We start from the raw sequence: 72,089 nt of genomic DNA, 5'->3' as shown, positions 1-72,089 counted from the left end.
ACCCTCGGGGAACGTAACAAGGGGTTAAGTGAACCTTTATACCCCACAGGTGTTTCATGACTTTTGTATATGTAAAAAAAAAATATTTTTTTTACCTAAAATGCTTGTTTTCTCAAAAATTTTACATTTTTAAAAAGGGTAATAGCAGAAAATACCCCCCCTAAATTTGTAACACAATTTCTCCCGAGTACGGCGATACCCCATATGTGGCCCTAAACTGTTGCCTTGAAATACGACAGGGCTCCAAAGTGAGAGTGCCATGCGCATTTGAGGCCTAAATTAGGGACTTGCATAGGGGTGGACATAGGGGTATTCTACGCCAGTGATTCCCAAACAGGGTGCCTCCAGCTGTTGTAAAACTCCCAGCATGCTTAGACAGTCAGTGGCTATCTGGCAATACTGGGAGTAGTTGTTTTGCAACAGCTGGAGGCTCCGTTCTGGAAACAGTGGCGTACCAGACGTTTTTCATTTTTATTGGGGAAGGGAGGGGGGCTGTGTAGGGGTATGTGTATATGTAGTGTTTTTTACATTTTATTTAATTTTATGTTAGTGTAGTGTAGTGTTTTTAGGGTACAGTCACATGGGCGGGGGTTCACAGTAGTTTCTCGCTGGCAGCTTGAGCTGCGGCAGAAAATTTGCCGCAGCTCAAACTTGCAGCCGGATACTTACTGTAAATCTTCGCCCATGTGAGTGTACCCTGTACGTTCACATTGGGGGGGGGGGGACATCCAGCTGTTGCAAAACTACAACACCCAGCATGTACGGTCTATCAGTGCATGCTGGGAGTTGTAGTTTTGCTACCGCTGGAGGCTCCGTTTTGGAAACAGTGACGTACCAGACGTTTTTCATTTTTATTGGGGAGGGGGGCTGTGTAGGGGTATGTGCATATGTAGTGTTTTTTACTTTTTATTTTATTTTGTGTTAGTGTAGTGTAGTGTTTTTAGGGTACAGTCGCACGGGCGGGGGTTCACAGTAGTTTCTCGCTGGCAGTTTGAGCTGCGGCAGAAAATTTGCCGCAGCTCAAACTTGCAGCCGGATACTTACTGTAATCCTCCGCCCATGTGAGTGTACCCTGTACGTTCACATTGGGGGGGGGGGAGAAACATCCAGCTATTGCAAACAGCTGGAGGCACACAGGTTGTGAAACACAGAGTTTGGTAACAAACTGAGTGTTTTGCAACCAGTGTGCCTTCAGCTGTTGCAAAAGCTACAACCCCCAGCTGTAATATTCCATTTAAAGCTGTTTACTGTGGATTTGATTACTTCAGTTTTCTTTTGAAACTGTTTTTTTTTCCAGTTAGAGCATCTATTGCAACGATAAAACCCTTTTAAATGAAGCTATGATTTACCAGATTTACTCTGTATGGTGGGGGCTACTTGTAAAGTAAGACTGGGGGCTTTAGTATAAATAATAGAGGGAGTGGATGCTATTATTGAGCTTAAAATTTTGTCTTGGTGCAACAGATGCCAATTCTTTTTAATAATCCTCTCTACTTTTTTATATTCATGATTAAAAGGGAGAATAAGACCTCCTTCTGTAAGCCACCACTCACTAACAAAGGGATTGCTTTTAACTTGTTCCTATTGTACCTTTATGTGTCATTATATGTTTGTAAATACATGTATACATAATGTGTTTTCCTCACCTACCTGTACCCTGTTCGGACGCTATTTTGGTTGTCATGACCACGGCGATCCGATTTTAAAAGCTGACCCCCAGACGTGTCTAACCAGGTCTGAAGAAGCGCATGCGCGCGACACGGCCCGTTACCTGAGTCTCCAGCACACGTCTGCTCCCCCGCACGCCATGTACCTGTGGACTAAGAAGTAAAGATACCTGCTTTACCGGTTAGTGCTCCGCTCTTTTCTTTCTTACCAATTGTGTTATGAACTGTTCTGCCAGCGTTGAGCACTGTAATACCGGAGAGGCTTTACTGGACACGGCTGCACCGCCTACACTGTTCAATTGCTGCTACTGGAGAGTCTATGCAGGAAGGTGCAGGGTTAACTTCCTTGTTGCTGAATACTCTTGAACTGTTTTCCTGAACCCTATGCACACTGCACAGTAACCGTCCTTCCAAATAAATTTCAACTTGGAAGCAGAAACAGCAGCAGATGCGGTCAATGCAGCCTTCTCTGCGGGGAGAGCAAATGCTGGAGACTTTTTCACGTCTTGTGAGTCAGTGGATGAAATCCAGGTGCTCAGCACAAAAGCATTGGAAACCAAGATCCACATACTGGCCGATAAAGAAGTTTGATTATACTGGACGATTAACTCATTACGAGCTTTTATCGAGCAGAATCATACACCAAAATCGTATAAAAGCTCCTCACAATTTCTAGAAGATAAAATCTTCTAGATAAATGGAATGAACTCCACCTTATTCATTCCATGAATTTGCAGAAATTAGTACTGGAGAAAAAACAGTCTGAATACGAGCTGATCACCACCACTCTATGCAAAGCCAAAAATTAACTCCGTGCCAGGATTTCTGAACAAACATTCAACACATTTATGCAAGGTCTTAAGTGTAAATTAACCGCAGTCCAATACACAATCAAAGATGTCAAGAGAGATAAATTTCTCCGGGACAAGCAAGATTTTGAGAGTTCTCAGATTTTTACCTGGAGCAAACAGCGCCAGCAACAACGGCAGAAAAATGACAAAAACCGCACCAACGAAAAAAGAATGTGAACTATGGCAAACAAAAAATGAGCTTCCGATTACTTTACAACGGACAGCGAGTCAAGTCAGTCAGATGACAATAGGGACAGTCATCAACATATGGAAACATCAGTAGAGAATACCCACCCTTTAGGAGGAGGATGCGCCGCGGGTGGCGCAGAGCTCACAAAAAACCCTGCAACACAAGAAGAGAAGAAACGCATGGAAACCTTTGAACGAGAAACCTTAGTGGTGAACCTTTCTGGGGAAGTCATACCAGATGAATGCATTAAAGCCCTTAATAGGGGGTCTAAATTATGGACTTACTGAACCATTTGACTATGTACAATTCGAAGAGGACTTGTTTCGGGCTACACGCAAACTCAATTTAAAGAAACACTTTGCAATTCAAAAATCCAATAAAAATGTAAACACTTCCACTACCAAAGAAGGGAACCCTCAGTGTGCTACAGGCCCTCTAGGCTTTATGCCTATAAGGGACATGTCTACTCAAGACACCGTGGTTTTAAACACATTATTACAATTGTCTGAGAATGATCATATAAATCCAACTATACCACCCTAACCACCCCCCAGTGAACACTTCAAGGGGGGCAATCCGTCTACATTCAACCCCCCTATACAACCAGGAGGGGTAATTGATCTTTTCCAGAAGGCGGTATGCAGGGAAGTGAAAGCACTGGTTTACCCTCGGCCCACTCCTAACATGCCCCCTAATGAAAAGAACACATTAGGGAAACTAGCAAAGAGAAAGGATTTGACAGTTTCCAAATCCGACAAGGGAGGGTCTATAGTCGTATGGAACACATGCGACTATGAAGCAGAAGCACGAAAACTATTAGGTCAGACCACCACTTATGAGAAGTTGACGAACAACCCTGTCCCCAAAATTATGGAAAAACTTAGATCTCATTTCCATACCTATGTCATCAAAAACATATTAGACATCAGAACAGCTGAGAAACTATTATCCAAGTCTCCACAGAACCCCAAATGGTACTTAGTACCTAAGATACATAAAAACGTAACCCCTCCCCCAGGGCGCCCCGTGTTGGGGGCGATAGGAGCACCTACGGAGTACCTGTCCAGTTACTTGGACTGGTTACTCTCCCCTCTCCTAGAACATATCCCTACCTTTTTTAGGGACTCATGCAGTCTCTTAAGAGCTTTGGAAGTCTTTGTTTGGAATGAAGGGTACTCCTTATGCTCTGTAGATGTCGAAAGCCTGTATACCTGCATGCCCCATGGTGCGGGTATACAGGCTGTTACGGAATTTTTCAGAAGCCCTGAGAAATCTGAGACATTCATCGAATTTGTGGCTGACTCCCTTGAACTAGTATTGACCAATAATGTGTTTCAGTATGCCAATCAGTGGTATAGACAGACGACGGGCACAGCCATGGGGACACCTATCTCATGTGCCTATGCAAACATCTTCCTGTGTATTTTTGAAAAAAAAAAACACATCTTTACGAATGAGAACCCCTACGTTAAACACATCAAGCTACTATTAAGATTTGTAGATGACATTTTCGTCGTATGGGGAGGCACACAAACTAAGTTCCTTCAATTTGTGGAATATCTGAATGGATGCAACAGTGTTAATATGCTGTTCGATGTCACAGTTTGGAGGAACCCAGTTGGAATTTTTAGATGTAAAAATCCAGATACAGAATAATAACATAATCACAACAGGATACAGGAAACCCACCTCCAAAAATGCCCTATTACATTACCAATCCTCACACCCTAAACAGCTTAGGGACAGTATACCATATGGTCAAATGGTATGCCTTAAAGGGGTACTCTGGTGCTTACGCATCTTATCCCCTATCCAAAGGTCCAAAGGATAGGGGATAAGATGCCTGATCGCGGGAGTCCCGCAGCTGGGGACACCCGGGATCATGCACGCGGCACCCGGTTTGTAATCAGTCCCCAGAGCATGTTCGCTCCGGGACTGATTAAGGTCGACCGCACGGCCGGCGGCATGTGACGTCACGCCTCCGCCCCCGTTTGACGTCATGCTCTGCCCCTCAATGCAAGCTTACGGGAGGGTGCGTGATAGCTATCACGCCCCCTCCCGTAGGCTTGCATTGAGGGGCGGAGCGAGACGTCACACGGGGGCGGAGGCATGACGTCACACGCCGCCGGCCGTGCGGTCGACCGTAATCAGTCCTTTGGATAGGGGATAAGATGTGTAAGCACCGGAGTACCCCTTTAAAGGTATTAACAACCACCCTGAAATATTAGACCAACAACTTAATGAATTAGGTACCCGGTTTGAACATAGAGGTTATCCAAAAAATGTTATTAACAATGCCTTCAAACGCATAGATAAAACACCAAGAACTTCATTGTTTACCCCAAAAAAAGTATACTGAACTGAATAGATGCTGTTTTGCGTTTAAAACACCCCAATGAACGATAAAATTAGAAGGGCCATCAATAATAACTGGTACATGATCCAAAGGGATGAGGACTTAAAAAGTATAACTGATTCTAAGCCATTAATCACATGTACGAAAAATTCTATCTCTGATTTCTTGAAAAAACACCCAAAAAACACAGACAAAAAACAGAAATCCTCTTGGCTCACTGAGAATAGACCAGTAGGTAATTACCGCTGTGGGTCATGCTCCTTGTGCACATATAACTCACAAGCTAAAGAAGTAACATTAGGGGAATCCTTAATCAAGGTCAAACAATTTATAACATGCAGATCCACTCATGTGGTCTACTGTCTTAAATGTACTTGCGGACATTTTTATGTCGGCAAGACCATAAGACCACTCTTTCACAGGATAAGAGAACACCTACGGTCATTAAAAACAAAACAAGGTTCAATGCGATTCATAAATCACATGCATGAAACACACAATGGCAACCCTAAAGCCCTTCAGTTTGCCGCATTAGAACGTGTGGAGCATGCATCTGATATGAACAAGACATTGCTAATAAAAGAAGCACGCTGGATATTACGTACAGAGGCTACAGGTATCCTCGGTCTCAATGACCATAATGAAATGAACGTGTTTTTATAAACACTCCTTCTGTAAGCCACCACTCACTAACAAAGGGATTGCTTTTAACTTGTTCCTATTGTACCTTTATGTGTCATTACAGTGGTCCCTCATAATACGATGGTAATTCGTTCCAAACGACCCATCGTTTGTCGAATCCATCATGTGTTGAGGGATCCTTGCAATGTAAAGTATAGGAAGTTTGTACTCACCTGTCCCCGCCGCTCCGGATCGCGTCCTCACCGCTCCCGATGCTGTCCCAGGGGCTCCCGATGCTTTCCCGGGTCACTTCGCGATCCTCTGGCTTCTTCCGCATCTTCTGCAGGGTCCGGGCCTCGCTTTCTGGTGACGTTATTACGCTGCTGCGCCGGCACGGCGTGCGTAACGACGTAATAACGACGCCGGAAAGCGAGGCCCGGACCCTGGAGAAGATACAGAAGACACCGGAGGATCGCAAAGTGGACCCGGAGCAGCGGGGATAGGCAAGTGAACATGTCCGGGATGCTTAAACTGCTATCAGACAGCAGATTAAGCATTTTGCGCTGTCGGATAGCAGTTAATGCAATGGCCCCGACACATAAAAGCATCGTATGTCGATGCTGACATCGACATGCGATGGCCTCTGAGAGGCCATCGTATGTCGATTTGATCATATGTCGGGGCCATCGCATGTCGGGGGGTAAATGTATATGTATTTGTTTGTGAATACATGTATACCTAATGTTTTTTCCTCACCTACCTGTACCCTGTTCGGACGCTATTTTGGTTGTCAAATCCACGGCGATCGGATTTTAAAAACACACCCCCGGACGTGTCTAACCAGGTCTGAAGAAGCGCATGCGCGCGACATGGCCCGTTACCTGAGTCTCCAGCACACGTCTGCTCCTCCGCACGCCATGTACCTATGGACTAAGAAATAAAGATACCTGCTTTACCGGTTAGTGCTCCGCTCTTTTCTTTCTTACCAATTGTGTTATGAACTGTTCTGCCAGCGTTGAGCACTGTAATACCGGAGAGGCTTTATTGGACACGGTTGCACCGCCTACACTGTTCAATTGCTGCTACTGGAGAGTCTATGCATGAACGTCTATGCAGGTCTTTGTTGCTAAGACGTATTTTGTCTTCTTCTGTAGATATTTAAGATGTATTATTAAAATATGAACTTCTCTCCTGATTCTCTATCTATCTTTGGCTTTGTTTAAAATAATTTTAGGGTATCCTTTCTCTAAGAATTTATGGGTAAGAGACTGAGCTTCTATTTGGTACTGATTATCATTTGAACAGTTACATTTAAGTCTTCTGTATTGACCGGACGAGATATTTAGCAGCCATCTAGGAAGGTGGCAACATGAAAAAAGAATATAACAATTTTTTGCAGTTGGTTTGTGGAAAGTGCCGAGTTCTATTTTACCTCCTATATTAGTGATTTTTAGGTCTAAAAATTCTATGGATTTAAAATCTGTGGATGCAGTAAAAGTTAAGTTCCAATTGTTGAAATTAAGAAAATAAAAAAGATTTTCAGTTCTTCTGGAAATTTTTGCCAGACTAAAATAATATCGTCGATATATCGTCGCCATAGGACCAGCTGGGCCGTGCCCAGCTGTGGAGTGATGTTAAGTGCCTCCCATGCGGACATGAATAAATTTGCGTAGCTGGCCGCAAATCTGGTCCCCATGGCGGTTCCTGTTTTTTGTAGATAAAATGCACCATTAAAAAAGAAATAACTGTGTGTTAAAATAAATAGAATGCTGTCTAAAATAAATTGCATTTGTATGGGTGGTATGTTTCCTTGTATTAATTTTTTTTAACTGCATCAATGCCTAGTTCATGCTGTATAACTCTATACAGTGAACTTAGGGTAGTTAATAAATAATGTTCCTTTCATTCTAGGCCTTCAAGTATGGAGATGATCTGGGTGGTTGTCACGATGCCGGCTGGCAGGTAGTGGATCCTCTGTGCCAGAGAGGGATTGGCGTGGACCGTGCTAGAGGATCGGTTCTAAGTCACTACTGGTTTTCACCAGAGCCCGCCGCAAAGCGGGATGGTCTTGCTGCGGCGGTAGTGACCAGGTCGTATCCCCTAGCAATGGCTCAACCTCTCTGGCTGCTGAAGATAGGCGCGGTACAAGGGAGTAGACAGAAGCAAGGTCGGACGTAGCAGAAGGTCGGGGCAGGCAGCAAGGATCGTAGTCAGGGGCAACGGCAGGAGGTCTGGAACACAGGCTAGGAACACACAAGGAAACGCTTTCACTGGCACTAAGGCAACAAGATCCGGCGAGGGAGTGAAGGGGAAGTGAGGTGATATAGGGAAGTGCACAGGTGTAAACACTAATTGGAACCACTGCGCCAATCAGCGGCGCAGTGGCCCTTTAAATCGCAGAGACCCGGCGCGCGCGCGCCCTAGGGAGCGGGGCCGCGCGCGCCGGGACAGAACTGACGGAGAGCGAGTCAGGTACGGGAGCCGGGGTGCGCATCGCGAGCGGGCGCTACCCGCATCGCGAATCGCATCCCGGCCAGAGGCGGTATCGCAGCGCCCCGGGCCCGGAGCGCTGCAGTGAGAGGAGTGTAGCGAGCGCTCCGGGGAGGAGCGGGGACCCGGAGCGCTCGGCGTAACAGTACCCCCCCCCTTGGGTCTCCCCCTCTTCTTGGAGCCTGAGAACCTGAGGACCAGACTTTTGTCCAGGATATTGTCCTCAGGTTCCCAGGACCTCTCTTCAGGACCACAACCCTCCCAATCCACTAAAAAGAAGGTTTTCCCTCTGACCTTTTTAGATGCCAAAATTTCCTTGACGGAGAAGATGTCCGAGGAGCCGGAGACAGGAGTGGGGGGAACAGATTTGGGAGAGAAACGGTTAATGATAAGTGGTTTAAGAAGAGAAACATGAAAGGCATTAGGAATACGAAGAGAAGGAGGAAGAAGAAGTTTGTAAGAGACAGGATTAATCTGGCGCAAAATCTTGAAAGGACCAAGATAGCGTGGTCCCAACTTATAGCTAGGGACACGGAAGCGGACATATTTGGCGGAGAGCCATACCTTGTCTCCAGGGGAAAAAATGGGAGGAGCTCTTCTTTTCTTATCCGCGAATCTCTTCATGCGTGAAGAAGCCTGTAAGAGAGAATTTTGGGTCTCTCTCCATATGATGGAGAGATCACGAGAAATTTCATCCACAGCGGGCAGACCAGAGGGCAAGGGGGTAGGGAGGGGGGGAAGAGGGTGACGGCCGTACACCACGAAAAACGGGGATTTGGAGGAAGATTCAGAGATTCTGAAATTATACGAGAATTCGGCCCAAGGTAGAAGATCTGCCCAGTCATCCTGGCGGGAGGAAACAAAATGTCGTAAATAGTCACCCAAGATCTGGTTAATTCTTTCTACTTGTCCATTGGATTGAGGATGGTATGCAGAAGAAAAATTTAATTTAATCTTGAGTTGTTTACAGAGAGCCCTCCAGAATTTAGACACAAATTGGACGCCTCTATCCGAGACGATCTGCGTAGGCAACCCGTGAAGACGAAAAATGTGTACAAAAAATTGTTTAGCCAACTGAGGCGCTGAAGGAAGACCAGGAAGAGGGATGAAATGTGCCATTTTGGAGAATCGATCAACGACCACCCAAATAACAGTGTTGCCATGGGATGGGGGTAAGTCAGTAATAAAATCCATACCAATCAGAGACCAAGGTTGTTCGGGAACAGGCAGAGGAAGAAGAAAACCAGCGGGCTTCTGGCGAGGAGTCTTATCCCGGGCACAGATAGTGCAGGCTCGCACAAAGTCCACCACATCAGTCTCTAGAGTCGGCCACCAATAGAAGCGAGAGATGAGTTGCACAGATTTCTTGATGCCCGCATGACCTGCGAGATGGGAGGAGTGACCCCATTTGAGGATTCCGAGGCGTTGGCGTGGAGAAACAAAGGTCTTTCCTGGTGGAGTTTGCCTGATGGAGGCTGGAGAAGTGGAAATCAGACAGTCAGGAGGAATGATGTGTTGAGGAGAGAGTTCAATTTCAGAAGCATCTGAGGAACGAGAGAGAGCATCGGCCCTAATGTTCTTATCAGCAGGCCGAAAGTGAATTTCAAAATTAAATCGGGCAAAGAACAGAGACCACCTGGCCTGACGAGGATTCAGCCGTTGGGCAGACTCGAGGTATGAGAGGTTCTTGTGATCGGTGTAAATAATAACTGGAAATCTTGATCCCTCCAGCAGATGCCTCCATTCCTCAAGTGCTAATTTAATGGCCAGAAGCTCTCGATCCCCGATGGAGTAGTTCCTCTCCGCCGGAGAGAAGGTCCTAGAAAAAAACCCACAAGTAACAGCATGCCCGGAAGAGTTTTTTTGTAGAAGGACAGCTCCAGCTCCCACTGAGGAGGCATCAACCTCCAATAGGAAGGGTTTAGATGGGTCAGGTCTGGAGAGCACGGGAGCCGAAGAGAAGGCAGACTTGAGTCGTTTAAAGGCGTCTTCCGCTTGAGGAGGCCAAGACTTGGGATCGGCATTTTTTTTGGTTAAAGCCACAATAGGAGCCACAATGGTAGAAAAATGTGGAATAAATTGCCTGTAATAATTGGCGAACCCCAAAAAACGTTGGATGGCACGGAGTCCGGAGGGGCGTGGCCAATCTAAGACGGCAGAGAGTTTATCTGGATCCATTTGTAGTCCCTGGCCAGAGACCAAGTATCCTAGAAAAGGAAGAGATTGGCATTCAAACAGACATTTCTCAATTTTAGCATAGAGTTGATTGTCACGAAGTCTCTGAAGAACCATACGGACATGCTGGCGGTGTTCTTCAAGATTGGCCGAAAAAATTAGGATATCATCAAGATATACAACAACACAGGAGTATAACAGATCACGAAAAATTTCATTAACAAAGTCTTGGAAGACAGCAGGGGCGTTGCACAGGCCAAAGGGCATGACCAGATACTCAAAGTGTCCATCTCTGGTGTTAAATGCTGTTTTCCACTCATCCCCCTCTCTGATGCGGATGAGGTTATAGGCGCCTCTTAAGTCCAATTTAGTAAAGATGTGGGCACCTTGGAGGCGATCAAAGAGTTCAGAGATGAGGGGTAAGGGGTAGCGGTTCTTAACCGTGATTTTATTAAGTCCGCGGTAGTCAATGCAAGGACGTAGAGAGCCATCTTTTTTGGACACAAAGAAAAATCCGGCTCCGGCAGGAGAGGAGGATTTACGGATAAAGCCCTTTTTTAGATTCTCCTGGACGTATTCAGACATGGCAAGAGTCTCTGGGGCAGAGAGAGGATAAATTCTGCCCCGGGGTGGAGTAGTGCCCGGGAGGAGGTCGATAGGACAATCATAAGGCCTGTGAGGAGGTAGAGTCTCCGCTTGTTTTTTGCAGAAAACATCCGCGAAGTCCATATAGGCCTTAGGGAGACCGGTTACTGGAGGAAGCACAGAGTTACGGCAAGGGTTACTGGGAACCGGTTTTAGACAGTCCTTGGAACAAGAGGGCCCCCAACTCTTGATCTCCCCAGTGGACCAATCCAGGGTTGGGGAATGAAGTTGAAGCCAGGGAAGTCCAAGGAGAATTTCCGAGGTGCAATTGGGGAGGACCAAAAGTTCAATCCTCTCGTGATGAGATCCGATGCTCATTAGAAGGGGCTCCGTGCGGAAACGTATGGAACAGTCCAATCTTTCATTGTTTATACAATTGATGTAAAGGGGTCTGGTGAGACTGGTCACTGGGATGTTGAACCTGTTGACGAGAGAGGCCAAAATAAAATTTCCTGCAGATCCAGAGTCTAAGAAGGCCACAGAAGAGAAGGAGAAGGCAGAGGCAGACATCCGCACAGGCACAGTGAGACGTGGAGAAGCAGAGTGGACATCAAGGATTGTCTCACCTTTGTGCGGAGTCAGGGTACGTCTTTCCAGGCGGGGAGGGCGGATAGGACAATCCCTCAGGAAGTGTTCGGTACTAGCACAGTACAGGCAGAGGTTCTCCATGCGGCGTCGTGTCCTCTCTTGAGATGTCAGGCGAGACCGGTCGACCTGCATAGCCTCCACGGCGGGAGGCACAGGAACAGATTGCAGGGAACCAGAGGAGAGAGGAGCCGAGGAGAAGAAACGCCTCGTGCGAACAGAGTCCATATCTTGGCGGAGCTCCTGACGCCTTTCGGAAAAACGCATGTCAATGCGAGTGGCTAGGTGAATAAGTTCATGAAGATTAGCAGGCATTTCTCGTGCGGCCAGAACATCTTTAATGTTGCTGGATAGGCCTTTTTTAAAGGTCGCGCAGAGGGCCTCATTGTTCCAGGATAATTCAGAAGCAAGAGTACGGAATTGTACGGCATACTCGCCAACGGAAGAATTACCCTGGACCAGGTTCAACAGGGCAGTCTCAGCAGAAGAGGCTCGGGCAGGTTCCTCAAAGACACTTCGAATTTCCGAGAAGAAGGAGTGTACAGAGGCAGTGACGGGGTCATTGCGGTCCCAGAGCGGTGTGGCCCAAGCCAGGGCTTTTCCAGACAGCAGGCTGACTACGAAAGCCACCTTAGACCTTTCAGTGGGGAACTGGTCCGACATCATCTCCAAGTGTAATGAACATTGGGAAAGGAAGCCACGGCAAAGCTTAGAGTCCCCATCAAATTTATCCGGCAAGGATAGTCGTAGTCCAGAAGCGGCCACTCGCTGCGGAGGAGGTACAGGAGCTGGCGGAGGAGATGGTTGCTGGAGCTGTGGTAGTAACTGTTGTAGCATAACAGTCAGTTGAGACAGCTGTTGGCCTTGTTGCGCAATCTGTTGTGACTGCTGGGCGACCACCGTGGTGAGGTCAGCGACAACTGGCAGAGGAACTTCAGCGGGATCCATGGCCGGATCTACTGTCACGATGCCGGCTGGCAGGTAGTGGATCCTCTGTGCCAGAGAGGGATTGGCGTGGACCGTGCTAGAGGATCGGTTCTAAGTCACTACTGGTTTTCACCAGAGCCCGCCGCAAAGCGGGATGGTCTTGCTGCGGCGGTAGTGACCAGGTCGTATCCCCTAGCAACGGCTCAACCTCTCTGGCTGCTGAAGATAGGCGCGGTACAAGGGAGTAGACAGAAGCAAGGTCGGACGTAGCAGAAGGTCGGGGCAGGCAGCAAGGATCGTAGTCAGGGGCAACGGCAGGAGGTCTGGAACACAGGCTAGGAACACACAAGGAAACGCTTTCACTGGCACTAAGGCAACAAGATCCGGCGAGGGAGTGAAGGGGAAGTGAGGTGATATAGGGAAGTGCACAGGTGTAAACACTAATTGGAACCACTGCGCCAATCAGCGGCGCAGTGGCCCTTTAAATCGCAGAGACCCGGCGCGCGCGCGCCCTAGGGAGCGGGGCCGCGCGCGCCGGGACAGAACTGACGGAGAGCGAGTCAGGTACGGGAGCCGGGGTGCGCATCGCGAGCGGGCGCTACCCGCATCGCGAATCGCATCCCGGCCAGAGGCGGTATCGCAGCGCCCCGGGCCCGGAGCGCTGCAGTGAGAGGAGTGTAGCGAGCGCTCCGGGGAGGAGCGGGGACCCGGAGCGCTCGGCGTAACAGTGGTATCTTTTAAATAATATGGGGTCAGCTGTACATACTGTTGTAATATTCTATCTATATATTGGGATAGATAAGACGTAATAGAGTCTATCCCAGAGACTAGAGATGAACTTCTCGGCTCGGCAGTTGATGACTTTGCCTGCGTAAATTAGTTCAGCCTTCAGGTGCTCCGGTGGGCTGGAAAAGGTGGATACATTCCTAGGAAAGAGTCTCCTAGGACTGTATCCACCTTTTCCAGCCCACCGGAGCACCGGAAAGCTGAACTAATTTATGCAGGAAAAGGCATCAACTGCCGAGCCGAGAAGTTTGTGACGAATCGAATTTACTGTAAGTTCGCTCATCTCTACCAGAAACTATTGGACGACCTGGTGGATTAGTGGGGTTTTTGTGGACTTTTTGGATCCAGTAAAAAACTGGTATCCTCTTCTGAGTGCCTACTATAAATGTATACTCTTTTTCAGTTAAAATTCCCAATTTTGTAGCTGTATTGCATAGTATCTCTAACTCTTTACTAAATTGATGAGTTGAGTCGGATTTTAATAATTGTTATGTACCAGGGCTGCACGATATGGGGAAAATGTGCGATTGCGATTTTGGGCCTAAATATTGCGAATGCGATGCGATATAATATAAACAATTGTGAAATCCCCCCATTTCATGTCCAATTGCCTCCATTTCACATCTATCCACCCATTTTATGCCCACCGCATATTTCACATCTCCCCCTTGTCACATTCTCCTCCCCCTTGTCACATTCTCCTCCCCCGTCACATTCTCCTCCCGTCACAGCCCCCTTGTCACATTCCCCCCTTGTCCCATTCTCCTCCTCTTGTCACACCCCCCATCACATTCTCCTCCCGTCATATTCTCCTCCCCTTGTCACATTCCTCCCCCCGTCACATTCTCCTCCCCTCGTCACATTCTCCTCCCCGTCACATTCTCCTCCCCTGTCACATCCCCCCTTTGTCACACACACCCTTGTCACATTCCACCCCCTTGTCATACCCCCGTCACATTCTCCTCCCCTCGTCACCCCCCCGTCACATTCTCCTCCCCTCGTCACACCCCCGTCACATTCTCCTCCCTGTCACATTCTCCTCCCGTCACATCCCCCCTTTGTCACACCCCCCCTTGTCACATTCCCCCCTTGTCACATTCTCCTCCCCTTGTCACACCCCCCTCACAATCTCCTCTCCTTGTCACACCCCCGTCACATTCTCCTCCCCTGTCACATTCTCCCCCCTTGTCACATTCTCCTCCTCTTGTCACATTCTCCTCCCCCTTGTCACTTTCTCCTCCCCCATGTCACATTCTCCTCCCCCTTGTCACATTCTCCCCAATGTCACACTCCCCCCACCATGTCACATTCCCCCCCACTGTCACATTCCCCCTTTTCACACTCCCCCCCCCCACTGTCACATTTCCTCCCTCTTGTCACATTCCCCTCCCCTTGTCACATTCCCCTCTTGTCACTTTCCCCCCCTTCTGTCACATCCCCCCGTCACATCCCCCTCCCCCCCTCCTGTAACTTTCTTGTATTCTTGTACTGCAGCAATACACTGGGTTTCCCGGGCGGATTTAAAATCTTCCGTGGGACCCGGGAAACCTAGTGTATTGCTGCAGTACAAGACCTTTCCCCATCAGCCAATCACTGGCTTGACACATGACACCACTGCGGACAGTTATTGGCTGAAAAGGGAAAGGTCCTACTATACTAAGAGAGGACACTTCGGAGCGCACGGAGACGAATCTGCAGGGACTAGGTGAGCAGAAGGTTTTTATTATTTTTCTCCCTGCGCCCTTAGCTCAGTGTTTTTCTAGCAGGGTGCCTCCAGCTGTTGTGAAACTACTACTCCTAGCATGCCCGGACAGACTTTGCCGGTCCGGGCATGCTAAGAGTTGTAGTTTTGCAACAACTGGAGGCTCCCTGGTTGGGAAACACTGACTTTTAGTATTTAAATTAGTTTTTACCTGCTCTGGCCGGCCCCCGCCACGGGAGCCAGCCCGAGCAGGTAATTGCATGTTTTCCCGGGGGGCGTATCGCCATATTGCAAAACGCAAAAATCGCGATTCGAGTGCTTTTGCAAAATATCGTGCAGCCCTAGTATGTACTAGTATCTGTCAATTGAGACAGACATTCCTTATTATATGCTTCTGTATGCAGTATCACAATCCCCCCCCCCCCCCCTCATCAGTAGGGCAAATTGTGACACTCATTTTGTTGAGGTTGCTTTATAGCCTCTCTTTCTTTGTATGTCAAATTTGATTTTATGTTAGAAGTAGATGTAAAGTAGTGTGTAGGAGCGAGGTCCGTTCTAACACTGTATCATCACCTCCCGATGGTCTCAGTCTACATAGCGGTGCGGTGTTACAAACTATCTACAGTTATCAAATAATTTACTGCATTTGATATAGGCTCCAAACGTGCAATACATTGGATCCAATAATACTTATTGGACACAGGAATATTACAGGACTATGGTTGGCTGTATTCGCTATTTATATCCAATACCTTTTCATTTATTTATTTTTATTACCACCTCAATATTTATTTTATGCAATGGTGTGCATTAATTATGTGTAACCCAGTATAGTCCATAGCAAGGGCCCTTGTATTAATAAATATTGATTATATTACATACAACTAGTCTAGGGAGAGGGGGAGAGAGAGAAGAAGAAGAGAGAAGAGAGAGAGAGAGATGTCTCTTACTACATTTCACAGCTATTTTTCTGGTCTTCATGTTTTGTCCGTATACTTTTCCGCATTTGTTTTTCTGCCCATGTTGGGGTTGTGCTCCTCTCCAACCGGTTTGTTTACATTTTGCTATGGTAGCTGTACAACTGACTTTTATACCCTTCTAGGACTGTATACGGGACTTTACCTGCTCACTCACGCCACTACCGTTTCATGTACATGTTTTGCCTTAAATTATGCCTTATTGTTTATGATTATTTTTCTGGAAGACAACTGCAATACACAATGATTTATCATAAAAAACTACAGATCATGGAGCACAAAAAAGGTTGGGTTTTTTGTGGCATTTTTCTAATTACAAGCTATGTGATTCTTTCATTACATGATACAAGCATTTATATGAAAAAACATGACAACAAAATGGGGGGGGGGGGACTGCACACATTTTTTTTGTGCTATTTTTCAAGAGCGTGCTTCCTCCGGTCATATGGTTCTGTTCGCATAAAAAAAAAGGAATGGAACTTGCATCAGGAATGTCCACAGCAATTTGCAGTGGACATAAGTGCAGTCCTATTGACAAACAGGACGTTCCTGACAGATTCCAGAATCCAAATCCTTGATGGGACTTCTGACATGTGAACTGAACACAGCAACACCCAATGAAATCCACAGTGCGGCCGTGCAAGTCAAAATCCACCTGAAATTTCCAGTGTGGGGGGTGGTCAGTGAGGGGGCATGGTGTGACATAGTAACATGGTTCATAAGGTTGAAAAAAGACCAGAGTCCATCAAGTTCAACCTATAACCCTAATGAGTCCCTACGGAGTTGATCCGGAGGAAGGCAAAAAACCCTCATACTAGAGGTAAAAATTTCTTCCCGACTCCAAATATGGCAGTCAGAATAAGTCTCTGGATCAACGTTCTGTCCCTATAAATCTACTGGGATCGATCGATATCGATTTTTTAGGGCCGATACCGATACTCTGTGGAGGTTAGGGACGATAGCCGATAACTTATTCGGATATTCCGGTATACGTTATCGGCTATTTATCCCCTCCCCCCACCACACCCCGGCGACACCGCTGCAGATCATTGATTTAAAGAGGGCGCTTTAAATCAATGAACTGCAGCGGCTTTTGCGGTACCAGAGACCGCTGCCGCCACCCGCTTCTCTCCCCCTGCCTGTCCTGGGGTCCTCCTGAGTCCTATCACCGCCACCTCGACCGCCCCCCACCACCGCACCGCACCCCTCAGAGACCGCCGCTTCCCCATTGCCTCCCCCATTCCCGGTTTTATAATTACCTGTTTCCAGGGCCCGCGATACTTCTGTCTCCGGCGGCGTCCTCCTGAGCTGTCACTGTGCGTACTGACGGTGACGTCGTGTTGAGGACGTCACTCATCATTGCGCAGCACACAGCATAACAAAGGACGCCGCAGGAGCCAGAGGTATCGCGGACCCCGGGAACAGGTAATTATAAGACTGGGGATGGGGGAGGCAATGGGGAAGCGGCGGTCTCTGGCTGGGGTGTTGCTGTGGGGGGTGCGGCACGGTCGTGGGGGGTGCGGTGGGGGTGGTGCGGGGGGCGGGGCATTATCGGCAAGGTAATTGCCAATACAGATAATGTCCAAAATCGTGAATATCGGCCGATAATCAGTAGATCCACAAAATCTAGTATCCATAACCATCAATGTTATTATTCTCCAAAAATGCATCCAAACCCCTTTTAAATTCATTTACAGAGTTTACCATGACCACCTCCTCAGGCAGAGAATTCCACAGTCTCACTGCTCTTACAGTAAAGAACCCCATGTGTACTGGTGTAGAAACCTTCTTTCCTCTAGACGTAGAGGATGCTCCCTTGTTATAGATACAGTCCTGGGTATAAATAGATCATGGGAGAGATCTCTGTACTGTCCCCTGATAGATTTATACATAGTTATTAGGTCTCCCCTAAGCCTTCTTTTTTCTAAATTCTGATAATCTTTCTGGGTACTGTAGTCCTCCCATTCCCCGTATTACTCTGGTTGCCCACCTTTGAACCCTCTCCAGCTCCACTATATCTTTCTTGTACAATGGTGCCCAGTACTGTACACAGTATTCTACGTGATTCCATAGGGGGAGATTTATCAAAACCTGTGCAGAGAAAAGTTGCCCATAGCAACCAATGAGATCGCTTCTTTCATTTTTGAAAAGGTCTCTAAAAAATGAAAGAAGCGATCCGATTGGTTGCTATGGGCAACAGGGCAATTTTTCCTCTACACACGTTTTGATAAATCTCCCCCATAGTGATTTGTACAGCGGTAGAATTATTTCCTTGTCGTGGGCATATATGCCCCTATTGATGCACCCCATGATTTTATTTGCCTTGGCAGCAGCTGCCCGACACTGGTCACTACAGCTACATTTACTGATAACTAAGACTCCCAAGTCCTTTTCCATATTAGTCGTCCCAAGTGTTCTCCCATTTAATACATAATCCCAGCCCGGATTTTTCTTCCCCATGTGCATTACCTTACATTTATCAGTGTTGAACCTCATCTGCCACTTCCCAGCCCAAACCTCCAACCTATCCAGATCCATTTGTAACAGTGCACTGTCTTCTATTGTGTTTACCACTTTACAGAGTTTAGTATCATCTGCAAAGCTTGCTACTTTACTATTCAACCCCTCTACAAAAATCATTAATAAATATATTAAATAGAACAGGACCCAAGACTGACCCCTGTGGTACCCCACTAGTAATGGTCACCCAATCAGAATAAGTACCATTAATAACCACCCTCTGTTTCCTATCACTGAGCCAGTTACTTACCCACATTCTCCCAGTCCAATCCTTCTCATTTTATGCACCAACCTTTTATGTGGCACCATATCAAATGCTTTGGAAAAATCCAGATATACGACATCCAGGGATTCCCCCTGGTCCAGTCTGGAGCTCACCTCCTCATAAAGCTGATCAGGTTAGTTTGACAGGACCGATCCCTCATAAAGCCATGCTGATATAGTCATACATTTATTTTTATCAAGATACTCCAAAATAGCATCCCTTAGATTCTGCAGATTCTCCATAGTGTGAACAGTTCCTAAGAAGGTGAGGAGAAAAAATCATCTGCAAAGAGTTAACCTGTTAAGGAGTTAACCAAAAAGAGTTAACCTGTACGTCCTGAGTCCGCTCCCGTTCTATAACGTGGGGCCGCTTCCGTTCTATAACGTGGGGCCACTGCGTGGCCCCGGATCATAGCGGGTCGGGCCCGTGGCTAATAGTGCGTGGTTAGCTCAGGGAGCTGTTCGGGATCGCCGCGGCGAAATCGCGGCATCCCGAACAGCTTACAAGACAGTCGGAGGATCCCTACCTGCCCCAATGATGTCCGATTGCTGAATGACTGAGATCCAGGCATGAGCAGTCAAGCGGCAGAATCATCGATCACTGGTTTCTTATGAGAAACCACTGATCAATGTAATAGATCAGTGTGTGCAGTGTTTATAGGTCCCTATGGGACCTATAACACTGCAGAAAAAAAGTGAATAAAGATCATATAACCCCTTCCCTAATAAAAGTTTGAATCACCCCCCTTTTCCCATTTAAAAAAAAAAAACTGTGTAAATAAAAATAAACATATGTGGTATCGCCGCGTGCGGAAATGTCCGAATTATAAAAATATATCGTTAATTAAACCGCACGGTCAATGGCGTACGCGCAAAAAAATTCTAAAGTCCAAAATAGTGCATTTTTGGTCACTTTTTATATCATGAAAAAATTAATAAAAAGTCTTATCAATGCAAATATGGTACCGCTATAAACTTCAGATCATGGCGCAAAAAATGAGCCCTCATACCGCCCCATACGCAGAAAGATTAAAAAGTCATAGGGGTCAGAAGAGGACAATTTTAAACGTATACATTTTTCTGCATGTAGCTATGATTTTTTCCAGAAGTACGACAAAATCAAACCTATATAAGTAGGGTATTATTTTAATCGTATGGACCTACAGAATAAAGAGAAGGTGTCATTTTTACCGAAAAATGTACTCCGTAGAAACGGAAGCCCCCAAAATGTATAAAATTTTTTCAATTTTGTCTCACAATGAATTTTTTTTTCCGTTTCGCTGTAGATTTTGGGGTAAAATGACTGACGTCATTACAAAGTAGAATCGGTGGCGCAAAAATAAGCCATCATATGGATTTTTAGATGCAAAATTGAAAGAGTTATGATTTTTTTAAAGGTAAGGAGGAAAAAACTAAGATGCAAAAACCCCGGGTCCTTAAGGGGTTAAAGCACAGATGGGACAGGCTATAGCAGTGTTTTCCAGCCAGGGTGCCTATAGCTGTTGCAAAACTACAACTCCCAGCATGCCCGGACAGCCGAAGGCTGTCCGGGCATGCTGGGAGTTGTAGTTTTGCAACAGCTGGAGGCACCCTGGTTGGGAAACACTGGGCTATAGGGATGGCCAAGCAAATATGCAATTCATTTGTGTATATATCTCATAGATATGTCAGTTATATGCAGTGTTTCCCAACCAGGGTCCCTCCAGGCTTAGGGTGGGTTCACACTACGTTTTGTCCCATACGGGAGCGCATACGGCAGGGGGGAGCTAAAAGCTCGCGCTCCCGTATGTCACCGTATGCGCTCCCATATGTCATTCATTTCAATGAGCCGACCGGAGTGAAACGTTCGGTCCGGTCGGCTCATTTTTGCGCCGTATGCGCTTTTACAACCGGACCTAAAACCGTGGTTGACCACAGTTTTAGGTCCGGTTGTAAAGCGCATACGGCGCAAAAATGAGCCGACCGGACCGAACGTTTCACTCCGGTCGGCTCATTGAAATGAATGACATACGGGAGCGCATACGGTGACATACGGGAGCGCGAGCTTTTAGCTCCCCCCTGCCGTATGCGCTCCCGTATGGGACAAAACGTAGTGTGAACCCAGCCTTAGGCTGGGTTCACATCACGTTTTTGCCATACTGTTTTCAATCCGTTTTTCTAAAGAAAACCGTATGGCAAAAAAAACTGATGGAACAGTATGGGGGGAAAAGTAAACTGTATGCGTTTTTAAACAGTATACTGTTTTTAAAAGTGTATACAGTTCCGTCCGTTTTTATAGAAAAAAAAAACATACGTTTTAGAAAATTTTGTCCATTTTTAATAGAGGGGTCTTGGGTGGGGACTTTAGGAGGCAAATGCGCATGTGCAAAGTAAAAAACATATGCGTTTTCCTGTATGGAACCGTATACATGTGCGTTTCCCATTGACGTCCATGTTAAAAAAAAAACGTATGCTGTTGCAGTACGGTTTTTAAACTGGAGACAAAATCGTGGTCAACCATGGTTTTGACTCCGGTTTAAAAACCGTACTGCAACCGCATACGTTTTTTTTTTTTTTTTTAACATGGACGTCAATGGGAAACGCACGTATACGGTTCCATACGGGAAAACGCATGTTTTTTACTTTGCACATGCGCATTTGCATCCTAATGTCCCCACCCAAGACCCCTCCCATTAAAAATGGACATTTTCAAAAACGTATGAGCTTTTTTTCTATAAAAACAGACGGAACTGTATGCACTTTTAAAAACAGTATACTGTTTAAAAACGCATACAGTTTACTTTTTCCCATACTGTTCCATCAGTTTTTTTGCCATACGGTTTTCTTTAGAAAAACGGATTGAAAACAGTATGGCAAAAACGTGGTGTGAACACTGCCTTACCGGGCATGCTGGCAGTTGTAGTTTTGAAACAGCTGAAGGCACACAGGTTGGGAAACACTGGGCTGTAGGGATGTCCAAGCAAATATGCTTGGAATGTGCAATTCAATTGTATGTGTGTGTATATACATATAAATGTATAATCAGTTATATGCAGTGTTTTCCAACCAGTGACCCTCCAGGCTTATCGGGCATGCTGGGAGTTGTAGTTTTGAAACAGCTGGTGGTACCCTACATAGGAAACTCCCGGTGGTTCACCACACACAGAATATAATAAACACTGAATACCGCCTGCCATCATCCCCACACCGCCTGGGCCTCCCTCTCCTCATCTACAAGTGAATGCGCTAAACCCGCGGAATAGGAACTAAGGCGCCAAAACCAACCTCTGCGAGCGCGTTCTCCAGGCTGCAGGAGGTTTGTCCCTGCTGCGACCCGTAGCTGCGCTTTGTGTACGAGGAGCTTGGGAAGAAAGTGAAGTGAAGTGCAGTGCGGAGGGCAGTAGACACCGGGCTCGGCGGAGTTAGGAGCATGGCACACAGTGTGCAGAACGTGACGCTGGCACTGACGCTTCCCATTACATGCCACATCTGCCTGGGCAAGGTAAGGACCAGCACACACCTGCTTCCAGCCGTGTCCGGGGTCTCCGTGTTTGTATACTCATCCATGTTTATTTACTGCTGTGGACGTACGTAACTGAGGGTATCATACTGGGCAGAGAGAGAGAGAGAAAGATGTGTTGTTGCCCGTCCAGCATAACTAATGGAGCTGTTACCCATAGCAACTAATCTGCCCGGCTTTTATCTTTTAGAGGCCTTAAAAAAAACTGGAATCTGGTTGTTATGGGCAACTGTTCCTCTGCACAAGTTTTGAAAAAGCTCTCCTAATGTATGTAACTAGTGTATCCCAGATGTCACTTCCAATCTGGTTGCTATGGGCAACACAACTCTTCTGCTTTTTTTTTTCTTATATAATGTGTGTGTGTGTATATATATATATATATATATATATATATATATATATATATATATATATATAATGACTGTGTGGTGTCCTTTTATTTTTTTGTGTACTGTGCTATTCAGTGCCAAAAATGCATAAAATACTGTTAAAGTCATAATCTGCGGCGAAACAAATAAAACCTTATTTGTGGGATGAAATTTTAACCCCTTAAGGACTCAGCCCATTTTGGCCTTAAGGACTCAGACAATTTAATTTTTACGTTTTCATTTTTTCCTCCTCGCCTTCTAAAAATCATAACTTATATATTTTCATCCACAGACTAGTATGAGGGCTTGTTTTTTGCGCGACCAGTTGTCCTTTGTAATGACATCACTCATTATATCATAAAATGTATGGCGCAACCAAAAAACACAATTTTTGTGGGGAAATTAAAACGAAAAACGCAATTTTGCTAATTTTGGAAGGTTTTGTTTTCACGCCGTACAATTTCTGGCAAAAATGACGTGTGTTCTTTATTCTGAGGGTCAATACGATTAAAATGATACCCATTACTATATACTTTTATATTATTGTTGCGCTTAAAAAAAATCACAAACTTTTTAACCAAATTAGTACGTTTATAATCCCTTTATTTTGATGACCTATAACTTTTTTATTTTTCCGTATAAGCGGCGGTATGGGGGCTCATTTTTTGCGCCATGATCTGTACTTTTTTTTGATACCACATTTGCATAAAAAAAACTTTTAATACATTTTTTATAATTTTTTTTTTAATAAAATGTATTAAAAAAGTAGGAATTTTGGACTTTTTTAAATTTTTTTTCGTTCACGCCGTTCACCGTACGGGATCATTAACATTTTATTTTAATAGTTTGGACATTTACGCACGTGGCGATACCAAATATGTCTATAAAAAAAGTTTTTTACGCTTTTTGGGGGTAAAATAGGAAAAAACGGACGTTTTACTTTTTTATTGGGGGAGGGGATTTTTCACTTTTTTTTTACTTTTACATTTTTTTACATTATTTTTTTACACTTGAATAGTCCCCATAGGGGACTATTCATAGCAATACCATGATTGCTAATACTGATCTGTTCTATGTATAGGACATAGAACAGATCAGTGTTATCGGTCATCTCCTGCTCTGGTCTGCTCGATCACAGACCAGAGCAGGAGACGCCGGGAGCAGGACGGAGGCAGGAGAGGGGACCTCCGTGCGGCGTTATGAATGATCGGATCCCCGCAGCAGCGCTGCGGGCGATCCGATCATTCATTCAAATCGCGCACTGCCGCAGATGCCGGGATCTGTATTGATCCCGGCACCTGAGGGGTTAATGGCGGACGCCCGCGAGATCGCGGGCGTCGGCCATTGCCGGCGGGTCCCTGGCTGCGATCAGCAGCCGGGATCAGCCGCGCATGACACGGGCATCGCTCCGATGCCCGCGGTTATGCACAGGACGTAAATGTACGTCCTGGTGCGTTAAGTACCACCTCACCAGGACGTACATTTACGTCCTGCGTCCTTAAGGGGTTAAGTACCAGGATGCAAGAGCGTACTTGAATGCCCTTTGTCCTGGTGGGGTAAAGGACAGGTACCTGTATGTCCTTAACAGGTAAAAAAAATATATATATATATATATTTCTCTATCGGCTCCATTGGGGGACACAGACCTTGGGTATATGCTGTTGTTGCTAGGAGACTTGACAGTAAGGAAACCAAAAAGTCGTCTCCTCCCAGCAGGATATACCCGCCTACAGAGCCTGAGGTAATCAGTTTAAGCTTAGTGTCTGCAGGAGATGGACACTAGTCTGGGGTTCTCCCCAGACTTGGTCTAACATTTTTTTATTTTTATAGAATAGGGACGTTTAGTTTTTCTTATTTCCCTTTATTTTTCTTTTTTCAGGTGGGGACTCAGGAACATAGCGTTCACTGTTTTCCCATTTGCAATTGAGGGGGCACAAGCATCGTGGATGTACTGTTAACCCCCTATCACCAACGGTCAGCGCCTAGGGTTGTACCTTATGGGTCCGGGTCCCCCACTTTTCCCTGCTCGTCTCGCTTTTCAAGCCCGGCATGACGCAGGTGACAAATAAGCTGGCTGAAGACTTCATGAGGTGAGTTCTTCAGATTGAGGTGAGTATTCTCCCCCCTTTTTTTCTTTCAGGTGCGGGGGCTTGCAACTGCTGGAGACCCCTATTTTGGTCCCACTCCTTTTTATTCTATCTAGTGGGAATCCCTATTGGGCAAGGGTTCCCTAACTTTTATTGGGGGCACTTGGGAATGCAGGGGCCTATGGAGTCAGTGGTGTAGGACTGTGTATGGATTTCTATCACAGTTATCAGCAGCCGCGGCTGCCTTTTTTTTTTTTTTTTTTTTTTTTTTTTTTTTTTACTTTAGTTTCTTCTGTGCTCTGGCCGCGTTCTATGCGACGCAGCCAGGGCGCAGTTTACTTTCACTTTCGCAGCGACTGCTGCGCCGGCATTCTTGCTCGCTCCCGTTCGCCTTCACTCACACATAAGCTTCAGGGACGGGAGCGGGCGCCATTATTTACCGGCCTCCTTCTTCTCAGCAGAGTTCGCGCCCTTGGAAGAGTGCGAATCTCTCTGGCCAATGGGGACTGAGCAGGGATCTGTCAGCCAATCAGAGGCACCTCAGTCTAGTCCGGCCCCTCTTTTTTGATTGGTCTGGCCGTCCCTGCTAGTGTTCTCTCTCTTCTCGTTCCCTTCCTCACAGCAACTGCCTGAGGGGACACGGACGCTGGTGAGGCTGTTTCATTTTGTTTTATTCATGTCCGAGCCCAGAACTGTTCCTCCCTCTAAACAGGTACCCGGGGCCCTGGTCACCTACTACACTTGTAAGGGCTGTAACTCCAAAATGCCTGGGTCTGCTGTACCCACTTGTTCCGCCTGCACCACTGCAACTCCTGACCCCCCCCCCTGGTATTCAGGATGCTCCCCCAGACCCAGTGGGTTCTGCTGCCCCTCCAATATGGGTGTCTTCCCTCTCTCAGTCTATATCTGACTTGGCGCAGGTCTCCCGCTCCGTGGTGACAGCCTTAGAGAGGTCTTCCTTACACTGTTCCCCTAGAGAGCCTCGTTCTCCCTCACCCTATTTTAAACGCTCTCACAAGCGTAATAGGGGTCATTCCTCTGACTCCCCTCCGGAGTCTGGGTAGAGGCGTAGGCGTTCCTCTCATGGGCACCGTCCCTCTGCTACGTCTCCCAGCAAGTGTCTTTCTTCTAGAAGACGCTCCCCGAGTCGCCGTTCTGAATCTCCAGATCGGCGCGCCAGGTCAGTGTCTCCCTCCTCTAAGGCTGCCTCCACCCGTTCCCACTCCCCTGGTAAACTAGTTGATGAGGCTGCTTCTGTCTCTGACTCAGAAGACCACACAGACATGACCGATATAGTGGACTCATTGGTTTCAGCCATAAGAGACACTTTTCGCTTAGAGGACCCAGGAACTTCGGACGCTGTCCGAGAAGTTTCCTTTTATCGTGCCCGTCCGGCACTCAAAACGTTCAGCTCCCATGCTGAATTTGAAGCCTTGCTAGAGTCTGCCTGGAGGCACCCTGACAAGAGGTTTCAAGAAATAAAAAAGGTTCAAGCGCGTTATCCCTTTGCTAAGGACCTTATGACCCGGTGGACCTCACCTCCTACGGTGGACCCACCAGTCTCCCGTCTTTCTAAGACCACTACCTTACCTCTGTCCGATGCTGCATCCTTTAAGGATCCAGCAGACAAAAAGGTGGAAACCTTGGCCAAGTTTGCCTTTGAGGCTACGGGTTCATCTCTTCTCCCTACCTTTGCCTCTTCCTGGGTTTCCAGGGCCCTGGCAATTTGGGTTTCCCGACTCCGCCAGGGCATTTCTTCTGGGGCTTCCTCGGAAGAACTGGCCGATTTAATTCTCCTGCTTTCTAAAGTGGGTGACTTTCTATGTTCTGCTTCCATCCAGTCGGCCCTAGATCCGCGTGGCTTAAAGCCTGGGATGCGGATGCAGCTTCTAAAAGGTCTCTCACTGCGCTTCCTTTTACTGGCTCAGCTTTTTGGTAAGTGCCTAGACGAGATCATCTCGGAAGCCACGGGAGGGAAGAGTTCCTTATTAACTCAAAATAAGGCCGTACTACTACCTCCCACCGTAAATCTACCTTTTTTCGGTCCTTTCGGACCTTCGGGGGCACAAAGGGGACTAGGCAAACCCACCTCTGCTTCCCAACCCACCTCTGCCTGAAGGGACTCCCCCCACCCGCGGATTTTTCTCGGGTGGGAGGTCGTTTGTTACTCTTCCGGGATGTCGGGACCACACAGGTGCAGGATTCCTGGGTCAGAGACGTGGTGTCCAACGGTTACCGGATCGAGTTTGCCTCTCTTCCAAAGGATCGTTCTTTCCTTTCCCGAGCTCCGCAGTCTCCCTCTTTGGCAAAGGCCTTTTGGGGTGCACTTCAGTCCCTCCTCATTCAGGGGGTCATTGTCCCGGTTCCTCCCAGGGAACGCTTTCAAGGTTTTTATTCCAACCTCTTTGTAGTTCCCAAGAAAGGGGGTTCCGTACGCCCAATCTTGAATCTAAAGCTTCTCAACAGGCATCTCCTCCTGCGCCACTTCCGTATGGAGTCTCTCCGTTCGGTTGTGGCGACCATGGATCGGGGAGTTTCTTTCCTCGGTGGACATCAGGGATGCCTACCTCCATGTTCTGATTTTTCCGGGACACCAGCGGTTCCTCCGATTTGCTGTCCCAGAGGGACATTTCCAGTTTGTGGCTCTCCCCTTCGGCCTGGCCACAGCTCCGAGGGTATTCACCAAGGTCCTTGCACCGGTGATCGGCCTGCTTCGGACAAGGGGGGTCTCAGTGATCCCTTACTTGGACGACCTTCTGATCAAGGCTCCATCCAGAGACCAGAATCTAGAGAGCCTCACCCTTCAGGCCCTGTCTCGCTTCGGTTGGTTGGTCAATCGGGACAAGTCCAACCTATCCCCCACTCAGTCCCTGGTTTTTCTAGGACTTCGGTTCGACACCCAGTCCGCCCGGGTTCACCTCCCATCGGACAAGTGATTGACCCTTCTGTCAGGGGTTTGTATACTCAGGAACCCTTCCCCAGTGTCCATCCGATTTTGCATGGAAGTCCTGGGTCGGATGGTGGCGGCCATGGAGGCCGTTCCCTTCGCTCAGTTTAATTTCCGTCCCCTTCAACTTGCGATTCTATCCCGGTGGGACAGGTCTCCTTTGTCCCTCGATTGCAAGATCGTACTTCCTCGGGCATCTCGCCGCTCCCCCTTGCTTCTTCAGGGATGCTCCTTCTTGCCCCTCCATTGGCTGGTAGTCACGACGGATGCCAGCCTTTTGGGTTGGGGGGGTGTCTTCCGAGACCGGATAGTCCAGGGCCTTTGGTCTCCCAGGGAGACGCTCTTCTCGATCAACATCCTGGAACTGAGAGCAATCTACCTTTTGTCTGTTACATTGGGAGAACCTTCTCCAGGGCCGCCCAGTTCGTGTCCAGTCGGACAACTCCACTGCGGCGGCATACATCAATCGCCAGGGCGGCACCCGCAGCTCGGCGGCGATGACCGAAGTTTCCAAGATCCTTCTCTGGGCGGAGCTCAGGGTTCCGGCCATCTCGGCTATCCACATTCCAGGCGTAAACAATTGGGAAGTGGACTTCCTAAGCCGGACCTCTCCCGATTCTGGAGAGTGGTCCCTTCATCCGGAGGTGTTTGCAGAGATCTGCGGCCTCTGGGGAACTCCAGATGTGGACCTCTTTGCATCCCGCCACAACAAGAAGGTTCCCCTCTGTGTCAAAGTCACAGGACCCCCGTGTTCTAGCAGCGGACGCACTGGTAATTCCTTGGTCGGGGTTCGCCCTTCCTTATCTGTTCCCTCCTCTTCCTCTCCTTCCCAGGGTACTGAGGAAGCTCAGAGCGGCGAATATTCCCGCCGTTCCTCGTGGCTCCAGATTAGCCTCGGAGGGCGGGGTACGCCGACGTCGTCCGGCTCCTGGACGACGTTCCGCTGCGCCTTCCACTTCGTCCAGACCTTCTCTCTCAGGGTACCCTGTGCCACCCCAATTTACCGTCGCTGCATTTGACGGCATGGCGGTTGAGACCGCGGTACTAAGAGCCCGTGGCTTCTCAAAACAGGTGATTCGCACCATGCTTAAGGCACGCAAGCCCTCTTCCGCAAGGATTTACCACCGTACCTGGCGGTCTTATTTTCGTTGGTGCGAATCCCAATCTCCTTCTCCAGTCGTGTCCTCCCTTCCTCAACTTCTTTCATTTTTGCACTCAGGGCTGGATCAACAATTAGCTCTCAGCTCCTTATTTTTATTTTTTTCAATATATAGGGATGCATGAGGGCTAATTTTATTTATTTATTTTTGCGCCGTGATCTGTAGTTTTTATTGGGACCATTTTTTTTTATTTAAATTTTTTTTATCGTATTTATTTTTTTTTTTCTAGAATATGAAGTGATCAAAAATATGCATTTCTGACTTTGGAATTTTTTTACGCTTGTGCCTTTGACCGTGCAGTTTAATTAACATCGTATTTTACTAGTTCGGACATTTACGCACATAGCGATACCACACATGTTTTAGTTTTTTTTTTTTTTTTTACATTTTCTTTATTTGACAAATGGGAAAAGGGGGGTGATTTAAACTTTTTATTAGGGAAGGGGTTAATGCATATTTATTACTCCCTTTTTGTTTTCTTTAGGGGACTATAACATGCAATCTTTAGCTTGCATTCACTGATCAATGCTTTTCCATGGGCGGGCATTGATCAGTGTTATCGGTGCTCCATTGCTTCAGCCTGGCATAGCTGAACGCAAGGCTGGAGCACCGATCGGACGGTAGGGGGGAAGGTATGTGACCTCCCGCTGTCCTCTCTCTGATCTGGATGACGCTGCAGTCCCGATCAGCCCACTGAGCTAGCTGGGAATGGGATTTGCCACTTTTAGACGCCGCAATCAACTTTGATTGCGGCGCCTAAAGGGTTAAGGCCGATAGCAACCGGGACCAACCGGGTATGATGCACGTCATACAGCGGGAGCCCGCAATGGACGTACATATACATCCATTTGCAAGAAGGGTCAGCCTAAAGGGTTACCAAACTTCCCAAATGTCATTTTGATTACTTTGAGGGGTGCAGTTTTTATCATAGAGGGTTTTTATAGGGGCTTCTAACCTAAAAGCCCCACAAATCCACTTCAGAACTGAACTGGTCTCTAAAAATATATGATCTTAAAATTTTTCTCTAAAATGTAGAAAATTGCTGCCAAACCTCTAAGCCCCATAATGTCCTAAAAAAGTAAAAGAACATTTAACAAATGATGGCAACATAAAGTAGACGTATTGTAAGGGTACGCTCACATGTATGCAGATTTGATGCGCAGGATTTTCTGCTGCAGATTTCAATGTAAACGAACTGACTGGGCACAGCTTCTAATCTGCAGTTACATATCCTGATCGTCAAATCTGCACAGGATCCTGTATGTGTGAACGTACCCATAATGTGAATTAATAACACATGTGGCATGACTATCTTTCTTACAAGCAGGAAATCTGGAATTCAAAAAATGCAAACTTTTCCAATTTTTCACGGAATTGTTGGAGTTTTCACACACAATTGCAGACTGTATTGACCAAAATGTATCACAAGTACAATATGTCATGAAAAAACTATATCAGATTCACTATGATAAGTTAAAGCATCCTGGAATTACCACAACATTAAGTGGGACAGGTCAGATTTTAAAAAGGGTCCTTGGTCCTTAAAGGGGTAGTCCAGTGGTGAAAAACGTATCCCCTATCCTAAGGATAGGGGATAAGTTTCAGATCGCTGGGGGTCCGACCTCTGGGGCCCCCCGTGATCTTTCGGTACGGGGCCCCGGCTCGCTGGCCTGAGTGTGCCTGTTGACCACCATACGGAGCGGCGGCTGACACCCCCCTCAATGCATCGCTATGGCAGAGCCGGAGATTGCCGAAGGCAGCTCTCCGGCTCTGCCATAGAGTTGTATTGAGGGGGCGTGTCACCCACCGCTTCATGCGGTGGTCAACACACCTCCTTCCTGCGGGCTGTCAGGGCCCCGTACAGGAGATCGCGGGGGGGCCCCAGCGGTCGGACCCCCCGTGACCTGAAATGTATCCCCTATCCTTAAGATAGGGGATAAGTTTTTCACCACTGGACTACTCCTTTTAAGGCCAAAAATGGCCCAGTCCTGAAAGCGTTAAAACAAACAAACAAAGATAACTGACTTACCTCCTGCCGCTCCCCCGGTGCCTCCTCTATTGCGGCCCCATCCTCCACTGTGATCATTTTCCTTGTTGCTGGGGGTACACGCGTCAGACTGCCTCTCAGCTAATCCCTGGTTGTAGCAGTGCCCTGCCTTGGTCAGTCAAAGGCTGAGGTGCCCTTGCTCCGGTCTTCCTCCTGGTGCAAGGGCACAATATGTAATGCTGCCAATCAGCCAATCACTGGCCGAAGTGGGACATAGTTGCAACAAGTGTTTAGCTGAGTGGGTAGTCTGACACGTCAGAAGCAACAAGGAAGAGGATCTCAGCAAAGGAGCAGTGATACCAGAAGCACTAGGTAGCTGCAGGGGGTCCTTTAAAAAAAAAAAATATATATATAATTTCCCCAGAAGCCTGGGCAGGGTTTCTTAAATAAATTAATAAACCTAGAAGATAACCGCTTTAAATGTGAAGATGTTAAAGGGGTTATCCAGGGTCTTTGAACTTTCAAAGGAAAACTGTCAGCAGGTTCACCCACACTAAACCCAATATACTGGGCGATAGTGTGGTTGAATTGAAGTCCATAAAGGGTTCACTTACTTTTTTTGTGTGCCCTGGCCATTGAGTTCTCCCCCGCTAAAGTTCTGTTTGTCCTCTCTGTAGTAGTGCTTTGAAGGCGGGTCCCCCACCGTCTGTCTCGCTTTAGCTCCCAGTGGAAGGGCCTAAGCCCGCCCTCGTTGTTTGTATATTAAATTTCTTCAACCCCACGTCCTGGACGAACAGCTCTAATGTCATCAGGACGTGAGAGCTGTGTAGAAACCTCAGGCGCATGCACTCTGCAGGCTGCGCTCAGGGGGCATGTGACTCCACGTCACTAGGACGTGGGGTTGAAGAAAATGAATATGCAAACAATGGGGGCAGGCAATTTCTCTACAGCTTTCCTGCTCTGTTATTGGATAATGTTTGGTATAATCCCCTTTTACTGAAGTCCCTTTGTGCCTTTCTGCTAAAAGATATGCAATACATACTCCAAACCAGGCTATACAACGCATACATTCTTGTTTTTTCACATGTACTCAGTGTTAAAGTTTTGCCTTAACCTGTAATTACTATGTCCCTGTTTCTAATAAGATTTCCTTTTCTGCTTATGGTCACAGGTACGACATCCTGTCATTTGTGCCAACTATCATGTCTTCTGTGCGGTTTGCATTGAGCTATGGTTGAAAAACAACAACCAGTGCCCGGCCTGCAGGGTGCCCATAACTGAAGAGAATCCCTGCAAGAATATCATAGGTATGCTGCTGAATTGTGTTAAAGAGTACCTGTCATGATCTTAATACATCTTTTAATCCTCACAGTTCACTACCCCCATCATGATAAGCCAATACCTGCCATCATCTGAAACCATGCAAGAGAGAACTTCCTCACTCTTCTATGCTGCTTTGGACATAGTCTAGAGCAGTTCATTGTGAGGTGGGCTGTGATTGGCTGAGACTGCACTCATCCCCCGCAGCTCTGTGCACTGAACTCTTTAGTTTCTGAGCTCTGCCCAGCAGCTGCAAAAGGAGCAGAAATATCCACAAAATTTTGCACCATGCACTGAAGTCATCATAACTCTACAGCAGTGTTCCCTAGCCAGGGTGCCTCCAGCTGTTGCAAAACTTTAGCTGTCCATGCATGCTAGGAGTTGTGGTTCTGCAACAGGACGAAAACCCTGCTCTGCAGTCTAGCTCAGCCCAAATGGAAAAGGTGCTGAAATATCCAGCTCTATACAATCTATATACAATGGGGGGTATTTATCAATTTTGCCTGTTGACAGTTCCTTTTTATCCTTTTTTTTTTTCACTTTTGGTTTTCGTGGACATGCACCAAATTTATCATTTGGTGTAAGTTGTTAGTAATTTTGGCTCAAATGTTGAAATCAACTGTTCCCAGCGCCTTTTAGACAGAACTTACCATCACAGAGGACAGCGCATTTTACCCCCTCCTGCAGTATATCAGCAAGCGACATGAGTTATTTTCTTTTGTGGAGTTTTTAGTCACCATGTGAAATGGATTTTATTTTCAACTTGGGTAGTTTTTTTTTTTACATTTTTTTTTTTTTTTTACTTTAGTGCAGTGGTCTTCAACCTGCGGACCTCCAGATGTTGCAAAACTACAATTTCCAGCATGCCCGGACAGCCCTTGGCTGTCCGGGCATGCTGGGAGTTGTAGTTTTGCAACATCTGGAGGTCCGCAGGTTGGAGACCACTGCTTTAGTGCTTACCTTTCCTGAACCTGTGTGGCCATGTCTAATGCTGGCTCAACGGAGGGTGAAGGTTCCTCAGAGACAACTATGTCGCAGGATAGTATTGAGCAGCCCTTTTTAATGTATTTTGACGCCTTTACATTTTCTTACATTGCTAAGTGTGTTTTTCAAGTGCAAAATTTCTTGGCGGTGATTTGCGTCAAAAAAACGGGATTTGCACCGAAATTGCGCCAAAGATCGTTTGGCGCAAATGATGAATTACTGACTAAAGTTGAAATCACACACCGTGTGATTTTGAGAAAGTTGTAAAAATGACAGTGGAGAAGATGCGCCAAACTTTGGTGCAAAAAGACACTGCGCCAAAGTATTGCGCCAAAGTTACGTTAAAGACACATAAATCCTTTGATAAATACCCCCCAATGTGCTAAGGTCCCACCTGCATAAGTATTGCCGCTCCTAATTGTGTTAATTTTGTGCCATATAGTGAAGCACATGAAAAGCATGCTTCTTCACGGTCACTTAACGTGTTCGTTTTGCGGTTATGTGAGGCACTGCATGCATTGGTCTTTATTCTTACAGTAGAGAAGTCATTAATTATAACGTTTTGTGAATTGGGACATTTAAACTTGCTTTTTTTTTTTTTGTTTTTTTTATTCCAATTTAAATTTAGTCGGAGTGCATTGTTCTCTGACTCCAGGTACCCAAAATTTTGTCCGACTCCACAGCCCTGCTTTTAGGGGTTAATTTAACACATGAAGTTACACAATTTTATCAAGAAGTATATTAAAAAAGGTAATTCAAAAAGGCTTATCTATATATATATATATATATATATATATATATATATATATATATATATAACTCAACGTGTGTATGTATGTTCCACAAAAACTTTCAAACGGCTAAAGATATTAACTAGAAACTTGGCACACATGTTACCTATATGTCAGCAACAAACAAAGGATAGGTGATTTAACCCTTACTCACCCCCATTTGCCAGGGGCGGGGCTTATGTTTAAAGTTCCGTGCAAGTCAATGGGAAATATGTTACAGCATAACTTCCAAACCGCTGGAGATATTTCGATAATACTTGGTCACATGTTACTTATATGTCCACTTAAAATATAGGATAGTTAATTTAACCCTTAACTACCCCCATGTGTGAGGGTCAGGGTTTTTGTTTAACCCCTTCATGACCCAGCCCATTTTCACCTTCATGACCTGGGCATTTTTTGAAAATCTGACCACTGTCACTTTAAACATTAATAACTCTGGAATGCTTTTACTTATCATTCTGATTCCGAGATTGTTTTTTCGTGACATATTCTACTTTATGTTATCGGTAAAATTTCACTGATATTTGTATCCTTTCTTGGTAAAAAATCTAAAAATTTCATGAAAATTTTTAAAATTTTGCATTTTTCTAACTTTGAAAGTCTCTGCTTGAAAGGAAAATGGATATTCCAAATAAATTACATATTGATTCACATATACAATATGTCTACTTTGTGTTTGCATTAAAAAATTGACAAGTTTTTACTTTTGGAAGACACCAGAGGGCTTCAAAGTTCCGCAGCAATTTTCCAATTTTTCTCAAGATTTTCAAAATCGTAATTTTTCAGGGCCCAGTTCAGGTTGGAAGTGGATTTTAAGGATCTTCATATTAGAAATACCCCATAAATGACCCCATTATAAAAACTGCACCCCCCAAAGTATTCAAAATGACATTCAGTAAGTGTTTTAACCCTTTAGGTGTTTCACAGGAATAGCAGCAAAGTGAAGGAGAAAATTCTAAATCTTCATTTTTTACACTCGCATTTTCTTGTAGACCCAATTTTTGAATTTTTACAAGGGGTAAAAGGAGAGAAATCACCCTAAAATTGGTAACCCAATTTCTCTTGAGTAAGGAAATACCTCATATGCGTATCTAAAGTGTTCGGCGGGCGCAGTAGAGGGCTCAGAAGGGAAGGAGCGACAATGGGATTTTGGAGAGTGAGTTTTTCTGAAAGGGTTTTTGGGGGGCATGTCCCATTTAGGAAGCCCCTATGGTGCCAGAACAGTGGACCCCCCCCCACATGTGACCCCATTTTGGAAACTATACCCCTCATGGAATTTAATAAGGGGTGCAGTGAGCATTTACACCCCACTGGCGTTTGACAGATATTTGAAACAGTGGACTGTGTAAATCAAAAATTTTATTTTTCATTTTCACAGACCACTGTTCCAAAAATCTGTCATACACCAGTGGGGTGTAAATGCTCACTGCACCCCTTATTACATTCTGTGAGGGGTGTAGTTTCCAAAATGGGGTCACATGTGGATATTTATTGTTTTGCGTTTGTCAGAACTGCTGTAACAATCAGCCACCCCTGTGCAAATCGCCTCTTTTTTCCCTTTTACCTCTTGTGAAAATGAAAAGTATAGGGCAACACCAGCATGTCAGTGTAAAAAATTTATTTTTTTACACTAACATGCTGGTGTAGACCCCAACTTCACCTTTTCATAAGGGGTTAAAGAAGAAAAAGCCCCCCAAAATTTGTAAGGCAATTTCTCCCGAGTACGGCGATACCCCATATGTGTCCCAAAACTGTTGCCCTGAAATACGACAGGGCTCCAAAGTGAGAGAGCGCCATGCGCATTTGAGGCCTGAATTAGGGATTTGCATAGGGGTGGACATAGGGGTATTCTACGCCAGTGATTCCCAATCAGGGTGCCTCCAGCTGTTGCAAAACTCCCAGCATGCCTGGACAGTCAATGGCTGTCCGGCAATACTGGGAGTTATTATTTTGCAACAGCTGGAGGCTCCGTTTTGGAAACAGTAGCGTACCAGACGTTTTTCATTTTTTGGGGGGAGGGGGGCTGTGTAGGGGTATGTGTATATGTAGTGTTTTTTACTTTTTATTTTAGGTTAGTGTCAGTGTAGTGTTTTTAGGGTACAGTCACATGGGCAGAGGTTCACAGCAAGTTTGCCGCTGGAACTTTGAGCTGCAGCGCAAAATTTGCGCCATCTCAAACTTGCAGCACTCACTGTAAACCTCCGCCCATGTGAGTGTACCCTGTACATTCACATTGGGGGGAGGGGGCAAACATCCAGCTGTTGCAAACTCCGAGCATGCCCTTTGGCTGTCCGTGCATGCTGGGAGTTGTAGTTTTGCAACAGCTGGAGGAACACTGGTTTGGAAACACTAAGTTAAGTAATAAACTTTCAAGTGTTTTGCAACCAAACTTAGTGTTTCCAAACCAGTGTGCCTCCAGCTGTTGCAAAACTACAACTCCCAGCATGCATGGTCTGTCAGTGCATGCTGGGAGTTATAGTTTTGCAACAATTGCAACAGCTGGAGGCACTGAGATAGGAAACGGACAATGTTTCCCAACTAGTGTGCCTCCAGTTGTTGCAAAACTACAACTCCCAGCATGCCCAGACTGCCAAGGCATGCTGGAAGTTGTAGTTCGGCAATATCTGAAGGATCAGATGTTGCCGAACTACAACTTCCAGCATGCTTGGGCAGTCTGGGCATGCTGGGAGTTGTAGTTTTGCAACATCTGGTGGTCCACAGTTTGGAGACCACTGTATAATGGTCTCCAATCTGTGCTCTTACAGATGTTAGAGAACTACAACTCCCAGCATGCCTGGACAGACTGAGCATGCTGAGATTTGTAGTTTTACAACATCTGGAAGAGCACAGATTGGAGACCATTATACAGTGGTCTCCAAACTGTGGACCTCCAGATGTTGCAAAACTACAACTCCCAGCATGCCCAGAAAGCCAAAGGCTGTCTGGGCATGCTGGGAGTTGCAGTTTTGAAACTCTCAGAGGCAGCAGTGAGATCGCTTTACGGCGATCTCACTGCTGCCAATGAAGATGCCGCACTGCTGCCGGAAACTCACCTCCGGGACGCAGCGCAGCCGGGACCGCACGGAGGACGCCGGGACCGCTCGGGACACCGCTCGGACGGGTAAGTGACGCCGGGGGACGGGTCAGGGACACTTAGCAGAGCGTTGTGTGTCCCGTTCCCCGTGATCGGGACTCACACACCACGCTGCTATCAGCTAGTCAGATTTGACCAGCTGATAGCAGCGATCGTTGGGGGGGGGGGACGAAACCCCCCGTGGTCGCACGGTAAGATGGCTGGCTATCAGTGATAGCCACCATCTTTCCAGGCGCTGCGGGATGCCGCGAGTAGCGGCAGTAATGTCCATGACGTACCTGTATGTCATGGGTCGGGAACACCTTGCCACCCATGACGTACAGGTATGTCATAGGTCGGGAAGGGGTTAAAGTCTCATGCAAATCAATGGGAAATGTATGTTCTCATATAATTTCCGTACGGCTGGAGCAATTTCAATACCTGGTACACATATTACGGGTAGGGATGGCAGGTTGGGCTATGAGTACGGGATATGGGGTTGGGATATGACAACAATATATGAGGACGGGATATGAAGTCAAAAGCTTTCTCCTTTGTTGAACCGGGCAACGCCGGGTATTCAGCTAGTAATATATTAAATTCCATTGATGGTGACAGGTAGAAAATAATATTTTATAGTGTGATCATTATGGTAATAAAATCAGCCTTAACCAATTGGTTTTCTAGGAATCATCATAAAGGTCATAGACAGTACTTCAGCATACTCTGCGGAGATATAGGGAGCAGGGCCAGTGCCCTGTATTCTTTGTTAGTTGCTGCTGTTTTATTTTTTTGCTGGTTAAAAGTAAAGCAAACCTGTCCCTGTAATATGCTTCAGAAACATAGAGCTCTCCCTATAGGGGGATTTCACACTTAGCTTTTGCATTGGCTCAAAAACTGCAGTGCCATTTTTCAAAAAAGTGTGAAGCCACCGTAAGGCTATATTCACACAGCAGAAATTCCGCACATCTGGCTTGTGCGGAATCCGCATGCGGAAATTCTGAAGTGTGAATGGGAGTGCAGAATCCCATTGAAGTCTATTGGGCTTTAATATGATGCAGAATTCCGCTGTGTGAATAAAGCCTAAGGCTAAGTTTCCACTTACACTGTGTGGCAATTTGGGGTGTTTTTTATTTTTTTATTATTATTATGTGGCCAGATGCTAGCAGGAAGTCAGTAGGAAATTATAAAACGCCAAAGCATTTTTTGCTTGAGAAGGGCACTGCTGCTGAAATGTCACATCTTTTTTAATATGTTGCAATAAATTTTTAACGTTGCTTGAACTCTGGAGTTGTGCTGTGACTATACTTATTTAGTTTGGGATTGCAACTCTAGCTTTGTTATGCTGGCGAGTCAACTGCATGGGCGGGAGGTGGTCGAGTGCTGATTTTATTTTGGGCTTAGTTATATTCCCAAGAAAAATATTGCAAACGGTCCCAAGTCCACCACGAGTCCAAGTCCCGATACAGTGCAAAACTTGGAGAAAGAACAAAGTGAGATTGCATGTGAAATATCAAATAATACCATCCAAAAAGGCCATAGCAATAATGGTCCCCATGAATACATCGATAGCATACACCAGGAAAGACAATAGACCACACAATAATACAATAACAAACAATACTACCAACAGGTCCCTTACGAACTGTTGGAGCCTAACCTAAAAACCCGCACCCAGGGATCCCAGACCATATGAAACTTACACATGGATTTATGCTTTGCATACATACCCCTCTATAAACAAACAATAAGTGTAATCCTAGAAACTATTAGCTACTGTAGGCGGACTCGCCCACATCCAGTATTAAGCTATAAGCTTTCTTGTTTGGTACAACGAATAGCCAGTTCAATCCCCGATGGCTCCATTCCACACCCTATTAGTTCCAGTGGTACTACTATCACATACACACTACGGATGAGGGACAGCACCTCCCTCAAGAAAGGAACCAAGACTGGGCATTTCCACACCGTGTAAAACAGATGAGCCCCCAACTGGCCACATCTCTGGCATGAAGAGTCAAGTCTAAGACCCATCCTATGCAGGAGTACCAGAGTTTTGTACACCCTGTGTAGAAGGAACATCTGCGAATAACAGTTAGCCTCAGTGAGGGACAGCAGGGGAATATAGGAGAAAGTAGTGGATCACTCCTCATCCGACAAGGGCCCAAAGTCACTCTCCCACTTACCATGGACCAACTAGGGAAATATCTCATGTTAAGAGTGTAACCGCCCCCCATAAAGTCATGAAATATCCCCAGCAGAATCCGAATTAGTGACAACAGATTACCAACAGCATTAGTGTGGATCTCAAGCGACCCATCTTACCCTGCGTTCATAGACATGACGGAGTTGTATCTAAATATAAAAAGAGGAACGTGGCAGCCCAAATTCAGTCTGGAGAACCCCATAGGCCTTAAATACACTTCATACACAGCTGTTCTACCCTGCAGAGCTTCTTCCACTCCCAAAACCCTGCTTCCTGTAAAGAAAGAAATTCAGGCAGGCCAGAGTTGTGCCACAGAGTTGTGAACTTCGTGCACCCCGATAAACCTAGTATATTCCTGGCATATTCCCAAACTTGGTACTGGGCGGAGCATCAGGGAGCCTGGTCAGGGCACCTATTTCCAGGATATGTATTGGTATATGTCCTCCATGTTTAGCCATGAATAATCTACCCGAAGGGCCTAAAGTCGCCACTGCCGCCCATCCTCGCAATTGATGTAGTTGTGAGGCCAGATAGTACACCCAGGGGTTCAGCAGGGCCAACACAACTGAAGCCTTTCCCCCGCTGCAGCGTCTCCAACCAGATTCTAGGATTCCTGTACCCCCCACACACACACACACACAAGATGTCAATTCTCTAAAATTGCACCATCGCAATTCATACCGGAGAGTTTAGCAAAATGTACAATAGGGGAATTAGCATCATCTTTGCTAGATTAGCACCACCAACCAAAGACATTGGCAGCTTGCACCAAACCGACACTTTTTGGGAACTCTTATCCAGGAGAGGTAGTAAATTTAGAGGAGACAAAATCTTGAATGTGCGGGGTCATTTGTATTTAATATGCAATTTTTAAACAAAAAGTCATGTTAAAAAAGTGAACAAAGCTTGACTCACTAGTCCATGCTCCTGTTCAGTCACCTTCATCTGCAGTCTTTCCTTTAGTGACTCTGAAGTCAATACTTGCGGCAACGCTACAGACCAAGAAGCCAGGCAGGAACAAGGAGGCTAAGTGGACATTTGCCCACACTGTATACAATATTCATCCCAGAGTGCTCTCGGCCTAACGACTGCATTGGGGGGCGGTGGTGGGGGGGAGGGTGTAGTCGTGACACAGGAACCAGTTATTTATATACATTGCTGGTTACTGTATGTCCCCAAAGAGTTAAATAGTGATGCACAGAATACCTCTTTCCCAGCTCGAGCGGCACCTCTATCAGCTGGCACAGCTCTGCATCTCTAGGAGCAGGGACTCCCGTCAGGGAAGTGATGGGAGTCCTGGCACCGGAGGGCCATGTTTATTTATTTATTTTGTGGTGTCTTTATTGAGACATAGGTGGGAGCTGTGGACTTTGTTTGCCAACAGAAAGGAGAAGTATAAGTCCTTTCTATATATTTCCCATTCCTTTTTAAATACGCTTATGGCTGTGGCTCAGAAACTGCAGTGGCAATTTTCCCCCAAAAACAACCTTTTAAGAAATTGTATGGCTCTTCTCACATGGTCCGCTCTACTCCTGCCCTGCAAACCAAGAATCCGTAAAAATAGGTATATAGAAAAGTTTAATATTTTATGTAACTGTGCTGGTGGTATATACATACCCTCCTCACTCCCCCTCTGCAGCTAATGTCTGTGTTAGCCCCTGCCGAGCTGCACTTCCTTGTCTCGGTGTTGGAGCAAGGGCCTTCCCACTCAGTGGCCACTGTGGTGTCCCACCTCAGCCACTAATAGGCTGAGCAAAAAGGTTCTTGTTCTGACACAAGGAAGCGCTTGCAGCAGGGACTGACACTGAGACAGCAGTGGTGGGGGGAGCCAAAAGTGTAAGTATAAGCTGTTTTAAATATTATTATTTTTTTATTTTTTTTAAACTGCAGCCTGAGCATAGTTAAATATATATTTAAAAAAAAAACTTGGGAATACCACTTTCATTTTGTAAGAAATAAACTTTGAATTTTCTGAATATGTTGTTACAGATGAAACTTTCACTTCAGATTTAGCTTTTTATGTGCATCAAAAAACATTTTCTGTTGTCAGGTGGGACTAGTGAAGATGAAGGTACACTGACTCATTCAGGCCGAAAGCACCTCCGTAAAACTAGACTTGAACTTCTACAGAGAGAATATGAGGTAATATTGTCTGTTTTGACAGAGAACAGTAGTGTTTAGTTTAATTTTAAAGTGTTTTGAAAAATTTTAGAGAAGAAAAGTATAAGGCTGGTGTCCCACAGAGCAGGTTTTTGTAAAACAGCCACTGCAGGTTTTGAGCCACAAATATATGTGGATTTAAAGGGAATAGAAAAGACGATTTTTACTTATACTTTTATACTTACTGCTGGATCCACTTCAGGCTTTGGTGAAAAACTACTGTGATAGTTATGTCCTGCCTCGGCTGGCTAAGGGGTTAATAGTAGTGTGATGTAACTGGCCTGGGCACCAGGAAGAAGGCTGGGCTATTTACATCACACTGCCACTCAGCCTATCAAGGTGCAAAGTCACTGTGGCTGGTGAATGCAGAATGACATGTTGGGTACCAAAAGCTGGAAGCAGACTTGGGCCAGAGGATAGGAGTCTGATGGGGCGGCAGAACATAAGTCCATGTTTAATAACATATATATTGTATGTTTTAGGAAGAAATAGAATCGCTTTTGAAAGAGACTGAAGAGCTGAACAGAGCAAATCTTCGATTAGAAGAGCGTCTAAGTGAAGCAACTGGATCCACTGCCATTTCCATATCCTGTAATTGTAAGCACAAAGAAGCTGAGGATTCGAGGGGCATTAGCGATAATTTATTGGAAGAATGGAGTAGAAAGTTAGAAATGGTGAATGCTGCCAACAAGAAAGTTGTAGAGGACATCGAAAAATTGAAAGAGGTGAATTTCAAATGTGTGTGAACTGTATATAATTCATTTATTTGAGCTTCATTATTAAGCTAAAGCACCTACATTTCAGTAAAGAAAGGAGTCTTAGTGTGTAGTAAAAGATTGCATTTTTCCCTCTTTGCGCCTCCTCTGACATGTGCTTTTCTAAAGGTTTCCATAAACTCAGTGCTTATAATATAGCGCTCTTTGTTTTACCATCCCTGGATTAAGGCTGGATTTACACAAGCTTAATACAGGAGCATTTTTGCACCTGTATTATTGCCATAAGGCCCAGTTTGACCCACTCTGATGCGGGCAGTTCAGGTCCTTAGACCTGTTGATGGGACAGGATTCACAGCCATAATACAGGTGCAGAAATGCCTTAAAATCAGATAAGGTCATGGTTAATGGGAATATGCATAAAAATTAGGGATCGACCGATTATCGGTTTGGCAGATATTATCGGCCGATATTCACGATTTTGGACATTATCGGTATCGGCAATTACCGATATGTCAATAATGCCTCAACCAGAGACCGCTGCTGCCTCCCTCATCCCTGGTTTTATAATTACCTGTTCCCAGGGTCCGCGCTACTTCTGGCTCCTGCGACGTCCTGTGCTATTGCTGTGTGCAGCGCAATGACAAGTGACGTCCTCAACGCGACGTCCTCAACCCGTCAGTGCGCACAGTGACAGCTCAGGACGCCGCCGGAGCCAGAAGTAGCACGGGCCCCGGGAACAGGTAATTATAAAACCTGGGATGGGGGAGGCAATGTTGCAGCAACAGCAGTGGTGGTTGGACTAGGGAGGACCCCAGGACAGGCAGGGGGAGAGAAGTGGGCGACGGTCTCTGGCCCCGCAAAAGTCGCTGCAGTTAAAATCATTGATCTGCAGCGGCTTCTGCCAGGGTGGGGGGGAGAAATAGCCAATAACTTATACCGGAATATCGGTATAAGTTATCGGCTATCGTCCTGAAAGGTCATAGATTATCAGTATCGGCCCTAAAAAAAATCTATATCGGTCGATCCCTAATAAAAATACACATGTGGATTTTATAGGACGTTTTGTTCTTTCTATTGCTATAGGCTTCACTAGGCAGTAGCATAGTAACGATCAATACAAGCAATGCAAGTATTGCTCATAAAAGTTCCCTGAAGAAATAGTTAGCATTTGCGTTAAAACATATAGGTTGAGGCATCTGTATTTTTTGCAGGACAATTTGTACTTTCTATTCTTAACATAATAGTTTATAATTTCATTTTTTGGGGAGGTGGAATGTAAAATGTTTGTATTTGTAATTTATTGGTCGTTCTTACTAGGTTCTTTTTTTTTTTTTTGTTATATTACTTTTTTTGTCAATTACAGTCATAGCCTTAAATGTTGACACCCCTGAAATTTTTCAAGAAAATGAAGCATTTCTCACAGAAAAGGATTGCAGTAACACATGTTTTTCTATACACATGTTTATTCCCTTTGTGTGTATTGGAACTAAACCAAAAAAGGAGGAAAAAAAGCTAATTGGACATAATGTCCCACCAACTCCAAAAATGGTCTGGACAAAATTATTGGCACCCTTTCAAAATTGTGGAAAAATAAGATTGTTTCAAGCATATGATGCTCCTTTAAACTCACCTGGGGCAAGTAAGAGATGTGAGCAATATAAAAATCACACCTAAAAGCTGATAAAAAGGAGAGAAGTTCACTCAGTCTTTGCATTGTGTGTCTGTGTGTGCCACACCAAACATGGACAACAGAAAGAGAAGAGAACTGTCTGAGGACTTGAGAACTAAAATTGTGGAAAAATATCAACAATCATAAAGTTACAAGTCCATCTCCAGATATCTAGATTTGCCTTTGTCCACAGTGCGCAACATTATCAAGAAGTTTGCAACCCATGGCACTGTAGCTAATCTCCCTGGGCATGGACAGAAGAGAAAAATTGATGAAAGGTGTTAAAGCAGGATAGTCCAGATGGTGGATAAGCAGCCCCAAACAAGTTCTGAAGATATTCAAGCTGTCCTGCAGGCTCAGGGAGCATCAGTGTCAGAGCGAACTATCTGTCAGCATTTAAATGAAATGAAACGCTATGGCAGGAGACCCAGGAGGACCCCACTGCTGACACAGAGACACAAAAAAGCAAGACTATATATTGCCAAAATGAACTTGAGTAAGCCAAAATCCTTCTGAGAAAATGTCTTGTGGACAGGTGAGACCAAGATAGAGCGTTTTGGTAAAGCACATCATTCTACTGTTTACCGAAAATGGAATGAGGCCTACAAAGAAACGAACACAGTACCTACAGTGAAATATGGTGGAGGTTCAATGATGTTTTGGGGTTGTTTTGCTGCCTCTGGCACTGGGTGCCTTGAATGTGTGCAAGGCATCATGAAATCTGAGGATTACCAATGGATTTTGGGTCGCACTGTACAGCCCAGTGTCAGAAAGCTGGGTTTGCGTCGGAGATCTTGGGTCTTCTAGCAGGACAATGACCCCAAACATACGTCAAAAAGCACCCAGAAATGGATGGCAACAAAGTGCTGGAGAGTTCTAAAGTGGCCACCAATGAGTCCAGATCTAAATCCCATTGAACACCTGTGGAGAGATCTTAAAATTGCTGTTGGGAAAAGGCGCGCTTCCAATAAGAGAGACCTGGAGCAGTTTGCAAAGGAAGAGTGGTCCAACATTCCAGCTGAGAGGTGTAAGAAGCTTATTGATGGTTATAGGAAGCGACTGATTTCAGTTATTTTTCCAAAGGGTGAGAAACCAAATATTAAGTTAAGGGTGCCAATAAGTTTGTCCAGACCATTTTAGGAGTTTGGTGTGACATGTCCAATTAGCTTTTTTTTTTTTTTTTTTCCTCCCTTTTTTGGTTTAGTTCCAATACACAGAAAAGGAATAAACATGTGTATAGAAAAACATGTGTTACTGCAATCCTTTTCTGTGAGAAATACTTAAAGGGGTATTCCAGGACAAAACTTTTTATATATGTATATATCAACTGGCTCCGGAAAGTTAAACAGATTTGTAAATTACTTCTATTAAAAAATCTTAATCCTTCCAATAGATTTTTTAATAGAAGTAATTTACAAATCGGTTTAACTTTCCGGAGCCAGTTGAGATATAGAGATATATTATATTATATTATAAAATATAATATAAATATAATATAAATATATGTTATGCCAGGAATACCCCTTTAATTTTCTTGAAAAATTTCAGGGGTGCCAACATTTACGGCCATGACTGTACTATTATGCTTTGTAATATTTATGTATATTCAAATTCGTTATCAGTTGTTCAGAAAGAAAAAAATCTGGCAGTTTTTGAACAAATCAAGGTTATGTCCAAATAGTCATTTTAACCAGACATTTACCCGTGACTCTGTCAGATAAAATCTCCAGCTCCAGAGAGGCCTGGGATGATAAGAGAGAACAAAGGCTTTTTTCCTTCTTTCCCTAAAGGTGTTGTAGTCTTCACTGACGACTGCACCCATAGGGTTAAACAGCCAGGATCACTGTCGTTCTCCCATGACTGTCACAGTGGTCCCATTTTGCCCAAATGCAGAATGGGGTTAAAGGGGTATTCCGGCCATATACAGCGCCTATCATACATCACACATGTTATCCCCTGTCTCTGGGATAGGGGATAAGATGTATAAGGCCGGAATATCCCTTTAACCCCTTAAGGACCAAGCCCATTTTCACCTTAAGGACCAGGCCAATTTTATCTTTGCGTTTTTTAGTTTTTTCCTCCTCCGCCTTCTAAAATCCATAACTCTTTTATATTTCCATCTACAGACCCATATAAGGGCTTGTTTTTTGCTTGACCAATTGTACTTTGTAACGAAACCTCTCATTTTACCATAAAATGTACGGCAAACCCCAAGAAATATTTTTTTTTAGGGAGGAAATTTAAATTAAACCAATTTTGCTCATTTTGGAGGGTTTTGTTTTCACACTGTACATTTTAAGGTAAAAATGACATGTGTTTATTCTGTGGGTCAATACGTTTAGTACAAAATCAGTAATATAAAATCTTTTTTGACCAGGTATAGCTTACATTTTTTCATAAATAGGGCGGTATGAGGGCTCTTTTTTTTTTTTTTTTTCTCTCAGTTATGTACCGTATATACACGAGTATAAGCCGACCCGAGTATAAGCCGAGACCCCCAATTTCAACCCAAAATCCCAGGAAAAGTTATTGACTCGAGTATAAGCCTAGGGTGGGAAATACATCATCCCCCCCCCCTGTCATCATCCAGACCCGTCATTAACATCCTCATCATCATCACCGCCTGTCATCATCCAGACCCTCATCATCATCACCTGTCATCATCCCCTTGTAATTATCCCACACCCCCCCCCTTCATCATCCCCTTGTCATCATCCCCACCCCCCTTCATCATCCCACACCACCCCTTCATCATCCTCTTGTCATCATCCCACACCCCCCTTCATCATCCTCTTGTCATCATCCGCCCTCAGTGGTCTTCAACCTGCGGACCTCCAGAGGTTTCAAAACTACAACTCCCAGCAAGCCCGGGCAGCCATCGGCTGTCCGGGCTTGCTGGGAGTTGTAGTTTTGAAACCTCCGGAGGTCCGCAGGTTGAAGACCACTGCGGCCTTCGACCTCATCCAGCCCCCTCTCACCCCCTTTAGTTCTGTACAGTACTCGCCTCCGCTCGGCGCTGGTCCGGTGCTGCAGGGCTGTCCGGTGAGTAGGTCGTCCAGTGGGATAGTGGTTCCGGGCTGCTATCTTCACTGGGGGCGCCTCTTCTACGCGCTTCGGGCCCGGAATAGAGGCATTGCCTGGACGATGACGCAGAAGTACGTTGGCAATGAACGTACCTCTGCGTCGTTGTCAAGGCAACGTGACTATTCTGGGGCCGGGCCCGAAGCGCTTAAAAGAGGCCTCCCCGGTGAAGATAGCAGCCCGGAACCACTATCCCACCGGACGACCTCCTCTCCTGACAGTCCTGCAGCACCGGACCAGCGCCGAGCGGAGGCGAGTACTGTACAGAACTAAAGGGGGTGAGAGGGGGCTGGATGATGTCGAAGGCCGCAGTGGTCTTCAACCTGCGGACCTCCGGAGGTTTCAAAACTACAACTCCCAGCAAGCCCGGACAGCTGATGGCTGCCCGGGCTTGCTGGGAGTTGTAGTTTTGAAACCTCTGGAGGTCCGCAGGTTGAAGACCACTGCGGGTGGAGAGTTCACTCGAGTATAAGCCGAGGGGGGTGTTTTCAGCACGAAAAATCGTGCTGAAAAACTCTGCTTATACTCGAGTATATACGGTATAGTTTTTATTGATACTACATTTGCATATATAAAACTTTTATAGATCACTTTTTATCCATTTTTATTTTTTTTGGGGGGGGGTCGGGGAATAAAATGTGACAAAAAAGCTGCATTTGTTAAAAAAATAATTTTTTTTTTTTTTTATGTTTGCGCCGTTCACTGTACGGGATCATTAACATTATATTTTTATAGTTCGGACATTTATGCACACGGCCATACCAAATATGTTTATATAAAAATTTAAAAAAAAAACGCTTTTTGGGGGTAAAATGTGAAAAGGGACAATTTTTCTATATTTATTTATTTTTTACACTTTTTATTTCCCCATAGGGGACTATCAATAGCAATCAGTTGATTGCTAATACTGTTCAGTGCTATACATAGGGCATAGCACTCATCAGTATTATCGGCGATCTTCTGCTCGATCTCAGACCAGAGCAGAAGACCCGAGGAGACGGCCGGAGGCAGGTGAGGGGACCTCCGGCCGCCAATACAGATGATCGGATCCCTGTGGCAGCCCTGCAGCCGATCCGATCACCTATTTTAACATGCGCATTGCCGCAGATGCCGTGATCTGTAGTGATCGTGGCATCTGAGGGGTTAACGGCATACATCCGCACGATCGTGGATGTCGGCCATTAGCGGCGTGTCCCCGGCTGCTGATAGCAGCCAGGACCTGCAGTGTATGACACGAGCACTGCTCCGATGCTCGCGGTCAAACACAGGACGTAAATGTACCTCCGCACCAGGACATACATTTTACGTCCGTGGTTGTTAAGGGGTTAAGTATGGTTCTTCAACTATAAGAAAGGACACAGGCTACATATTGAATATGTGGGACATTGTATCTTCAGTCCATGTACCACTTCAGCAGTCCACTGTTTGGCTATTACAGAATAATTGTAATTCTAGGAACAACACAAACTGATCCTACTACCAAGACTTCTATGGCGCAAGGTCCCTAAAGAGTCAAATATTCATTGCTGTGGGTTTACTTAAACTTGGAGACCTTCTTATTTTACATTTAATGTCTTGTCTTATTTAGTCAAGTGAAGAAAATTATCATCTATTTTGCTGATACCTGCACATTGTAATTTCACTTGGCTACAACATATCTAGCCATGTGAAAAAAACATGGAAAAGCAATTAGTAGATTCCCTTAATGACTTTCTGAACTAACTGCAAAGCTTTGTTTGCCTCCCTAGATGGGAGACGTGCCTTGTGTTTAGGGAATATGAATACAAAGTGCCACTTCTGTCCCAGGGTTCATTAAAAGCAATGTTCCCGCATTAAGAGGCATATCCACAGTTATTCTGTACATTTTAATGTGGCATGCTACCTGTTGGGCTCATGTTGTCCTATTTTCTTATGTTACAGGAAAACCGAAGGCTGAGAAATGAAAATATTGAATGTGTAAGAGAAAACTTGAGATTAAAAAATGAAGTAGACCTCCGATCGCCACAAAAGTAGGTGCACTGCATATTTAATTCCCCCTAATAATATACGTAGACCTGGATGTACATACAATGGCATATGTGAAATCTTAATTTTTTTTCTAAATAATGTCAATATGTAATTTTAACATTTGTAAATCACTTGACAAATTTAAAGGGGTACTCCACTGGAAAACACTTTTTTTTTTTTTTTTTTTTTTTTTTTTTTAATTACTTCTATTTAAAAATCTTAATCCTTCCTGATATGGATAGAGGTGTCAGCAGAGAGCACTGTGGTCAGACAGAAAGGAAATTCAAAAAGATAACTTCCTGTGGAGAATATAGCAGTTAATAAGTACTGGAAGGATTAAGATTTTTAAATAGAAGTAATTTACAAGTCTAAAGTTTAAAGGGGTTAACCACCATAAGGTGATTTTAGTATGTACCTGGCAGACAGTAATGGACATGCTTAGGAAGGATCTGTACTTGCCTTGGGGATAAATGGCTATGTTGTGAGATAACACTGTGGCTAGCTTTCTGTGAACTGGTCTTTCCTGCTTGAGTTTTCTTTTTTTGACTACAAATCCCATAATTCCATTTTCCTCCCTCCCACACATCAGCCACCCCACCCATTGAAACATAAATGAGCTGCATCCATTCAAAAGACCAGTGATTTTCAATCGGGGTGCCTGCAGCTGTTGCATTAGTTGCAGATTGATCTCTCTCCCACCAAGCGATCGCTCCACCCATTGAAGCAGACAGGCTCCCTGTCATCAGCTGACTAGTGAGTCAGGTCTCGTCCACATTGCAACCTGGGAAAAATCTGAGACAACAGTCATTTTGTATGCTGATTAAATAAATATTGGAGTGAAAATCACACACAGGTACATACACTATATTATGAACTACACTAACTTTACAGCATCTGTAGCATAGTCAAATAAACAAAATTCCTGGAATGCCCCTTTAATCAACACCAGTTGTTCTCACCCCTCTCATAGAATAAAGGCTCACATCATATAGAAGCTAAACCCCCACCCCCCCACCTTTTCTTTTTTTTTTTTTTTATTGTTTTACACCACATAGACATTTCTGGCCATTTACAGAGAAAGAGACCTCCTGAAAAGTGAGAAGGCTGCTGATTTCCCCAGTTGTATGAATGAACATTACTGAGTTGCGTTATGAACTTGTAAAATGATGGCGTAACTTATCTTCAAGTGGTTTGTGGATCCTTAAAGGGTTAACTGATTTATTTTTCTAAGAGAAAGGGCTACTTCGGAATGTCACATAGAAAGATGCTAAGGCCATGTTCCCACAACAGAATTTCCAAGCAGAATTTGGCAGAAAAATTCTGACGCAGCAGAGTCCCATTGTTTTCTGCTGTACCATGCACCCGGCCACATTTCCGTGGCAGATATTCCCCCCGCATGTTCATTCTTTCAGCAGTATCCGCTCGGAACTTCATTGCAGTCTACAGAAAAAGTGCATATCCAAGCGGTCCTAGCACTGGCATGTTCCAGCTCTTTGCGGAATGTCCACCCACGTTTTCCTGGTGGACATTTCGGTAGTTGTAGTTTTGCAACATCTGGAGGCACCCTGGATGGGAAACACTGATTTACCGTATGTTTTATTAAGAAATAAATTGTACAAGCTAAAATTATTGTGAGGAGCCATTGCCACAGTGCCACCACCACAAAGTGACAAATCATTAGTGCTCTCTCCCTATACATATTAATTCTCTAATGCTGGAGGATTCTTGGTTGCAGTTCTTCAAATAGAAATGCTGCTTCTTTAAGATCATTTCACTAACATTAATTAAGAATGTTTTCACATTCTGATTTAATTAAAGATATTAATGACTAAGCTGTAATTAGCCTACAGATATAAATTATGCAGATTTTACTATGATTTATACACAAGGGCTTTAGAAAAAAGGACAAAGGGAAACTGATGGTGCTTCTCACTCATTATTTCATTGATGTTTTGCTTCTGCAGTGGTTTCTCTGTTCTGAGCACTAGTGTGAAGCTGTAACATTTTTTTGCCTTACCTATCACACTATTGTATCCTTGTTTTTTGTTGTTGCTTTTTCTTAGAAAACCATTACATTTCCTTTATACCTACAGTTAAAAGCATGTTTCAGGTTTTAACCAGCATTGTGTTGTTTAGTGTTGGTCAATTTGGTAAATCTAAGCACACAGGTAGCCTAAAAAAAAGGTTTGCCACATATTTTTAGTCTAGTAGGTAGAGGGCAGGAGATATTTATTTACTGATTTATTGACATCAATATATTTTATTTAAATCATCTTTATTTGAAAATACACAGAGGTACAAACCTGTCCAGCAGGTTTCACACAGATGTAGTATTTTTATATATTTTTTTCTTAATCTTGGTCTACAATGCTGGCCTGAACACTGGTCTAATGATCTGACACCTATCATCCCGGTCATCAGACCCATGGTCAGCATGGCGGCCATAATACAGACGCATAAGTGTGTCCAAGATCCGCGTGTGTGAATCCAGCCTTATCTAGTAGTGTGTGTGTATATATATGTGTGTGTAGTTAGGAGTAGCCGTATTAGTCCAGTGATGCAAAAAGCAAAATCATCTGTAGTTGCAGTATCTTGTAATACCTTTTTTATTGGACTAACAAGATTTTGTAGACAAGCTTTCGGGATTCCTCCCTTTATCAAGTCATAAGCATTTCTGAGCTCACATGGAGAAAACACACGTTCTATCTCACAAAATATGCAGGGGTTAAAACAACATATGTGGAGAATGGACATTAAGTTGGGCCATAAATTGTATAGCTATAGGACGATAGATACATATAAGGATGAGGGGGGGAGCTGGAGAGCAGAGGTGCTCTCCAGGCCCCCCCCCCCCCCCCCCTCATCCTTATCTATCGTCCTATAGTAGATTAGTTAGGAGTAGCCGTATTAGTCCAGTGATGCAAAAAGCAAAATCATCGGTAGTTGCAGTATCTTGTAATACCTTTTTTATTGGACTAACAAGATTGTATCGTCCTAAAGCTATACAATTTATGGCCCAACTTAATGTCCATTCTCCACATATGTTGTTATAACCCCTGCATATTTTGTGAGATAGAACGTGTGTTTTCTCCATGTGAGCTCAGAAATGCTTATGACTTGATAAAGGGAGGAATCCCTAAAGCTTGTCTACAAAATCTTGTTAGTCCAATAAAAAAGGTATTACAAAATACTGCAACTACCGATGATTTTGCTTTATTTATATATATATATATATATATATATATATATATATATATATATATATATATATATATATATATATATATATATATATATATATATATATATATATATATATATATATAGCGCCAAAATAAAGGGGAGCACCGTGCAAAGAATTCCAGATCCATCTGGGTGCTCAGCTTCAGGAACAGACCGGTTCCCAAGTAATATCCAATGAAAGTAGAAGCGGCACTCCAAAATATTCAATAAATCGTGGGTTTATTTCCAATTTATTGAACAGAAAAGCGACGTTTCGGCTCAACAATAGAGCCTTGAGAAAGGCCCTATTGAGCCGAAACGTCGCTTTTCTGCACAGATGTGTGAATAAACCCACGATTTATTGAATATTTTGGAGTGCCGCTTCTACTTTCATTGGAGATATATATTATGTGTGTGTGTGTGTGTGTGTGTGTGTGTGTGTGTGTGTGTGTGTGTGTATATATATATACATGCAGTTTTCCTTTTGGAAAATGCAAAATAAGGTCTATGTCCAAATAGGTAGTATGTTGAGCAATGCCATGAAGCAATATATACATTTATATTTAGCAAATTTGTTAGAAGCATGGATCCTGAAGGAGAGAGAGGCTGGCGATTTACATGAAAGAAGGTGCTGCTTCTCACTGTTCCAAGTTAGAAAGTATTTCTTATGGTGCCAGATAAGTTTTCAAAACCAAAATGAATCTCTTTTGCATTTTTTTTTCTGCCCTATTTGCTTATGTTACAAGAAACCTCTGTTCTGATCATCAGTCAGATAATTATCACTTGTCCTCTTGTTAGTATATACCTTTTAATTTTTGGATAAACTTTTTCCAGAATACTGAGGTCTACTGGTTAAATGGGGTACTCCGGCCCTAGACATCTCCCCCCCCCCCCCCATCCAAAGGATAAGATTCATGGCTCCACCCCCGCTACCTCAATGCAAGCCTATGGGAGGGGGTGTGGCGGCTGCCACGCCTCCTCCCATAGAGTTGCATTGAGGGGGTGGGGTATGAGATCAGGAGGAGGCGGGGCCATGATGTCATGATACTCTGGCCCCTGTATCGTGAGTCATCAGACATGGAGCAATCTTCGCTCCGTGGGGCTGATGACAAGTGGGTGCTGCAGTAGAGATTGCAAAACTCTCAATCAGACATCCCCTATCGGATAGGGGAGATGTCTAGGGCCGGAGTACCCCTTTAAGTGAAGGCCACTCTTCTGGCCTCCATGTGGTTAATGGACTCCTATGGAAATGTGTAAAGGAGTAGACTCATGCCAGAAAACATATCTCCTATCTGCAGGGGGTCCCAGCGGTCTGACCCTCAGGCATAAGAGATCCCCTTTTAATATGTACATTGGTAGTTTTTCAACACACAACACTAAAATTGGGGGGGAAGCACATTTCCATGCTGTGAGTGGGTCAGCGGAAGACTCATTTACACCAAGGTTAGATTCATGCTGCGGAATTGCAGAGATTATGTGGTCTTCTCATGCCCATTCAGTGAAACTCCTTTCTTTTGACATGTGATATTTTTAGCACAGAATAATGGTTCCCATACTGGAAATGTAGATTACAGCAAGAAAAGATTTAGGAGAATACTAATAATAAATTATCTCTAAATATTTTGAGGTCAATGCTCTAGAATCTCAGATTTAAACACCACCTATCTGATTCCACTAATAATTACATGTTTATCTTTTGCCCTGCTTGAAACCTTTTCACATCCCCTTTACTGCACAGAATCCTGTGTAAAATCCTAGCTGTCACAGAAGTAAAACATGTTGAAGAATAATTGCATTACCTGAAGATATCTAGTTGTGTATCATCTTGGATAATATTCAGCCAAACTGATTCCATAATCTTATTTTCCGGTTTCTTTATAGGTTTGGAAGGTTTACAGTGGCTGCACTGCAAGCAAAAGTAGATCAGTATGAGCGAGAGATGAGCAGGCTTAAAAAAGCTCTGGAGAGGAGCGATCAATACATAGAAGAACTAGAAGCTCAGGTTGAGCAACAGAAAAGGCCACCAGAGGATATACAAAAAGAAAAATCTCAAAGTGGAAATGCTGCTCAAGTACACGAAACTGATGTTACAACCACACATTCCTGCCAAGAACTGAATGCAACACAGCAGTTTTTGAGCCACGGTTTTGAAGAATCCAGTAGCGCGCACTTGAATTCAAATGGACACACATCCGGGTTGAACAAACAGCTGTCTCTTTGTGAAACTGTAGGCTCCCTTAAGCTAAAAAGTAAATATAATAAATATTCATCTGCTTTGGAAAATAGTGAGTCGATGAGTGTAGGTAAAAAGAGACTGGAGGAAGTTGGAGAATTGGCTCTAGGCTTTGGAAGTCCTACTTCATCATTGCCTTTTAGCTCACTTCACCTGAACACACCAGATAGCAAAGCAAATGGCTCTTCAAGCCATACTCCTATGAAGAAACCTCTAACATATCTTAGGAAACTGGTGTTTGATGAATTGCCTAAGAGAAAGGAACTTTGCAAATCCAACTCTGTGAGTGTAAACAATGTGAATACTGAGGGGGTCACAAGCTTTGGAGAGCCTAAGCCAAGCTTTTTACATTTTTGCCAGGTGAATTGTGAATCCAAAGACAGGGAATTACCAGGACAAACAGACATCGGATTACTATTGAAAAAACAAAAGGATAATGGAGCAGATCGAAGAGAGTATCCTGCAGGATTTAAACAATTTAGGGCAATGGACAAGGACTGCCATAATGTCAATGATCCTATATTTAATGGCAGTCAGAGTTCATATCATGGCAACTCGACTTCTATGTCAGGATCAAACCTAAATGTTCAGTGTGATTCTGCCATCAAAGTTGGCAACTCTTCTGGAGATACTATATCATCTCACCAAGGTGGAGAACCTAGTCAGTCTGTTTCATATGCTCCTTGTTCTTCATCTGCAGTTGGGGATGCTGAACACTCTCAATACTCTATGGACCAGCCAGCTGGTGCTTTCCATGATAGAAACTTTCAAAGCCATCTGCCACATACAGATATTCTATCATGTAAACCATCATTACAATCTAAAGAAGAGGTAACATTTAATTCTGCTTCTGTGGAGTCTGAGCACACAGGACATGCATCACAGTCAACCAGGCTAACCCACTGTAATCTCCAAACCTACAGTAACAGTCCTCCTGCAAAACGAAAACTGCTGAACCAGTCTAGTGATAGCCCATCAAAAGCTGCAAAGCCTTAAAGGGGTACTCCGGACCTAAGACCTCTTATCCCCTATCCAAAGGATAGAGGATAAGATGTCTGATTGCTGGGGACCCCCGTAACCTCTCATTCCACACCCACCTGTGTGAGCTGCACGCAGCGCTGAAGGCTCAGTCTGAAGTCTTACAACCATGCGGCCAGAGTATTGTGACGTCACCGTGTGAATTAAACATGTTCATATTTGCAAAAGCATCCAGCGAGTGCTGGGATTTCTTTACCCTTCCAGTATCCTGCTTTCCACGAGCACCGCCAATACCCCGTGTGATGTCATGCCCCGCCCCCTCAATGCAAGTCTATGGGAGGGGTTGTCATGCCCCCTTTCATAGACTTGCATTGAGGGGGCGGGACATCACACGGGGGCGGAATCCTGGCGTCACAATACTCCGGCCTCGTAATCGTGAGGCTTCAGACTCCAGCGCTGTGTGTAGCTCACACAGGGAGTGCTGCATGAGAGATTGCGGGGGTCCTCAGCGGCGGGACCCCGTGATCAGACATCTTATCCTCTATCCTTTGGATAGGGTATAAGATGTCTTAGGGCCAGAGTTCCCCTTAAACTCTGGATTGAAGAATCTAGAAATCTTCCTTCTAATGCCTTATAGATATTTTTCATGTTATCAGCTTTGAAAGCTGGCATAAAGTACCCTGGCGGCTTTTTAAAGTAATTTATACTTTTTATTCGTTTTATACCTTTTGTAGCAAATCTACCTGTTGGTTTTCTAGTGAAAAGAATAAAGAAACCAAACTTTAGTCTTATTCAAACATCTGTCATCTCATTACCACACAGCACTAAAATGGAACACTTTTCTGTAACTTCTCTGTCTAGGTATTTCCTCCACCTGAAATCTGTCAGTTGTGACACAGGGTGTTGCATCTAAAGCAATGTCTCCTTTGTTGGGAGCAGCCGAAGTGTTTAAACCTCATAATAAATGTACAGAATGTAAATGCTCCAAATGTAAGCCACTTGTTTGTTGCAAAGTGTTCCTCAAATGGTGCATTTTCAATACTAGATCTGGGCCATTGGAGGAGATTTATCAAAACCTGTATAGAGGAAAGGTTGACCAATTGCCCTTAGCAACCAATCAGATTGCTTCTTTCAATTTGAAAAGGGCCTCTGAAAAATGAAAGAAGCAATCTGGTTGCTATAGGCAACTTGTCAACTTTTCCCCAAGATTTGATTACATTTCTCCCATTGTCTCTAAATGAAATACAGTATTTCTTTTAGACAGCTTCATAAATCTTTACCATTATTTCTGTGAAGTGATATTTGCAGTCTTTATTATGCGGACTCCAATTTGGCTTAACTGTGCTGCCCTAATGTTCCACTCAGGCTTCAGCAGCATCCTAGTAGAAGACAGTGGCCCAGATTCACAATCTGTTGGCGACAGACTTTCATATATTAACCCCTTAACGACAATGGACGTAAATGTTCGTCATGGTGCCGTGGTACTTAACGCACCATGATGTACATTTACACTCCGGTCCGGTGCGCGGCAGGTCCCAGCTGTGATCAGCAGCCAGGGACCCACCGGTAATGGCGGACATCCGCGATCGTGCGGATATCCGCCATTAACCCCTCAGATGCCTTGATCAATACAGATCACGGCATCTGCGACAGTGCGGTACTTTTAAATGGATGATCATCGCTGCTGCGGGTATCCGTTCAGCCATAATGGCGGACGGAGGTCCCCTCACCTGCCTCCGCTGCCTTCCATGGGTCTTCTGCTCTGAACTGCGATCGAGCAGACCAGAGCAGAAGATGACCGATAACACTGATCAGTGCTATGCCCTATGCATGGCACTGAACAGTATTAGCAATCAAATGATTGTTATAAATAGTCCCATATGGGGACTATTTAACCTCTTCAGGACGCCGGGCGTATGCATGCGCCCGGCATCCCGAGTCCTTAAGGACGTGGGGCGTATGCATACGCCCGTGGGAATTCCGGTCCCCGCCGCTAGCCGGTTGGGGACCAGACCGGGATGCCTGCTGAAATCATTCAGCAGGCATCCCGGCACATCGCAAGGGGGAGACCCCCCCCCCCCCACATGTCAACGATCACAGAAAATTGCATGTCATTTCAGACATGCGATTTTCTGCTATTCCGGGCTGATCGGGTCTCTGTTGACCCGATCACTTGGAAAATAGGGATGATCGGAGCGGTCAGTGACGGCCCCGATCATCCTGAGGGATAGGAGCGAGGTGGCATTGCTGCGATAATCTCCTATCCCCTGCCATTGGTCAGAACTGATTTGTGAATAAAAATAAAATTAATTTGGAATATCCATTTTCCTTACTAGCAGAAAGCTTCAAAGTTAGAAAAATGCTAAATTTTCATGACATTTTGGGATTTTTCACCAAAAAAGGATACAAGTAACGACGAAAATTTACCACCGAAATAAAGTAGAATATGTCACGAAAAAACAATCTCAGAATCAGAATATTTGGTAAAAGCGTTTTAGAGTTATTAATGCGTAAAGCGACTGGTCAGAATTGCGAAAAAGGGCTGCGTCCTTAAGGGGTTAAAGTGTAAAAAAAAAAAAAATAATAATAATTTTAAATCCTCTCCCCCAATAAAACGTAAATCATATCAAATATATTGTTAATTATCCCGTACGGTGAACGTCGTAGAACAAAAAAAAAAATTGTAAAAGTCTAAAATTGCTGCATTTTTGTCACATTTTATTCCCAAAAAAAGTTATAAAAAGTAAAACCTAAACAATAGTGGTACCGATAAAAACTACAGATCACGGCACAAAAAAATTAGCCCACATACCGCCCCGTGTACGGAAAAGTGGTCAAAATAGGGTAATTTCAAACATACAAATTTGGTTAAAATAGTTTGATTTTTTTTTTAAGTGGTACAATTTATAGAAAAGCATATATCATGGGTATCTGTTTAATCGTATTGACCCACAGAATAAAGAAAACATGTCATTTTTATTGTAAGGTTTGTACATTGTGAAAACAAAATTTGCTAAATTGCGGTTTTCTTTTCAATTTTTCCACAGAAATAATAATTTTTCGGTTGCGCCGTACATTTTATGGTAAAATAAGTGATTTCATTACAAAGTAAAAACGGTGATGCCAGAAAGTTAAACAGATTTGTAAATTTACTTCTATTAAAAAATATCTTAATCCTTCCAATACTGATCAGCTGCTGAAGTTGTTATTTTCTGTCTGACCACAGTGCTCTCTGCTGACACCTCTGTATGTCTCAGGAGATGTCCAGATTAGGAGAAAATCCCCATAGCAAACCTCTCCTGCTCTGGAAAGTTCCTGAGACAGACAGGTGTCAGCAGAGAGCAGTGGTCAGACAGAAAAGAACAACTCAACTTCAGCACTGGAATACCCCTTTTAATGTGCTCTGGTAAAATGAAAGCTGAGCTGTGATTGGTTATGTTATGGAAATGCTTTCAACGTATCTATCCTGATCAGACAAATGTTAAGGAAATCTGTCAACTGTAGTTCATGCTTTGGGCCCAAGTGTCAAAAGGCTGTACTAAGCAGCATGATTTAGGAGTCTTATGCTGCCCAAACTATAAAAGGCATGAAACAGATGGTTTATTTTATGACAACAAACTGATCCACTCTAACATGATACATGGTTTCAAAGAAATCATTGTTTAACAGCAGTGTTGCCCAAACAGTGTGACACAGCAATCCAGTAGGGAATATGGTTACGGGACGAGCTAAAACCCCTGTTCTGTGTCACCGTCCTAGCTGTGAGATCTTCAGGGGCTTCTAACTTCTAGTGACGTTGCCTCCGGCCATTAGTGCCTGGGAACGTCCTATCTTCTGCGATGTGCATGATGACGTCATTGTGCACATTCTGTAGGTATAGAAACATTGTGCGGCCTCTAGTGGGTACAAAGAAGCTGAAGAAGGCTGATAATTTTGGGGGAATCGAGGTATGTGTTTATTTTTTGGGGAGGCAGAGTCCTTTCTACAGGAGGCAAGCTAACGGGGGTCCTTTCTACAGGAGGCAAGCTAACGGGGGTCCTTTGTACAGGAGGCAAGCTAACGGGGGTCCTATGTACAGGAGGCAAGCTAACGGGGGTCCTATGTGCAAGAGGCAAACTAACGGGGGTCCTATGTACAGAAGGCAAGCTAACTACAGGGGGTCCTATGTACAGGAGGGAAGCTAACGGGGGTCCTATATGCAAGAGGCAAGTTAACGGGGGTCCTATATGCAAGAGGCAAGCTAACGGGGGTCCTTTCTACAGGAGGCAAGCTAACGGGGGTCCTTTCTACAGGAGGCAAGCTAACGGGGGTCCTTTCTACAGGAGGCAAGCTAACGGGGGTCCTATGTACAGGAGGCAAGCTAACTACAGGGGGTCCTATGTACAGGAGGGAAGCTAACGGGGGTCCTATATGCAAGAGGCAAGCTAACGGGGGTCCTTTCTACAGGAGGCAAGCTAACGGGGGTCCTTTCTACAGGAGGCAAGCTAACGGGGGTCCTTTCTACAGGAGGCAAGCTAACTACAGGGGGCATGTGGGGGGAGGGGGTGTTGGCATTCTGCCCATCTAAGACTCATGCCTACTAGCAAGCATTCTTCTGACAACTATATGAAATGTCTGGTTGGCTATAAAATGTGTCTCCTCACCTCCATCCAGATCTTGGAAGTTCAGGCTTCAGTCACACAATGCAGAATGTTGCTGCTTTTGCTGTGTGTTTACGTTGTATTTTTATGCTTTTTTTCCCCCTTAATGGTGCTACCCCCTGCAGCACAATGTAAATGCACCAAGAGCATAATAGCCTGATGAACAACTGCCTATGTGACGCCGATTACCACGGTTTTGCCTAGTAAAAAACATGCTTGCCTTTCTGGAATGTTATTTGTAATGTCTACATACAGTATATGTTAGATAACAGAAGTTGCAGACAGTTTTTTGTCGAATCTGTATCTGTGCACCTTTCATTGGTGTCCTAAGTGGCTGCCAGTGCCTACCCTGCAAAGTGATGATCGCAGCCCTGCATTATTATATCATGGAAATGTACAGGAGTAGTACGTTTTATACATAATACTAGTAAGCTACAGAAAAAATCTAAATATGGTAAAAGATACTAAATAAACTTTAAAATTGTCCTTTGTATATTTTCTGATAATAGACATCCCAGTCATGGGGATAGCCTTGCTCCCTCCAGTTATGGGTAGATAGTAGTACTTACACCACCTAACAGTTATAGCAATGCTTAGTGGATGACAATGGTTACAGTACCAGATATTCCAGTAAATTATAATGTAGCAAACTATCAATGTTATGACAGCAATGAATGATAAGCCCCAATGCATGAATGTTAAATAGTATAAACACGTAACATTTTCAGGATTAATGAAGCGGAGCTACACAAATGAGACTGATCTGAGGCACAACTTGTTTCCCTACAGGTATATATGGTACACATCACTGGTATCTGTCATCTATAAATACCTCTTATGATGACTCCTTCCTTAATAATAAATGAAAAAAGATAAAATACTACTATAAAAGTTGACAAAAATAGAAACCTCTTGTACCGCCCATCCATCCTGTCTCATAACAACCAATGTGGTAAATATCCATTTTGCCTAAGCAGTATGCATGTATGGTAGTGTATCACAAGGAATTTGTGCCGTCATAGAACCATTAGAGACTGATGTTGCACTAAATTGGAGTCTACAATCTTTAATCCTCCATTCATTTTCAAACCATATGATATTCATTGGATTATCAGCTTCTAGGTTTAGATTCTTATCATGCGGGTGTGCTCCCCCCCAAATATAGTGTTTCCCAACTACGGTGCCTACAATTGTTGAACAACTATAAGTCCCAGCATGCTGCATATTGTAGTATTGCAACAGCTGGAGGCACCCTGGTTGGGAAACTGACATAAAACATGCTGACTGTAAGGTCTGAGCAGAACCTTTTTCTTCTGTCTGGCTCAGACCGCCATGAAGACACCTTCCAACCATGACTCGTCACTGCAGAATCTGCCAGAAAAACATGTTGGTAGTACCGTAGGTAGAAAATGCAGACAGCTCGGTTGGTATTGCCCGTAGTTAGTGCCACATGGTAGGTAGGGAATCTCATTCGCACCTTCCTTAAAGGGGTACTCTGGCTCTAAGACATCACCTATCCAAAGGATAGGGGATAAGATGCCTGATCATGGGGATCTCGCTGCTGGGGACCCCCGTGATCTTCCACGCCGCACCCAGTTAAAATCAGTCTCCGGAGTGTGTTCGCTCCGGGTCTGATTACTGGCGATCACAGGGACAGAGCATAGTGACGTCACGGCTCCGCCCCATGTGACGTCACACTCCGCCCCCCTCAATGCAAGCCTATGGGAGGGGCGTGACAGCTGTCATGCCCCTCCAATAGACTTGCACTGAGGGGCGGAGCTGTGACGTCACTATGCTCCGTCCTCGTGGTCGAGATGGATGGGACCCCTGCGATCTGACATCTTATCCCCTATCCTTTGGATAGGGGATAAGATGTCTAGGGGCAGAGTACCCCTTTAAATAAAAATCCCACTTTAATTTTCTTGCTGACAGGGCCTCTTCTTCCTCCTCCTGCAGTGGCGCAGGACTTGCTTTACATAGCCTGCATGCTGTATATTATTGCGTGTGGCATGCTGGGTATGCAGAGCACCATCTGTGTGCTGTACAGAAGCAGGGATTAATGCTTACATTACTACTTGTGAAGCATGGAGGAGGCTCAGTTATGTTTTGGGGGATGTTTTGCTGCATCTGGCACATGGTGTCTTGAATCTGTACAGTGTACAATGGAATCTGGAGACTATCAAGGCATTCTGGAGTGAAATGTGCTGCCCAGTATCAGGAAGTTTGGTCACAGTCACAGATAATGGGTCCTCCAAAAGGATAAAGATCCAGATCACACAGCTAAAAACACCAAAGAATGACTAAGAGCAAACCATTGAACTATTCTGAAGTGGTTTCTATGAGCCCTGATCTTAATCCTAATCTGTTGAAAAAGCTGAAACATGAAGTCTGGAGAAGACAGCTGAGGAGTATCTTATGCGGAGAAGGTAAACCTGCTTCAAAAAGTTCTGCAAGAAAATATGAAAGCGCACTTGTCATTAGCAAAAACTTTGTATATATTGTAGAAAATAACATATTTGTAATATATATGTTGGTTAAAAAATGTGTATTTTTTTGGCCCTGCAGCTATTGCTTGTGTGTCTTTATGAGGAGACCACATACCGGAAGTGAGGAGAGGACAAGCAGGGCTCTGTGCAGTGAGGACAAGCAGGGCTCTGTACACTGAGGACAAGCAGGGCTCTGTACACTGAGGACAAGCAGGGCTCTGTGCAGTGAGGACAAGCAGGGCTCTGAGCAGTGAGGACAAGCAGGGCTCTTTGTACTGAGGACAAGCAGGGCTCTGTGTACTGAGGACAAGCAGGGTTCTGTGCAGTGAGGACAGGCAGGACTCTGTACACTGAGGACAAGCAGGGCTCTGTGCAGTGAGGACAAGCAGGGCTCTGTGCAGTGAGGACAAGCAGGGCTCTGTGCACTGAGGACAGGCAGGGCTCTGTGCAGTGAGGACAGGCAGGGCTCTGTGCAGTGGGGACAGGCAGGGCTCTGTGCAGTGGGGACAGGCAGGGCTCTGCAGTGGGGACAGGCAGGGCTCTGTGCACTGAGGACAGGCAGGGCTCTGTGCACTGAGGACAGGCAGGGCTCTGTGCACTGAGGACAGGCAGGGCTCTGTGCACTGAGGACAGGCAGGGCTCTGTGCACTGAGGACAGGCAGGGGTCTGTGCACTGAGGACAGGCAGGGCTCTGTGCACTGAGGACAGGCAGGGCTCTGTGCAGTAGGGTTCTGTGACACCTCCAGGCTCACACAGCAGAATGATTGACAAGCCAGGATCCTGCACAGAGCCCTGAGTGTCCTGCCCTCACTTCCTGCAGGGACAGCATTTTTTCACCCAAAAATATACACATTTGTTAACCAATGTATATCACAAATATACATATAACTGTGTTCTCTACATTATGTAAATAGTTTTTGCTAATGACAGGTACACTTTAAGTTCAGCTTACAATCATTTTTGTCCAGGCCAGTTTCAATATTTTAGAACATTTTATAGCATTTCAGTGCTGAACTCTCACCTAGGAATCGGAAATCCACCCACACAAATGGTCTGGAGCAAGACCACAGCAGCAATGCAAAACAAACAAAGGTTTCCAGCTGGCCAGGTTCCTTAAAGGGGTACTCCAGTGAAAACCTTTTTTCTTTTAAATCAACTGGCTCTGGAAAGTTAAACATATTTGTAAATTACTTCTATTAAAAAATCTTAATCCTTCCTGTACTTATTAGCTGCTAAATACTACAGAGGAAATTCTTTTCTTTTTGGAATCCTCTCTGATGATATCACGAGCACAGTGATCTCTGCTGACATTATTATAATAAGTATTTATTTATTGTTGTCCTTAGTGGGATTTGAACCCAAGACCCCAGCACTGCAAGGTAACAGTGCTAACCATTAAGCCACCATGCTGCCCTTAGCATACATCTGCTATGCATTGTTGCTAAAATGGACAGAGATGTCAGCAGAGATCACTGTGCTCGTGATGTCCTCAGTGTTCCAAATGAAAGGAATTTCCTCTGTAGCATTCAGCAGCTAATAAGTACTGGAAGGATTAAGATTTTTTAATAGAAGTAATTTACAAATATGTTTAACTTTCTGGCACCAGTTGATTTAAAAGAAAAAACTTTTCATGGGAGTACTCCTTTAAAACAATAGGCTTTATTTCAAATCTTTAAAGTTTATTCCATACAAAGAGAGACATGTTAAAAACTGATGGGTTTTGACCATAGTGGTCTTAGTCATAGATGAATCTGCCCAGCTAGAAACCTTTGTATATTTTGCAGGTTCAATATTTTGTTTTTCAAAATGATTCTGTTCAAAATCCATCAGATAATTATCAGTAATTGTTTTCATTATTACTTTTGATAAGGGAGCATTTGGGGTTTTTCTGTCTTTATCGGAAGGATATCAACAATTTCGTCCACATGCTAGCATTAAAGTTTTTGTTTTCTGATTAGTCCTTTAGAATTAAAGTACATGGGGCGACTAGGAATCGGTGGTTGTGCCATGCAGTAGTTAAGGCTTCTAAATGTATCTGCTTCATGTGAAATCCCCATTCTAGACAATAAGAATGCTTCATAAATACAGTGTGATGTAAATGAGTGCACAATAGGCTTTTTGAGCCCCAGGATCACTTATCTGAATTTAATGACTGGGCCCCTTATGTCCATCTCGTGTCGGTAATGTAGTCAGTGAGCCCTGCTATTGAAAGCATTGTTTTCCCATAGATGTGGTGTGCCAAATCAGAAAGACATTAATCTGTCACTGAGCGCTCTTCATTAGTGGCCATGCAGCTTAGCGGGAAAGGTTAATTAACGGAGTAAAAGAAATCCAACTTCCGGCCCCTCATTGTGTGACTTTATACCCACTGCTAATATACTGTAAATGCTCCGATCCCATCTACACTTTAGTTATATTAGTATAAGGTGAATGACTCTTAGTAAGTGACATATATGGTTAATATTTCCTCAAACATAATTAAATGGATTTGCCAAATGATATTTGTTTCACAATGTTTACAGTCATTACGTATTCCAAATGATCCAGTTTTATAACGCTGCTCTTCAATGTTCTATAGTATCAGATTCTGCCAAAGTCTGTATCCTTAAAGCCACAATGGAATCAGAGTGACAAAAGAAAAGTGAAGATCCTGGCTGGATGAGAAAAAGGAACACAAGGCAGATCTTTAATTGAGCGGTGAGAAAAGGAGCCCCTGCTGAGGGAAGTGAAATTCATTAGAAAGTGGAGAGATGTGTGGCTGGCGTCTAAATGATGCTGTTAGGTACAGTATTAGTGATGAACTCCAGAGACCATAGGTTCTGTTTACCAAGCTAATGATTTTCTGTCATTGTTTAGGTTTGCACCTGGCCTAAAATCTGATGCACATTACACCACTAAATGGTGTTAAATACTCCCGAATGCATCTTCCATTCCCTTGTGATTAGAAGAACCATTGTATTTTTTATATCACTGCTCACTAATGAAGTCATTGTTTCTCTGCTGCCCATCTAATAGTGAAGCCGGTCATAGCGGAAACAGATTTTGTATGATAGGACCATAGGCGGACTGACAACACTCAGGGACCCCGGTCCAAAAAAAGTAAGGGCCCCCTGTGGTGCTCCACCGCTGGTCACACTTCTTCCCCCTTTCCACCCAAATCCCATTACCACCCCTACACACAAAATAAACTACATTTTATATATAAGAAACACTTTAAGGTAGGTAAAATAATTTTCAATGACCAATAATACCAGTATACAAGGAGAAATTATAAACCACCACACAATAACTGGATAATACCGCCATACTGTACTGAATAAAACCACTATACACAGACCAGTATACTATACAGGATCTGTATACAATATAGGTGATTATATACAGGACCATATAGCAGTAGACACCAGCTGTACAGAGATCTGTATACAATATAAGTGTTTATATACAGGACCATATAGCGGTAGATACCAGCTGTACAGAGATCTGTGTACAATATAAGTGATTATATACAGGATCATATAGCGGTAGATACCAGATGTATAGAGATCTGTATACAATATAAGTGATTATATACAGGACCATATAGCGGTAGATACAAGCTGTACAGAGATTTGTATACAATATAAGTGATTATATACAGGACCATATAGCGGTAGATACAAGCTGTACAGAGATCTGTATACAATATAAGTGATTATATACAGGACCATATATCGGTAGATACCAGCTGTACAGAGATCTGTATACAATATAAGTGATTATATACAGGACCATATAGCGGTAGATACCAGCTGTACAGAGATCTGTATACAATATAAGTGATTATATACAGGACCATATAGCGGTAGATACCAGATGTATAGAGATCTGTATACAATATAAGTGATTATATACAGGACCATATAGCGGTAGATACCAGCTGTACACAGGGCTGGTGCAAGGATTTCTTCTGCCCTAGGCAAAACCACATTTTGCCGCCTCCACCCCCCCCCCCCCCCCTTGTGGGTCAGGCTTTTGGTCTAAAAAAAAGTCATCAAAATTTCGGTTGGATCTGTAAACATGTGAACATATGTTCCCTCATTTGTGAACAATACCACCATACCGTGACTGCATAACACCACCATACCCAAACAGAACACAATCGCCATACTGTGACTGAATAACAATGCCATACAAGAAAAGAAAAATGCTGCCATACTGTGACTGCATAAAACCATCATACCAGAACAGAACAATACCACCATACTGTGACTGCATAAAACCATCATACCAGAACAGAACAATACCACCATACTGTGACTGCATAAAACCATCATACCAGAACAGAACAATACCACCATACTGTGACTGCATAAAACCATCATACCAGAACAGAACAATACCACCATACTGTGACTGCATAACAGCACCATTCCAGAACAATACCGCCATACCGTGACTGCATAACAACATCTACCAGAACAGAACAATACCACTATACTGTGACTGCATAACACCAACATACCAGAACAGAACAATACCGCCATACCATGACTGAATAACAACGCCATACCAGAAAAGAACAATACCGCCATACTGATACTGCATAACACCACCATACCAGAACAGAACAATACAGCCATACCGTTACTGAATAACAACACTATACCTGAACAAAACAATACAGCCATACCGTGACTAAATAACAATGCCATACCAGAACAGAACAATATTGCCATACTGTAACTGAATAACAATGACATACCAGAACAGAACAATACTGCCATACCGTAACTGAATAACAATGCCATACCAGAACAAAACAATACTGCCATACCGTAACTGAATAACCACGCCATACCAGAACAGAACAATACTGTCATGCCGTGACTGAATAACAACACCAAACCAGAACAAAACAATACCGCCATACCGTAACTGAATAACAACACCAAACCAGAACAGAACAATACCGCCATACTGTGACTAACACTGAAAAAACACATACCGTGACTGAATAACACTGCAATAACACACATTTATACACACACATAAATATCTATCTCTAACCCCCTCCCATACAGGGCATATTTCTAACACATGAATGACATATATTTATATATATATATATATATATATATATATATATCAGCGTTTCCCAAACAGGGTACCTCCAGCTGTTGCAAAACTACAGCTCCCAGCATGCCCACTTGCAGCTTTGCAACAGCTGGAGGCACCCTGGGAAACACTGGTGTGTATATATAGATATACAATATATATAGAGAGAGAGAGTATATATATGTATACACATATCAGCTTTTCACAACCAGGATGTCTTCAGCATTTGCAAAACTACAACTCCCAGCATACCCGATAGCAGCTTTGCAACAGCTGGAGGCACCCTGGGAAAGACTGGTGTGTGTGTGTATACATATGTGAGAAGGCTGGCGCAGCTAGCCTGTGTTTGTGGGAGGGGCGTGGTTTCTGCGCTATAAGAGCCCGCGGCTTCACTAACTCGGCACGCTGCGGGTTCTGTTACGCCATCCTGGTCAGCTGACCGGAAGTTCAGTCGGTGTCGGTATGGGTAAGTGGCTGGGACTGGCTGGGGCATGCGGCAGCGCCCTCCTCGCTCCGGAGGTAAGCCGTGGATTCGGAGGGACCTCAGTCAGTCCAGCCCTGTTGTTTATACGTTGTATCGGGGCACTATTAGGAATCTGATGGTAATATGGGGCCGCATCGCGGGCACGGTGTGAGGCCGTAGGATGCGGCACCATGTGGGCGACATAGGAGTATTTGCGGGGCGGAGGCGGGCACGGGTGTGCCCGTGCGTTTGCGCGGTGCATGCGCTCATGGTGTTGTATCATACACGCTCGTAGCATTCATACGGTACATGCTTGTAGCATTTGTGCCAGGCACGCACTCATGGCATTTATACTGTACACATGCTCGTAGCATTGTTACTGTACACGCTCGTAGCATTCATAGTGTACACACGCTCATAGCATTTATACTGTACACACGCTCGTAGCATTTATACTCTTCACACTCACGTAGCATCTTACTGTACACGCTCGTAGCATTTATACTATACACACACTCGTAGCATTTTTACTGTACTCGCCAATAGCATTCTAGTGTACAAACGCTCGTAGGATTTATACTGTACACTCTCGTAGCATTTATCCTGTACACACGCATATAGCATCTTACTGCACAGGCTCGCAGCATTGTTACTGTACACGCTCATAGCATTCATAGTGTACAAACGCTCGTAGGATTTATACTGTACACATGCTCGTAGCATTTCTACTATGCACGCGCTTCATAGCATTCATACTGTATACACTCTCGCAGCATTCATACTGTGCTCACGCTCGTAGCATTCATAGTGTACACAAGCTCGTAGGATCTGTACTGTACACACGCTCGTAGCATTTTTTACTGTACACGCTCGTAGCATTTGCAGTGTACACACGCTAGTAGGGTTTATACTGCACATGCGTTCATACAGGCACGTGCTCGTAGCTTATACTGTACGCATGCGCGTAGCATTATGCTGTAGCATTTTGTGCAGTAGCAGTGTTGCTGCATGGGTTTATTCGGTACAGACGTTACTTTGGTTAAGGTTTTCATGTCACATTGACCAGTCACGTCTACAGGTCAGTTCTGTTACAACCTGACACGACTTCAGGTTGGCGTCATGTCATTACGTATGTTGTGTTATCTAGCAGTAGGGTTAGGCATCTGGCATATAGCTTTATTTAAAAAAGAGAAATTCTTATTGTGTATATTAGTCTATGCATGGTCACGAACTTTCGCTGCTTCAAGCGGACCAGTCACGTCCACAGGTAAGTCTGATACAACCTGACACGACTTCAGGTTGGCGAGTTTTCTATTTTCGTCCGGACCTGTCACATCCACAGGTTGGTTCAGTCACTACCCGACACAACTTCGGGTTGAGGACGATGTCGTGATATGCTTGTGCATGGTTATTTAGCAGTTGGGATGTGCATACAAGGATATAGCTTGGTTTCGGTTGACGTTTGTCTGTCTCGGTTGTCAGTGATGTAGTTATACTTTGGTTGAGTTTCCTGCTCAAGCCCGGCGAGTAAGTGTTGTTATTACCTGTCATGTCCACAGGTCGGTCACAGTTACAAACTAACACAATTTTAGGTTGACGTCTAGGTACTTTTCTCGGTTACATGTTTGCACTTGGGATTGTGCATACGGTCACGGTGTTCATATTTTCACTCTTACTGACATATTATTGGGTTTTGGCCACTATTCGCTGTAATTAGCACATATCATCAAGGTATCATCATAGTTAATAAAGCGTTTTTGTTTATTATAATGAAGTTTTGCCCTCTATTTAATTCAGGTGTACCTACACGCGGCAGTACATGGCACACCTCTGACTGCCTGATAGTTCGTTAGATACTAGGATTAGGTAGGGAAGCTACGCTTATAAGCACCGACCACAAGTGAGAAGGCTGGCGCAGCTAGCCTGTGTTTGTGGGAGGGGCGGGGTTTCTGTGCTATAAGAGCCCGCGGTTTCACTAACTCGGCACGCCGCCGGTTCTGATACGTCCCACCCGAACCCTCCCCTTCTTTCAATAATTCAGGAACATCATAGTTTCAGGTATTCCCTCTATTTAATTCAGTTGTACCTACACGCGGCAGTACATGGCACACCTCTGACTGCCTGATAGTTCGTTAGATACTAGGATTAGGTAGGGACGCTACGCTTATGAGCACCGACCACAAATATATATATATATATATATATATATATATATATATACATACCAGTGTTCCCCAACCAGTGTGTCTTCAGCTGCTTCAAAACTACAACTCCCAGCATGCCCAATTGCAGTTTTGCAACAGCTGGAGACACCTTGCAATTCTCCCTCAACCCCTCACATACAGGGCTGTGACACTGAGGGACTTACAGGGAGCTGTCTTTGGCTCTGGGTTGATGATTCTGCCTGTAATACACTAACGCCAGAGGGGCCGGCTTTGGGGCTTTTTTTGCACCTGGAGAGGGGCGGGGGACAGGCCCGGAAGAGCGGGGAGTAGGGGGTCGCGGGACAGGACGGGAGGGAGGCGGTGGGCCGGAGTTTGTTGCACGCTGCTAACATAACAGATGGGAGGGGGGGTGTGGCTTGCACACTTTGCATGCGCTAAATGCAATAGCAGGCTGTAGGGGAGTAGGGGGGTATGCTCTTGCGCACCTAACAGGAATTGAAGGGAGCTGAGTGAGGGGAGCTGCCAGCCAAGGGACTGTGTGCGTACAATAACTTTTTTGTGGCAGAAGGAGCAGCGCCCCCATCAAGAGGGTGCTCTAGGTGGCTGCCTATCCTGCCTATAGGTGGCTGCCTATCCTGCCCCACAGTAGGTGTAGGTAGCAGAGTTCCCCACAGTAAAGGTAATCAGCAGAGTTCCCCCACAGTAGGTGTAGGCAGCAGAGTTCCCTCATAGTAGGTGTAGGCAGCAGAGTTCCCCCACAGTAGATGTAGGCAGCAGAGTTCCCCCACAGTAGGTGTAGGCAGCAGAGTTCCCCCACAGTAGGTGTAGGCTGCAGAGTTCCCCTACAGTAGGTGTTCGCTGTAGAGTTCCCTCACAGTAGGTGTAGGCAGCAGAGTCCCCCACAGTAGATGTAGGCAGCAGGGTCCCCCACAGTAGGTGTAGGCAGCAGAGCTCCCCCACAGTAGGTGTAGGCTGCAGAGTTCCCCCACATTAGGTGCAGGAAGCAGAGTTCCCCCACAGTAAGTGTAGGCAGCAGAATCCCCAATTAGGTGTAGGCAGTAGAGTTCCCCCACAGTAGGTTTAGGCAGCAGAGTTCCCCCACAGTAGGTGTAGGCAGTAGAGTTCCCTCACAGTAGGTGTAGGCAGGAGAGTCCCCCACAGTAGATGTAGGCAGCAGGGTCTCCCACAGTAGGAGTAGGCAGCAGAGTACCCCCAGTAGGTGTAGGCAGCAGAGTCCCCCTTACAGAAGTTGTAGGCAGCAGAGTTCCCCATAGTAGGTGTAGGCAGCAGTGTTCCCCTGCAATAGGTGTAGGCAGCAGAGTTCCCCCACAGTAAGTGAAGGCAGCAGAGTCCCCCCATTAGGTGTAGGCAGCAGAGTCCCCCCACAGTAGGTTTAGGCAACAGAGTTCCACCACAGTAGGTGTAGGCAGCAGAGTCGCCCACAGTATGTGTAGGCAGCAGAGTTCCCTCACAGTAGAAGTAGGCAGCAGAGTTCCCCCACAGTAGGTGTAGGCAGCAGAGTCCCCCCAGTAGATTTAGGCAGTAGAGTTCCCCCACAGTAGGTGTAAGCAGCAGAGTTCCCACAGTAGGTGTAGGCAGCAGAGTCCCCCACATTAGGTGTAAACAGCAGGGTCCCCCCACAGTAGGTGCAGGCAGCAGAGTTCCCCCAATAGGTGTAGGCAGCAGAGTTTTTCCCCAATGCCCTCCACCCATTTGGTGTAGGTAGCAGTGTTTCCCCCCCAGTAGGTGTAGGCAGCAGAGTTCCCCCCAGTATGTGCAGTCAGCAAAGTCCCTCCAAGTAGGTGTAGGCAGTAGAGTTCCCCAACAGTAGATGTAGGCAGCAGAGTTCCCCCACAGTAGGTGTAGGCAGCAGAGTCCCCCCAGTAGATGTAGGCAGCAGAGTTCCCCACAGTAGGTGTAGGCAGCAGAGTCCCCCCAGTAGGTGTAGGCTGCAGAGTTCCCCCACATTAGGTGCAGGAAGCAGAGTTCCC

The 72,089-nt window shown here is 44.9% G+C and overlaps 1 protein-coding gene across 1 annotated transcript; it reads left to right on the top strand.

The window, feature by feature from the left end:
- The first annotated feature begins 22,025 nt into the window (after positions 1-22,025).
- On the top strand, positions 22,026-56,565 carry OBI1 (ORC ubiquitin ligase 1). Its single transcript, XM_056555570.1, has 6 exons — positions 22,026-22,237; positions 31,976-32,111; positions 41,232-41,323; positions 41,824-42,066; positions 48,728-48,816; positions 53,918-56,565. The coding sequence occupies exons 1-6, from the start codon at positions 22,166-22,168 to the stop codon at positions 55,263-55,265; spliced, it is 1,980 nt and encodes a 659-aa protein (XP_056411545.1). The 5' UTR covers positions 22,026-22,165; the 3' UTR covers positions 55,266-56,565.
- The last annotated feature ends 15,524 nt before the right edge of the window (positions 56,566-72,089 follow it).

This window comes from Hyla sarda, chromosome 2 (genome assembly GCF_029499605.1).
Source record: "Hyla sarda isolate aHylSar1 chromosome 2, aHylSar1.hap1, whole genome shotgun sequence".
Taxonomy (NCBI): Eukaryota; Metazoa; Chordata; class Amphibia; order Anura; family Hylidae; genus Hyla; species Hyla sarda.
Note: the sequence above shows the minus strand (reverse complement) of the source record. Positions and strands in the feature narration are given on the sequence as shown.

Excerpts from the sequence above, each read along its gene's own strand:
- OBI1 (XM_056555570.1), top strand. The coding sequence starts at position 22,166 with ATGGCACACAGTGTGCAGAACGTGACGCTGGCACTGACGCTTCCCATT. Across the intron at positions 41,324-41,823 it reads TTCTACAGAGAGAATATGAG|GAAGAAATAGAATCGCTTTT; the intron begins GTAATATTGTCT and ends TGTATGTTTTAG. Across the intron at positions 42,067-48,727 it reads ACATCGAAAAATTGAAAGAG|GAAAACCGAAGGCTGAGAAA; the intron begins GTGAATTTCAAA and ends CTTATGTTACAG.